Source organism: Cornus florida, unplaced genomic scaffold, assembly GCF_030987335.1.
Source record: "Cornus florida cultivar Cherokee Brave unplaced genomic scaffold, ASM3098733v1 CherokeeBrave_3.0.0_Hap2_Chr11, whole genome shotgun sequence".
NCBI lineage: Eukaryota > Viridiplantae > Streptophyta > Magnoliopsida > Cornales > Cornaceae > Cornus > Cornus florida.
Window position 1 is genome coordinate 39,017,993 of NW_026775581.1, and position 72,089 is coordinate 39,090,081.

Consider the following 72,089-nt stretch of genomic DNA (forward strand, 5'->3'; position numbering starts at 1 on the left):
GAAAAATCCAAGGTCGTCACAAAAAAGGGTAATGGATTCAAAGGGGAAGAATAGAGAAAAGACTCGCCTTAAGTTTTGTAACGAAAACAACATCGCAAGCCTTCTGGGTCTTTCTTTGTAATGACCCTGGATTTTTCAACCCAGCGTGTCCTTTGATGAACCGAGGATTGACCAGATAATGGATCAAGATGCGGTAGCGAGAAGCAAGACAATGGTCTTCCAAGGCATAACACACCTTTAAGACCCTAATCACCTTCCATGAGGTTGTGAAACTCAATGAGGACTGACGCGGAAGCAAAAGATCAGAAAGATAACAATTAAGCCCTAGGGGCAAAATAGTTATTTCCAAAAAATATGGACTCGAGTGCCATCGAGCACACCACTGGAAAAACAATGAAAAATTAACCAAGATGGACTCAAGAATCACTTGATTCGGAGTCCGGATGGCGAAGATATCAAGTCCTAAAGTCGAAGAAAGGGAAACCCTATCCCGGTTCGAACCAAAAACTAACACTACTTCACTAAAACTTGAATATCTCAAGCTACAAGTGGAATCTGAAGCTAAAATTGGTACCATTGGAAATCTTATTTCGACGCTGTCAATTTAGACTCAAGAACGGACCAATTCAGAGTTGAAACGAAAGAGATACGATGACACGAAGTTGGAGGTGCAGTGTTGAACCAAGACACACAAATACTCGCATCAACCAGGTGGCAGGGATACAGATTCCAGCACCGGCACTGATACCGATTGTCAATGAGGCGCTAGAGTACTTTATGCAACTCCAGAGGGTCAAGATTGATCCATTTGCGGGGAGTTCAGATCCGCTAGTCTCAGAAGCTTGGTTGGACCTTATGGTTCGCAGGCTAGATAGTATGGCGGTACCCACAGACAGGTTGAGGATTTCTTTGACTGCTTCTTTGTTCATGAGGGATGCAGATATCTGGTGGAGGTCTATGACCAATGTCCACAATGTTGAGTTAATGACTTGGAATGAGTTCAGGGGTTTGTTCTTCGAGCGCTTCTTTCCTAGGGCTATGAGGCGGGAGATGAGGACTCAGTTCACAGGACTTTATCAGGGCACTATGAGTGTCATTGAGTATGAGACACGATTTACTTCTCTCTCTCGTTATGCTGAGGATATGGTAACAACAGACGAGGCCAGGGCAATGAAGTTTCAGGATGGGCTACATCTTGACATTAGGCCACGGGTCTCCATTCTTGATTTGAGGACCTACAGGGAGGTGGTTCAGAGGGCTATGCTAGCTGAAGCAGAGGAACGGGATCAGTTACGGATCAGGAGTTCACGTAAACAGCCTCGTGGAAATAATCCATCATCTTCCGGGAGTCAGTGGAAGAAGGCTAAGGTAGGGAACAGTACTCACTCACAGGGGGCATCACAGCAGAATCATTCTGCACCCGCAGTTTATGTATCTTCGGGATCAACCCAGGGAGTGGTTTGTTATCATTGTCAGCAGCCGGGGCACATCAAGCCTCGTTGCTCACAGCTTCGGGCACAAGCCAGTCAGACTTCAGTTTCTACAAAGATAGGGCAGGGAGCTTGCTTCAATTGCAAGCGGCCAGGTCATCTCAGGAAGGATTGTCCAAAGTTGTTGAATAAGTCACGTAGTGGCACAGATTCACAGATGGTACCGGCACAGTCTGCAGTGGTTCAGTCTGGTTTCAGAGTTCCTCAGGCACCACAGGCAGTGGCGCCAGTTGGCACTTATCCAGCCAGAGGTTCTACACCTACTGCTTCTACACATCAGTCAGGCTATCAGGGCAATTCACAACAGGGCTCAGGGACTCAGGGACAAACCTGCGCTCTTCCACAGGCGGATGCTTCCACAGGCACCTCTTCAGTTCGAGGTATCTTTCCAGTTTTTAGTTCTTGGGCACGAGTTCTTGTTAATACGGGTGCATCACATTCTTTCATTTCTGCATCATTTGCACATTCATTGGGTCTGGAGGTCACACTTCGGGATAGTTTTCTCTGTGTTGACACACCAGTAGGAGGTCCAGTGTCTTTGGATCGTGTTTGTCGAGGTTGTGCTATTGAGATAGCTGGACGGACTTTGGAGTTCGATTTTGTTGTTCTTGACATGACGGGTTTTAACGTCATTCTTGGGATGGATTGGTTGTCATTCTTCCGGGCTACAATCGATTGCTTCCGTGGGAGGGTGTCTGTTTGCACTCCCAAGGGAGATTGTTTCCATTTTGTGGGAGATCGGAGCGATTCCCACCCGGCAATGGTTTTCAGCATTGGTGACTGGAGTCGCCACAGATCCTACTTGGCTAGTTTGCTAGTTGACGATGATAGCAGTTTAGGTCGTATTCTTCCGGCAATTGTTGAGGAGTTTGTTGATGTCTTTCCAGAGGAACTGACGGAGTTACCTCCTTTAAGGGAAGTGGTTTTTGCCATTGATGTCATTCCCGGCACGGCACCCATCTCTATGGCACCGTACCGGATGGCACCGGCAGAACTTGATGAACTGAAGGGTCAGTTGGATGATTTGAAAGCTAAGGGCTTTATTTGTCCTAGTGCTTCACCATGGGGAGCACCGGTTCTTTTTGCGAAGAAGAAGGATGGATCTTTGAGACTTTGCATCGATTATCGCAAGTTGAATCAAGCTACGATCAAGAACAGGTATCCTTTGCCTAGGATCGATGACTTGTTTGATCAGTTGAAGGGAGCGACATGTTTTTCGAAGATTGATTTGAGGTCGGGCTACAATCAGTTAAGGATGAGGATATATCCAAGACTGCTTTTCGTACACGGTATGGCCATTATGAGTTTCTGGTGATGCCATTTGGTTTGACCAATGCTCCAGCAGCTTTCTGGACTTGATGAACCGTGTATTCAGTGACTATCTTGATAAGTTTGTGGTGGTGTTCGTTGATGACATTCTCATGTACTCAGCTTCAAGGGAAGAGCATGAGTATCACTTGAGAGCAGTTTTGCAGATCCTTAGGGATAACCAATTGTATGCCAAGTTCGAGAAATGTGAATTTTGGCTACCGGAGGTGAAGTTTCTTGGACACGTCGTGTCAGGGGGTGGTGTTGCTGTGGATCCGTCAAAGATTGAGTCTGTAATGGATTGGGAGCGGCCGAAGACAGCGTTTGAGATTCGAAGCTTTCTTGGCCAAGCTGGCTATTACAGGAGATTTGTTCAGGATTTCTCTCGTCTAGCGGCACCAATGACTCGACTTACTCGCAAGGGAGTCAAGTTCATATGGAATGAGGCTTGTGATTTTGCTTTTCAGGAGTTAAAGGTCAGGTTGACATCAGCTCCAGTTTTGATCATACCTGAACGTGGTTTGGGTTATGTGATCTATTATGATGCTTCACGGGAAGGTTTGGGTTGTGTTCTGATGTAGACTGAATGGGTGGTAGCTTATGGTTCTCGACAGTTGAAGACTCACGAGTTAAACTAACCAACACATGATATGGAGTTGGCAGCAGTTATCTTTGCCCTTAAGGGGTGGAGACACTATTTGTATGGGGAGAAGTTCGAAGTTTTCTCCGATCACAAGAGTCTCAAATATCTTTTCTCTCAGATTGATTTGAATTTGAGACAGCGCAGATGGGTTGAGTTCATGGAGGACTATGATTTTGTGTTGCAGTATCATCCGGGGAAAGCCAATGTGGTGGCTGATGCATTGAGTAGGAAGTCACGAGGTACTCTAGCTAGCATTTCCATTCACAGATGGAAGATGCTAGAAGAGCTTGCAGATCTTGGTTTGCAGTTGTATGAGGATGTTTCACCGGCTATTTTATTTACCCTTGTGGCTCAACCGGCTCTTGTTAGCAGAGTTATTGAGGCACAGCAGGAGGATGGGGAGATGAAGTCCATCCACGATCAGATTTCAGGCGGCAGGAATGTAGAGGGTTGGACCTTGCATTCAGATAGTGGTCTCAAGTACAGGGGGAAGATGTTTGTCCCTTTGTCTTGTTGTGACGATGTTCTTCGGGATTTTCACCATTCTCGACTCACAATTCATCCAGGTGGTACGAAGATGTATCACAATTTGCGGAGACAGTTTTGGTGGAAGGGTATGAAACGGGATGTTTCTCAGTTCGTGGCTAAATGCCTTACTTGTCACCAAGTGAAGGGAGCATCAGAGACCGGCAGGTTTGTTGCAACCACTACCAGTGGCAGAGTGGAAGTGGGAGCATATCACTATGGATTTCGTGATGGGACTTCCGAGATCCAAGGCAGGGAATGATGCCGTTTGGGTCATTGTTGATAGATTGACTAAGACGGCTCACTTTCTGCCTATCGCAGTGACGAACGATGCAGAGAGACTTGGTGGACTGTATGTGGGGCAGATTGTCAGGCTTCACGGGGTTCCAGTATCCATTGTTTCGGATAGGGATCCCAGGTTCACGTCTCACTTTTGGCAGAGTTTTCAAGAGGCTCTTGACACAGGGCTTCACTTTAGCACGGCATTCCATCCTCAGATTGATAGTCAGTCAGAGCGTACCATTCAGATATTAAAGGATATGCTACGGGCTTGCATTTTAGATTTTGGGGGTAGTTGGGAAGACTACTTACCCTTGGTTGAGTTTGCCTACAACAACAGCTACCAGACCAGTATTGGCATGGCACCATTTGAGGCGTTGTATGGCAGACCTTGCAGATCTCCAGTTTGTTGGACCGAGGTAGGTGATACAGTCGCCTTGGGTCCCGACATTGTCATTGAGACTACAGAGAAGATCAAGTTGATTCGTCAGCGGTTGGCTACAGCTCAGAGCAGACAGAAGAGTTTTGCTGATAAGAGGAGGAGATCCTTGTCTTTTGAGGTAGGGGACCATGTCTTTCTCAAGATTTCTCCACGGAAGGGCTTCTGAGATTTAAACAGACAGGCAAGTTGTCTCCTAGGTTCATAGGACCATTTCAGAATTTGGAGCGCGTTGGTGAAGTTGCTTATCGTTTGGCATTACCGCCAGACTTGGATAGAGTTCATGACGTCTTTCATGTATCTATGTTGAGGAAGTATGAGCCAGATCCATCGCATGTTTTACGGTGGACTGATGTTGTTGTTGATGAGGATGTGACCTACGAGGAAGGTCCAGTCCAGATTCTTGATTCACGGGAGCAGGTTTTGCGGACTAAGACCATTCCATTGGTTAAGGTTTTGTGGAGACATCACGGCATTGAGGAGGCTACTTGGGAGCTCGAGCAGGAGGTTCGCTCTCAGTATCCCCATTTGTTCTCTCTTTCAGGTACAGCTCGATTTTGGGGACGAAATCCTTTTAAGGAGGGTAGGTTGTAATGACCCGGACTTTTTCCTCCTTTTTCATTTTTGGTGATTTTCTTTTTTTTTCGTCTTTTACTCGTTTATCGTTTTTCCTCGCTTAACCTCACTTCGGGTGTTCGGATTTGATTCCGGTTTTGCATGCATTCATGATACTTGATTTTCATGACATTGGTATTTTTCACTTTTGTTGAAAAGCATGCTAGTTGCTTTTATTTTTCATAAAGGGCATGAATGCTTACTTTAGTGTAATTATACATAATTTTTGGGATTTTAGTGTAATTATGCAAAATTATTATTTTTCGTTTGAGGGACCTTTTTGCAATTTATTTTAGAAGATATTTTGAAAAAGGACCATTTTGCAATTTTTGGAAAGTGTGACAAGTGTCACACTCTCATGGAGCCATTTGTTGGCATTTAGGTGAAGAGACTTGGCACCATGATCTTTTGACATTTGGTGGGTGGAGATTCATCCATGTGTTGGGCTTAGATTGGTGCACATGTAACCATTGGATTGTTGACAAGTGTAAGCTTAGGATTAAGTCTTGGAAGAGGCATTGGATTGTTGACAAGTGTAAGTTTAGGATTAAGTCTTGGAAGAGGCATTGGATTAGTGACAAGTGTAAGGCCATGATCTAGTCTTGCATTGTGTGTGTGAGAGAGGTAGTGTAAGAGCATATAGTGAGTGGAGGATCTCTAGCCCTTCCACTCACCATTTTTCACTTATCCTCTTCATTTTCCCTTAGTTCTTCAAAGTTCTAACCTAGCCACCATTGGAGAAAAGCTTGGTTAATAGCTTTCTTCTTCAATTTTGGTGCCCTTCCATTCATCTTAGACTAAGAACCTTAACTAGTAAAAGTTTCCTCTCATTCTCCTCTTCATTAAGCCTAAACTTGTTTTCCATTTAGTGCTTGGTTGCTTGGATTATAGAGATACAATTCTCTATTGAGGTAGGGGTGGTAGTATGTTTATTTTCTAAGTGTTTTGAAATCCTTTGGGGTTTAATATATATTGTATACATGCTTTTAGAATTGTAGTATTGCAGACTATAGGGAAATCCTTATGATTGACTTAGGATTTCATTGATCAAGCATGTATGTTGTGTATATATCTTGAGTAGGATTGTTGAAGTTGTATAGAATTCTTAATGATTTGAGTTACTATGCTATTGTGATGGAAATCCTACATTCTAGTATATTACTATTGATAATCATGATTGTTTTAGAAGCTACTTGCTAAATTACAAACATTTAGTATATATGGCTTATTGTTGAGGCATGTTTAAATTGATAAGTTAATGATATTGTTTTGTGCATAATATCATGTTAAGAACTTGTCATCTATCATGTTATTCTAGACTTGGAACCCTAAGACATGGTTTGTATGGTTTCAAAGTACTTGTGCATGGAAGGTGGTTTATATGCCTTGTTATCTATATATAAGTTTTGAACTTGATATATATACTTTGGATTCTCTTGGGACATGGTTACTAGTAACATGGCTAGAGTTTGGCTCTAGTGCGGGAGGTATGAGTTCTCCCCAATCGAGATAGTGCCCACTTAGGGTGGTCTTCCCTGCGGGTTAATGCCCGGAATAACCGTTGAGGTCTAGGCAGAATTCCGAGCTTAGGTGTCCAAGGATTCTACTTTTTTTTGATTTCGCATTCATTTCCAAGTTGACAATCAATGTTATTTGTAACTTGTAAATTTTGTTATATGCGGTTTGATGTTGCTAAGTACATCCATTTTGATATTGTGTTGCTAATAAACATTTAAGTTAGCTTAAGATGATCCCTTAGAACACGTTGAACATAAACGTTAAGTGGAATGCTCCCTTGTATTCGTCTATATTAATCTTGCAATGATATTGAAACTTTAGGGTATACGCATATGCTTCTCCTACGAGTAACTTGATTACTCACCCTAGTGGTTTGGGTTATTTTTCAGGTAAAGAGACCATGTTCTTGGATGCTCATCATCCTTAGAAGATTTTGAGTTATTTGAAGCATTTTTGTATATTGACATGCACTTATTTAGCATCCCTTCCTTTTTGGATGTTAATTTTGTATACCATGGATGTATGGTATTGTAAAAGCTAAAATAGCTTTCTTGATGTGTAATGTATATCTAAGAACACTTGAAGATGTCTATTTTGTAAGCATAACATGAGGCCAAGTGCCATGTACATACATATCACATGTATGCTAGTTTAATCACATAGTTGTCTTATGAAATGATGAGAATTCGAGGTTTGACAGGTTGTATTTTGTATATGACATGTTATGTGACCATGAGCTATTGGAACATGTGTATTTACTCATTTTACATATGTGTGCATGCTCACTTTGGCACACAACACCATTCTTGAATAAATGAACACTTAGAGTAGCATTCATTTACATATTTTTGCTAAATGAGACCTCAAGGGCATTTTTGGTATTTCACTTGAAAAACAAATGTTGGTCTTGACATGGTTGACCAGAAAACATGATTTTAAGGGGGGTTACTTCACAACTTTTCCAAAAAAAGTCCCAGAAAGTCCTCAAAATGGCATTTCAAGGTCGCATTTCAGGTACAGCTACAGGAGTTCGAGCGCTCTAAATGAGAGTTCGAGCGCTCGAAGTTTGGGCAGAAAGTTTTGGCCTCAGGCAGGTACTGTTCGAGCACTCGAAGTCCTAAGTTCGAGAGCTCGAAGTACTGTTCATAGAGTGTTTTTGTGTCTTGGTTCAGCACTATACCTCTAACTTCAAATTGTCATATCTTCCTCGTTTTAACTCCAAATTGGTCTGTTCTTGAGTCTAAATTGACTACATCGAAATAAGCTTTCCAATGGTACCAATTAGAGTTTCAGATTCATTTGGTAGCTCAAGTTATTCCAGTTTTAGTGGAGGGGTGTCAGTTTTTGGCTCGAACCGGGATAGGGCTTTTCTTCCTTCGACTTCAAGATTTGATATCTTTGCCATCCGGACTCTGAATCAAGTGATTCTTGAGTCTAAATTCATTATTTTTTTGTTTTCTTTCCAACGATTTGCTTGGTAGTACTCACTTTTTGGATGGAAATGACCATTTTACCCTTGGGTTCCTTTTATCAATTTTTAAAGTCTTGTTTCCACATTTGTTTTCTTTAGGTTCTATGATCTCATTGAGGGTCTCTTTGGTGTCCTAGAGACATGTTGTGTCCCTAGGGATGTCGTTTATCTTTTGCTTCCGCAATTCGGATCCGTTATCGGGTCATCTTTCTATTCATCACTGACGCACCGGGTTGAAAAACCTTGGGCCGTGACACAAAAACCCACATCCCCATTACAACCTACCCTCCTTAAAGAAATTTCGTCCCCCAAATTTGGAACATACCAGAAAAGAACAGAACAGGGACTGAACAGAAGGTCAAACCAAGGATAGCTCATAAAGAACTGAAAGACAACTCCAGAAGTCTCAAAATCAACTGGAGGAATGTGAAACCAAGAGCTGAGACTACATCTCATATGAATCGGCACGTTAACTCAACGTCAACCATCGAGAGAATCCCAAGACAACGAAACATTGAAACATAATAAAATAAAAGAGTGGCAAGACAGTACGAACAACGACCAGAACCCACCCACACTTACTCGTCAGTAAGGTAGCATGACGGTATAAGACACTAGTTCATAGCCTGCCCCAACCAGGTCAACTCGGAAAACTTATCGATACAGATGACATCAAGTCGAAAATGATCATTACCAGAAGCACCACGAGAACCAGGCATCTGTGAGAGTTGGGGTAGCTAATCCCAAAACTCTAACAACAATAGCATCGCTACGCTTAAGGCCTTAGATCCAGAAGCTACGAAGGAGAAGAAAATGAAACGGGGCCTCCCTGGCACACGTCTCACTCCACCAGACAAGGATTGTGATTCTATGCTCACTTGAGCCTTACTCGCAGCAACCGTCAAAACAAACAAGAAGGTTCCCTACATGGGTCCTTACAGAATGGATTTCTCCTATCCAAGGAAGAAACTCATGAAACAAGAATGCATCCAAGGGATACGACAGATCCTAAGAGACAAGTTCAAAACCAGACATGAAAGCTAACAGCTAGCATGCAACACAACAACGAACTACCTACTCACACAAGTAGTAAAAATCACTGAAGACGTGTCAGTGTATGCAGGAAAAGAACATAAAACACGACGATATGCTACATATAATCGCGTCAAGATGAATAAGCGTATACAATGTACTCAGGCAGACAAGCATATACCATATGCTAAGATAACAAGTATACACCATATGCTAAGGCAAACGAGCATATATCATACGCTAAGACAGTCAAGGTAAGCTTCTACACAAGTTACCACATAAGCAAACAGGCATGTTATCAAATCAAACATGTTATCAAGAAGCACGTAGGTATATGGTATCAAATAAGACATGTTATCAAGATATAAATGACATATCAAAGCAAAACAACGTGAGCATGATATGCACCCAAACCTGTCGTCCAAGGTATTCGAACCCGGACGCTCTGATACCATTTATAACAACCCTGGATTTTTCAACCTAGAGTGTCCTTTGATGAACCGAGGATTGACCCGATAATGGATCCAAATGCGGAAGCGAGAAGCAAGTCAATGGTCTTCCAAGGCATAACACACCTTTAAGACCCTAAGATGACCTTCCATGAGGTTATAGAACTCAATGAGGATTGACGCGGAAGCAAAAGATCGGAAAGATAACAATTAAGCCGCAGGGGTAAAATAGTTATTTCCAAAAAATATGGACTCAGGTGCCATCGAGCACACCAATGGAAATACAATACAAAATTAACCAAGATGGACTCAAGAATCACTTGATTCGGAGTCCGGACGGCAAAGATATTAGGTCCTGAAGTCGAAGGAAGGGAAACCCTATCCCGGTTCGAACCAAAAACTAACACTACTTCACTAAAACTTGAATATCTCAAGCTACAAGTGGAATCTGAAGCTAAAATTGGTACCATTGGAAAGCTTATTTCGACATGGTCAATTTAGACTCAAGAATAGACCAATTCAGAGTTGAAACGAAAAAGATACGACGACACGAAGTTGGAGGTGCAGTGCTGAACCAAGACACACACATACTCACACATGAACAGTGCCACGAGCGCTCGTGACAGGCTACGAGCGCTCATGCAGCACACACCCTAGGGAAAAAACCCACTGCCCCATTTACGAGCGCTCGTACGCCCTTGGAGCACTCATTCTACTGTAGGCTGCACCTGAAATGCAAACTTGAAATGCAATTTTGAGGGCTTTCTGGGCATTTTTGGAAAAAACACAAAGAAGAAACCCCCCTTAAAATCATGTTTTCTACCTAACCATGTAAACAGAAACAAAAAACACTACTATGAAATGTCTAGAATGCCCCTAGATCAGATTTGGCTCAAAACGGCGAAAATGCGACTTTGTACCAAGCATGCATTAACGAATATGCATGCACGCATAATAAGTGATTTTGAGCGCGCGGGAATGGTCCGCGACTCTCGAAAATGGCCAATGCAAAATTCGACCCCCTGACGGCCAAAAAGGAGAAAATGAACTTGAAATGGAAATTTTGAAAACCAACATTAACAAATGATTGGAAATTACCGTTTGGCCCTTGGCCACACTTCATGCATATGAAATAGGTCCTAGTGGATGTGCCGTAACACACGTTACGCCACCCGATTTGAAAATGAACCCTTAAAGGCTCGAATTCTACTATTTAGCCCCAAAAATGCAATATGTGAAACAAGAATAGAAAAGTGGAAACAAAATGGTGTTTGGACCTTGGCCACACCTCATACATGGTAAATGAATGGCAAATACTAAATTTCATACACAATGCACGCTCCGGTGCAAAAATGACATGTTAATACCCTAATTTTTATACTTTTCTCATTAAGGGCAGAATTCTACATTTTTCGATATACATAGATTTTAAATGAAGTTTGGCCCTTGGCCACATATCATATACACGAAATGAACATCAAAAAGTGTGCTAAGGCACACGTTATAAGTCTCAAGGCAAAAATAATATTTTTAAACTAACTATGAATTATAACTTTAAAAGTAAAAATCAAACATGCTAACATTTGCATGTAAACTAGAATGCATTTAAAGAAACTTCAAATCTCCAAACCACCAAAGGCTAGTGCAAATCTCCGAAACTTGAATCCTGTACCTGATCAAAACCCCAAGTAACTTTGGGGTGAGTAAACAAGTTTACTCGTAGAGAATGAGCATGCATTGACTCGATTTCTTTAGAGATTTTTAGACTGACATGAAATAGTTCAAAAGGATCATGCTACCTAACGTCTGCGTCAAGATGAGACTCGGGGATCATCCTTTGCTACCATAGAACAACGTCAACAAGAATCATGATATACATACATTTATGAAACAAATCAAGGTTGGGATAATCCAAGGAACACGACAAGAAGATACTAGAATACAAAGATCAAATTGTCAAGGCAATTTACATGAGTGGAACATTCCAATTTAATAAGGCAAGAAGTGTACATGGATATGAGTTAACAAGAATTACATTATCCATGCAGTTAACATGATTGGAGTATTCTAATTAACACGATAAGAGTAATACACGAAATCAAGAACAAGGCATAATATCTATGAAATGAAACAAAGATGGAACATTCCATGAAACACGAAAAGAGTTATACATGAAATCAAGAATAAGGCATAATATATATGCAAGTAAACAAGATTGGAGCATTTTGCATACACGACAAGCTTAAATCTTCAAGGAATAGCAACTTGAAATTTAAAGAATGAAATCAACCAATGTGGAAAACTCGGATATTGCCCGGATTAAAACCATACTCTTGAGATCACTTTAGGGCTACTAACCCATGGGTACCTTTCCCCTAGTGCGCACTATAGTTGTAGAGGGACATTCCCCGATACTAGAACTAAATCCTAGCCATGTCAATTCTTGATTGATATCCCAAGTCCCAAAATCAACAAGTTATGCAAATCAAAATAGTATCAAGATACAAGTAAATGCATTAGCCACGTTTCATGCACAACCAAGATTTTGGAACACACAAGTCATGCCATAAGTTCTCAACTACAATGACATGTGAAATGTCAAGAATTCAAAGTATGTATCTATATAGATCAAAACCAAGATGTATAGCACAAGTATAAGATACATGATTCAATTACTTATTAAACAACACATAAGTAATTTAAATCATTCCAAGACAATCATACTAGTTCATTAACTACCTTAATGAGATTAAGATACAAGGGATACAAGTCCATGTAATACAAGTCAAAGTCACGAGTTTAACAAGGATTCAAGATCAAGGTACGATTAACTCGATGGAAGCATGAATGGAAATTTAATCAACTTAAGGGATTAAATTGTCAAAGTTACAAGGCAAGTCCAATTGTTCTACGAACAAGTTATGTCAAGGATCATATTAAGGACAAGTTCAATATCAAGTTAGAAACTTAATCATGCTTTTAGAACCATTGAATGGATTTTAATTAATTCCTTTAATTAAAATCTCTAGATTTTGAAACTCATCCAATTAACCTCAAATTAATGTATGTTATTAAACATGTCAATACTTGATTTAAGAACACGATACAAGTACATTTCATGCAACGTACGGCCATGAGTATTAAACTCTAATACTAGAGAAATAATAAATGAAAGGTTTCAAAACCTAATCAAATATTCTAGATTAAATATATGTGAAACCATATGGCATGCATATGAATAAAATGAAGCCGAAAATCCAATAGAGTGAATAGTACACTCGGAATAAATTAATTAATCAAATTAATTAAATATTACTAGATTTCAAAACACTTCCGATTTCTCTCAAATTCACCTATGTTGGAGAGCATGCTAGGGCATAATATAATATGCTAACACGTATTGATTTCAAGCTAGTTAAGGCCACATGAATTAATATTTCATTCAAGTTAAATATTAAATAAAATCTTCGTTACTTGTCCAAATGATCTAGATTTAATATATGTCAATGATCATGTCACGGGGTCATTTAATATCATGCTACATGTTTAAACAAAGTTATGAACAACCGGAAAAATTAAATCTTACACAAAGAAATAATTAATTAAAAATTCTAGATTTGATATCCAAGCATGTAAACAAGTAGTATAAGCATCCATAGCATGTACTATGACAAGAAAATAAATTATAACACCCCTTACCTCAATTTGAGATGAAAATCTCAAAAACCCACCGAAATAAAAATGCACCGAATCTGACGATACCGAAGGATTTTGTTGAGGACAACGCGATGAACAAGAATCCCCAAGAAGCCCCATGAAAATCAAAACTTGACTTCAAACCCGAACTCAAAATTTGGCCAAAAACGGGTTCTAATAAGGGTGAAAGGTAGAGCATGTCGAGGGGAACGTTAAACGTTAAGGCCAAAGACTTTTTGCCAAGGAAAAGTGGACCAAAAGAGGAGAGAGAAGGTAGCAGCCATGGCTGCCACGGAATCTGGCCAAGAGAGGTGAAAAAGATGGTTAAATCCAATTTTTTTGACTTAAGACCCCATATTTATAAATAATAAAAAAAAAAAACCCTAAAAGCGCCCCGAAGAGATCCCGCCGGGTCCGAAAAAGTAGATTTTGAGCAGACGCGCTCAAACGGCAAAACTCTATGAATGAAAAAGATTCAAAATGAGAAAATATGAACAACGGAAGAAACAGCGTCAAAAACCGAGTCCCGAGCAGAGAGATATGCCCTGAACAAGTTCGGTGGCAACCGGGGTCAGAAACTTTGAAACTGGAGAAAAACGACCAGAACGGAATTCTAAGAGTGCACAAATCAATGAAATGTGAAAATGAATCCCATACGAGGATCCAAGCTCCAAACGAGGTATTTTTGCAATAACTTTCGTTAATTGCACAATGACCCCTCCAAAAAGTAAAAACTGCACTAATGGCCCAAAATGAAAATATCTTCCAAAAATATTTTCTTAAAAACCCCTAAAATAAAATAACTTTAAAAGATATTTATGAAAAACACCCCAAGAAAAGAAAAAGATTCCAAAGAACTGTGCATCCATGCCCCCATGGACATCGGGAGCAACCAGAGTACTTTCTTGCAAAAGTAAAGATACGTATTTCGTGGAAACTACTTAGGATGAAGGCACATGAAGTCAAAAACTAACTCCGAGCATGAAAAGTGAGGTTGTGCCAAAAACTGACAAATGGGGATAAGACAGAATAGGGAAAAGGACGAAATAGTGAATAGTGTCTAAAAAGTGAAAATGCGGAAATGACTCGGTCCTTAAAGGAAGTTGTCAATCCGAATGAAAGAGTCTCATAAACCATTTTCGAGCACTCAAGACAACACTATGAGATGAGAAACTGAACTTAGAAAAGAAAATTAAACGGAAAAAATTTATCCGTAAAATTTCAGAAAAAGGAAAGGGAGGAAAATGACCGGGTCATTACATTCTTCTCCAACTCCGGCAGCCTTGGGTTGGTTGTTCTGCCTTCCCCCTCTCTCTCTCTCTCAGTTTAGTCTATCTCTCTCTGTCACCTCTCTGCTTTCTCTCGTTTTTTCTCTATCTATATAGCTATATGTCTATAGTATACATACTAACCATCTAATATTACCCTAGTGATAATAAATATACAATATAAATAAGTACATATAATAATAGGTATTAAGTAAATATAATCTAAATACAAACCATATAATAATATGTAATATACATGGGCTTTACATTCTACTCTAGCCCATCAAAGCTCACTAATACTAACCAATAAGAAATCCTTCCCTATGGTCCCAAAAATAATACTAAGTACGGTCCATTGCAAATTAATTAAATACCTAATAAAATATTAAAACACAACACACAAATTTCATATAACAATTAATTATACAATAATTAATTAAACACACATAATCATTAATTTAAAATAATTAATTTAAATAAACACTAATTAATAAATCTTTTAAAATGACAGGGTATTACACAGAGGAAGTTCGTTATATCAATGAGTTTGGAGTACTGTCACTGGTGGATGGAGACCGTTATACCCCGGAAAACAATTGTCATAGAGACCGTAAACACCATGCATGGCGTAAATTATCTTAAGGACATAATATTAAATACTAGCCTCGATCTAGATTCTTTATTTATTATTAGTACATTATTGCTTTGTAATTATAGACTATATGTACATTTGTGATTGGAGTAGGTAAGTATTGTCCAATTAAATATTGAGTTGCATATTTATTAATTATTTTTTAGTATATGATAAATTATCGCATACCGTATTAGTATATGATTTGTTATATTTTAAAGGGCGAATTTTAAATAACCCTCCTCGACTTTCGCCCGTTTGCAAAAACCCCCCCTTATAAATATCTTAAGCAATTAACCCCCCTCAATTATCATGAGGGGGTCATTTTAACTAACTTCCGTTAAAGTAATTGTGTGAGGAAAATTTTCGGACAAAATTACCCTGAACATGAAACATCCGTTTAAGTGATTGTGTGAGAAAATTTTCAGACAAAATTACCCTTAAAATCAAAATAATACATTATTATTAAAGTACCCACCACTTTTTTTTTTTTTTTTGGTTGGTTAATTGTATAAAACACTAAAACGAGGCCTCTGATTTTGAAACGAGGCCTTTGATTTTTTCTTTCGAAATGTTCTTACATTTGGAATATGTATAGTAATATAATAGTTATTTATCAAATGTCAACTTAAATTGATTTTGGTGAAAAAAAATAAATAAAAAAAAATAACTTGTTTATTGAATCCTACATATTTCAGTAACCAAACAATGGTTGAATGTAACCTACTTACAAAACATTCAGATACATCCTCAAAAAAAAATTTCTTCAATACATCCATAAATGACAAGCAACCATTTGTCCCATAAAAAATTTACTTCCATCGTTAATAACTATAACTGACAATAAGACATATGTCCAAGCATCCATAAGCATAAATGAATCCAACTTGTTTACCAAAACAGTTGAATACATTCATAACTAAAAAAAAAACACCTCAAATTTATATATAACTGGCAAACATGTGTCCAAAAAAACATAACAAAAAAATGTCTATTATCAAACTGATAATTGTTGGTCACATGCAAAAGGTCAAAAAAAAAAAAAAAACCCAAATGAAGTTTTTCAACTATCTTTCTTTCATTTTGGAAGATTATTGTCATTTGGGTCTTTAATTAAAGTTTTTAACTATTCGTTTGAGTGCGCTAAAAAAAAAAAAAAGTAAATAGTGGGTACTTTAGTAATAATGTATTGTTTTGATTTGAATGGTAATTTCGTCTAAAAAAAAGTCTCACACAATCACTCAAATGAATATTTGATATTAAGGGTAATTTTGTCAAAAAAAATTTCTCATACAATCACTCAAACAAATGTTAGTTAAATTAACCCCCCTCATAATAGTTGAGGGAGCTTGATTGCTAAAAATATTCATATGATTTTTTTTTTTTTTTTGGTAAACACAAGGAGGGTTTTTTTGCTATTCGACCTATTTTAAATGTTATATGAAGTACATATTTTCCGATATGAAGCACCAAATCGATGACATCACTTTAGAATGAAAAATAACTTAATTAATGTTGCCTTTAAAAGCACCTAATGAATCCCTTAAATTTAAAATTAGAATAAATTTAACTAAGTTTATTACAAATTCAAATCCAAACTATCAATTTGTTGCTAATGGAGAGATCATTAAATATTCGTATCAATCTTTTGATCTCGTCCAACCTATTAAACATGTGGCTACTTTTGCTTTCTACCTAACATTAAAATAAGGAAAAATTAGAGAAGAGTATCTAGGACATTAAACGCTGTCACTGAAGCTAAATCATTTTTTAAAATTTGGTTACTATTTATCTTTGCTTGAGTTTAAGGTCATTTTAAAACAAATATTTTTCACTTTTAATTACTAATTTATTTATTTATTTATTATTATTATTTTTTTTAACAATGAGCATCTAAATTCATTTATTTCAGACGTACAACTTATATGTATTGCTCACCTTTATAAAATTTAGATTTCTGTTAGACAAACTTGAACTAAATTTATTCAAATTTCAATTTTAACACTTTTTCAATGCTCCTAAACACAATTTTTACAAATTTTAATTTTATTTTTCTTGAAAAAGGAGAAATTAGTGGATACCAGCTCCCTACTCTAACAAGTGTATAGTAAATAATTCCCATGCATTACATACCGTTACGTATATATATGCAATATGTATATCATATAGTCAACCGTCCAAACAACACCAAAAAAGCGAACATAGTATAGTAAGTAATTCCCAGCCATCAGTTTTGGGACTGACTCCCGAATCTTCCGCTCATTCCTTGTCCTAAAATGTAAATCCCTCTCTTCCCTTTCCTTTCCTCCTTCCTCCCAACCCTGAAAAACCCCCCTCCCTTTCTCTCTCTCCAGTTCCAAATTTCAACGTCGTAAACAAAGTGCGTACAATGCAATTTCATTTGCATTGCGTTCTTGGAATAATGTACTATCTTTGAATCTTTTTATATGTTATTTGTTGATTTATTTCTTTTTCTGTTTTCTGTTACAGAAAGATTGATTTGGAATATTGGATTGGTTGGAAGGTATGTTCAGTTAATTTTTTTGATATAAAATCATACAATAAAGTACAGAGAGAGAAATAGAGAGATAGAGATTGGAATATATATTTATATAATATATATATCACCATAATCACCAGCTTCTGCAATGGAAAATCTGTTGGGTCTGCTTAGGGTTCGAATCCAAAGAGGTGTCAACCTCGCTGTCCGAGATGTCACTAGCAGTGATCCTTACGTGGTCGTCAAGATGGGAAAACAGGTTTCTATTTTTTTTTTTATAATCTAGTTTCCTTCTATATATATATATATATAACCCATGTTACAATTTTGGGTTTTTATTGATTTTGAATGTTACATGATGTTTGGTTGAGTGGTTGCCGAATGCATAAAGATTTGTATAATTTCTGAGACCTCATTTGAGTTTTAAGCTCTGATTGATTAAGAAGAAAATAATGCTAAAAAGTGGAATAATTAAAAGTGAAGTGAATGAAAGGAAAACTAATTTCTTGTATTTATTTGATTAGGATGAATATAAGAAATTTGTTGGATAATACCATTTTACGATTTGAAGAACTTGAAAGCATATCCCCCAAAAAATTAAAAATCCACTTTGCTTTTTGTAGGGAAGTATGGTAGGAAAATTAAGCAGTTATGAAAATCTTTATTTTTCCAATTTTTTTCCTTACCATTATATTCGCTATTTTATATATATATATATATATATATTTTTTTTTTGTCATACCAAGGTTGTGCTTGGGGTAGACCTCTCGTGCACCGTGTGTATTATTTCATCTATATATCCCTTTCAATTTTGAGATTCGATGATGAGAATCAATGAAGTTTTAGTCTGGAACTTCTGCACATCATATCTCTATCATTCCGGATCCATTTTGTACCTTTCATAAATAAAACTTAGAAAAAGTATGAGAAAGTATGGTTATTGTCATCATTAGCCAGAGTGATGAAGAAAAATAGAAATAGATGAGAATTCTAACGAACAAATTAAACAAGAAATTATATGAATTTATACAACAAGAATACCTATTTATAAAAGAAAAAAGCATGGGGAATGGAAAGATAGCCTGTCATACTTGATTTGCCTCTTAAAATCTACTGAGTCTGGATACATAATCTAGACCAAAAGCGTCACACAACCATTGCTCCCGTGAGTCCAACTTCGAACCTTGGCAGACTCAAATACATAATCTACAACCTCTGATCGAATTACCGTGTTGATCAATGTTGGCTGCATACTTGTTAAAGGTGCATCTAGGCTCCAAAAAAGCCCAGGCTCATCAAGGCTTAGGCAGAGCCCCTTAACCCTCCATAGTTTTCAGTCAGACTCACGTAAAGCCCACAGTTCATGCCTTTTAGCAGGCTCCAAGTTAAACAAAAAAACAAAATAAAAAAGGCGCCTCTTATTTTAGTCATCCATTCATATAGTTTTCCATTAACAAAAAGACCATTAATTTGCGCACTCTACATCACATTGATGGATCATATTGTTTAATCTTATCTTACACTAGCAGGAATTCATGAGCTAATGTTTAACTGCTTACAATAATTGCGTCTTATGATAATATGATATATTATTACAATCAACATGATTGTTGATTTTTGCTATTGCAGATTTTTAATGGTATTTGATTTAGTTGATGCATGTACATATAAAAAGGGATTTATGCTCATTGATTTACCCGATCCTCTTAGTTGATATGTCAAAATTTGGAGTTTTGAAGAACTTTTGATTCAGTGTGTTGCATATCCTGATTTGAACCATTGAACATTAATTTAATTAAATTCATACACAAACTAAAAAGATATATTTGTATTGAAATAACTATACATTAAATTGATGTGTTGAAAAAGTCACTTAATTTGATATCTACTAGTTTGTGTTGCATGTTTTATTATTGTATTTTTTCTATACTCATTTAATGTTCATTTTTATCACACATGCACCTTATCTCGATCAAGCTGGTGCCTTATGTTGTCCCTCGTGCTTAGGCTCCAGGAGATGTTGGCACCTTAAGTCTTTAATTACTATGTCAGATTGAACTGTCATATATACTGTATTATTAATAATTTTCTTTCCCACTCGTCTAACAGGATAAGATTAAATATCTAGTATGGATATGGTGCAATGAATGCCTGTTTATGAGTAATTTAATTTACACTCCATAAATAACTTTTCATAGATTTCGTCTTTAAACAATCTAGTTGTTGGACAAAGTCACCTTCTCTTGTTTATCCCGCATGAGATCTAGAACTGTCTCATCAACATCACAGTTTAAATTATAGTTTATTCTAATATTTTATTAACTATGAGTTCATGGATCAAACACTTATATTTAGTTGGTTTAGTAATTAGTTTGCATGACTCATATGAAAAAGGTATACATTCTAATGGTTGGATTGCAAAAAAAAATGAATTTCACATTAGGCTATTGAGCAGTTGGAGATAACTATTTTTACCCTCTATTTTTTTCCGCTGACATGAAGTTCTTATAAGAGAAAATCCTAAAAGGTCGAAAGAGTTCTAAACAGGGAACAAAACAAAGCAATACAGAGACTGCTGGACAAGAGAATGCTTAACAGAGCATAAGCTCAAAATTTCAAAGGAGCAAAGCACAAAAGGCTCCAAAAGGACTCTAAAGCTAGGAACTCAGGTTGATACTTAAAGAAGGGACTTAATGGAACCAAGCACGCCAAGAGAAAACAATAAACATGTTGATGAATATCAAAGATGAGACCACCGATACTGAGAAGAGGATGAGTCAGTTTATGCTGTGCCCACTCGTAGGCTATAATGTGGGCACTGGAGGGATTCTTGAACTTAACTGATGCCAATCTGAGCCTAATAGTGTTTCTGATGAGAGAGATAATATATGATGATCCAGCACTTTGATTTCTAAATGCGCTGTTATTCCTTTCCTGCCAAAGGTAGTAGTCTGAACTTGGTAGCAACAGCTTTTTGATGTAGACCTGAGGGCTGTTCTGTCCGGACAGTTAGGAATAATATCCCTCGTTTGGCATAGCAGAAGCAAAACACAAACGGACTTGGAGACCTGAACACCAAACAACAAATAATAATACAAGAAATACAAAGAAACACAATATTTACTGTCATTCGGCCCAACCTGGCTTACGTCCACGGAGAGAAGAGAATTCACTGTCATTATAAAGAAGAGATGTTACTACTGTAGAGAATACACACTATCTGATAATAAATTACACCGATAGAGACTTTGAACACTGGACCCATGATATGTTGTCGGATACCCGAGCCTTTCACGATCTACCACTCTATACAAGACCTCTGCTCGCCATCGGTGTTCTGCCCACTCACTCATCATCTCTATCGCCACACACTTGTTGATTTCTATGAGACTACCTCTCTCTACTCTTAGTGCCTCTTTGCACTCACTCCCTTCTGTCTTCCTTTTTTCTCTCTCTTCCATTCTTTTCCCTCTTCTTTTCTTTATCTTCTTCTCTCAGTGCATTCATGCATATATTGGCAAATTCCACCGCCTTTAGCCTACATCATATTTAATGTGTCAATACAATTCACATGTCACAACACTACCTTTTTCTTCTTCATTCACTTCACTGCACACATTAGTTTTTCTTGCTGCAACACATTCATTTCACTGACACACGTACATCATTCATTGAATACACTTACTTGCACCACACATATACATCACTTGCGCATTTCGTGCCTCATACTCCCTCATTTCACACTTGTTGGTGGACCTATCCTTACACTGACCCCCAGTGCTGAACCACTCAAAAAAACCATTCCAATATCCAGGGTCTATATGGAATTTATGACCTGAACATAATTCCAAACTGATGCAGAATAAGAGCATTGAAAGAATAGTTAATCAATAGATTCTGGGGCTCTAAAACAAAGGAATAATTTGTTTGGGAAGTGGAGAAAGGCCATGGACTGTTTGTTTGGGAATTTAGGGATATTTTGGCTGTCCCAAATGAGTTTACACCATTTGACAAAGGGACCAAGGTAATGTAAATATTGCATTGTGTGGGAAAAGGGAGAACTTGCCAGTTGGGGAGGGAGTCCACGGAATTTTAGCAGCCCCTGGAGATGGGGATGGCAGTGAAGATAGGTTGATATTGAATTCAGAGAGCACTTAGATTAGAGTGGAGGGAAAAGACCACTGATCAATAGAAACAAATTGGCAATTTGGGTCAATTGTGCATATCTGTCCACATTAGTTCTTTGGATTGCTTCCTCTGGAATGGTCCCTATGAGTGGTCCTATTGGTAGCCAATAGTCAAACCACAGAAAGGAGTTTCTGACATCTCCAACAGAATGCTTTATTTGGTTCCTGGACATAGATCTAAGCTTCAACAGGTTTCTCCAGTTCCAAGAGTTGTATGAGTAAGGTTTGATGTCCCAGAAGCTTTTCCTTCTAATGAGGTAAGCCTTCACCCAGTTGACCCATAGGCTTTGATGCCTTTCAGAGATAATATGCCTGATGAGCCTTAGGTTGGAAGCTTTACACCACAGGTCTAAGCAGAAATTCTAAACCGCCTTGAGCTAAGGGTCTACAAACAAATTTCCAAGCAACTTTGGAACCATAGGCTATTAAATCAGTGCCTGAGCAAAGGAATTTCCTCAAGTAGAGTCAATTTGGTCTATTACTGCTCTAGGAAGAACAAACATTTGAGACCAGTAAGTTTGAATGATGTACAGAGCTGATCTGAGTAATTGGATGTGACGGCCCAAGTTTTATAAACCCGGTGCGTCGGTGATGACCGAAAGGTGACCTGATGACGGATCCAAAATGCGGAAGCAAAATGTGTAAACTGACCTCTAGAGATGTATGTCATCCCTAAGGCACCAAAATGACTCCCCATGAAGCCATGGAACTTATATGAGCCAAGCAATGAAGCAAGAATGTCAAACCCGATAAGAAATGAACAAAGGGTAAAATGGTCATTTCAAACTGAAATGGATGCCACCGTGCACACCATTGGAAAGATAACGAAAAATTAACAAAGATGGACTCAAGAATCACTTGATTCGGAGTCCTGAAGGCAAAGGTATCAAGTCTTGAAGTTAAAGGAAGAAAAACCATATCCCGGTTCGAGCCAAAAACCGACACCCCTCCACTAAAATTTGAATATCTTGAGCTACAAAAGGAATCTGAAACTCTAATTGGTACCATTGGAAAGCGGTCAGTTTAGACTCAAGAACAGACCAATTCGAAGTTAAAACGAGGAATATATGACAAATTGAAGTCGGAGGTGCAGTGCTGAAAAAAGGATGGACGAGCGCTCGTACAAGAGCTACGAGCGCTCGTACGGCGCACGCCCAGGGGCAAAAACCTACTGCCCCAAATGCGAGCGCTCTTCCCCATACACGAGCGCTCGTCCTGCAGACAAGCTTAGCAACTTTTGGGACTTAAACTGTGATTTTGAGGACTTTCTGGGCCTTTTTTTGGAAAAAAATTGTGAAGTAACCCCCCTTAAAATCATGTTTTATGGTCAAGCATGTCAAGACCAACTTTTATTTTTTAAGTGAAATACCAAAAATGCCCTTGAGGTCTGATTTAGCAAAAATATGAAAATGAATGCTACTCTAAGTGTTCATTTCATCAAAAATGGTGTTGTGTGCCAAAGTGAACATGCACGCATATGTAAAATGAATAAATACACGTGTTCCAATAGCCCATGGCCACATAACATGTCATATACAAAATACGACCTATCAAATCTCGAATTCTCATAATTTCATAAGACAAACTATGGGATTAAACTAGCATACATGTGATATAATGTACATGGCACTTGGCCTCATGTTATGCATACAAAATAGACATCTTCAAGTGTTCTTAGATATACATTACACATCAAGGAAGCCATCTTAGCTTCTACAATACCATACATCCATGGTATACAAAATTTAACATCCAAAAGGAAGGCATGCTAAACAAGTGCATGTCAATATACAAAAATGCTTCAAATATCTCAAAAGCTTCTAAGGATGATGAGCATCCAAGAACATGGTCTCTTTACCTGAAAAACAACCCAAACCACTAAGGTGAGTAATCAAATTACTCATAGGAAGAAGCATATGCGTATACCCTACAGTTTCAATATCATTGCAAGATCAATATAGACGAATACAAGGGAGCATTCCACTTAACTTCTATGTTCAAGGTATTCTAAGGGATCATCTTAAGCTAACTTGAATGATTCTTTAGCAATACATATCAATATCAATGTACTTAACAACATCAATTCGCCAATAACAAGAATTTCAAGCTACAATTAAGCATTGGTTGTCAACTTGAAATTTAATGCAAAATCAATTAGTGGAATACTTGGACATCACGTCTCGGACTAAACCAAGAACAAAATGGTTATTCCGGGCATTAACCCGCTGGGAAGACCACCCTAATGCGCACTATCTCAATTGGGGAGAACTCATACCTCCCGCACTAAAGCCAAACTTTAGCCATGTCACTTAAACAATGTCCCAAGATAATCCAAAATATATCAAGTTCAAAACTCATATATATAGATAATAAAGCATATCAACCACCTTACAAGCACAAGTACTTTGAAACCGCACAAACCATGTCTTAGGGTTCCAAGTCTAGAATGGCATGCTAAATGACAAGTACTCTTCATGATATTATGCACAATACAATACCACTAACTTATCAATTCAAGTCATGCCTCAACAATAAGCCCTATATACTAATTATCAACATTTTAGCAATAAGCTTCTATATTAATCACAATTTGTAATTCACAAGAACATAGAATTATAGTCACAACAAATATAGCAATTCAAGTCAATAGAATTTGCATATACATTTATAATTCTACAAGAGTTTTATATCACAACACATGTGAAATTACTAGAATTTAGCATATCACTAAATTATATAATCCTTCTACAAATGGTTTACACATATCATACATGCTTAAATCAATAAACCCTAAGTCAAGATGTGAGGGTTTCCTATAATATGCAAGACTATCATAATAAAAGCATGTATACTATATATATTAAACCCCAAGGATTATAAAACACTTAGAATATAAACATACTACCACCCCTACCTCAATAGAGAATCGAATCTCTATAATCCAAGCAACCAAGCTCAAAATGTAAAACAAGTTTAGGGTTATTGAAGAGGAGAGTGAGAGGAATCTTTTCTCTCCCGAGGTTTTTACTCTAAGGTGAATGGAAGTGAGCCAAATTGAAGGGATAAGCTATGAACTAAGCTTTCCTCCAATGGTGGATTGGCTAGGGTTCATGAGAGACAATGAAATGAAAAAGGTAAAGTGTAAAATGATGAGTGGAAGGGCTAGAAATCCTCCACTCACTATGTGCTCTTGCACTACCTCTCTCACACACACAATGCAAGACTAAATCTTGATCCTACACTTGTCACTAATCTGATGCTCCACCCTAGGCTTAATCTTAAACCTACACTTGTCACAAATCAATGGCTACATGTGCACTAATCTAAGGCCAACAAGTGGGTGAATCTCCACCCTCCAAATGTCAAGAAGTCATGGTGCAAAGTCTCTTCACCCAAATGCCAACAAATGGCTCCATGAGAGTGTGACACTTGTCACCCTTTCCAAAAATTGCAAAATGGTCCTTTTTCAAAATATCTCCCAAAATAAATTGCAAAAAGGTCCCTAAAACGAAAAATAATTATTTTACATAATTATACTAAAACCCCAAAAATTATGAATAAATACACTAAAGTATGCATTCATGCCCTTTATGAATAAAGTAAGCAACTAGCATGCTTTTCAACAAAAGTAAAAATACCAATGTCATGGAAATCAAATATCATGAATGTATGCAAAACCGGAATCAAATCCGAAAACTAGAAGTGAGGTTACGCAAGGAAAAATGATAAACGGGAAAAAGACGAAAAAAGGAAAAGACAAAATAGGAAAAAGACAAAAAAAGAAAATCGCGGAAAATGGAAAATGAGGAAAAAGACCGGGTCATTACAACCTACCCTCCTTAAAAGGATTTCGTCCCCGAAATCGAGTTGTACCTGAAAGAGAGAACAAATGGGGATACCGAGAGCTAACCTCCTGTTCGAGCTCCCAGGTAGCCTCCTCAATGCCGTGATGTCTCCACAAGACCTTAACCAATGAAATGGTCTTGGTCCGCAAAACCTGTTCCCGTGCATCAAGAATCTGGACTGGACCCTCCTCGTTGGTCGCGTCCTCATCAACAACAACATCAGTCCACTGTAAAACATGCGATGGATCCGGCTCGTACTTCCTCAACATAGATACATGGAAAACGTCGTGAACCCTATCCAGGTCTGACGGCAACGCCAAACGATAAGCAACTTCACCGACGCACTCCAAAATCTGAAATGGTCCAATGAACCTAGGAGACAACTTGCCTGTCTGCCGAAATCTCAGAAGTCCCTTCCATGGAGAAATCTTGAGAAAGACGTGGTCCCCTACCTCAAAAGACAAGGATCTCCTCCTCTTATCAGCATAACTCTTCTGCCTACTCTGAGCTGTGGCCAACTGCTGCCGAATCAACTTAATCTTCTCTGTAGTCTCAAAGACAATGTCAGGACCTAAGGCGACTATATCACCTACCTCGGTCCAACAAACTGGAGATCTGCAAGGTCTGCCATACAACGCCTCAAAAGGTGCCATGCCAATACTGGTCTGGTAACTGTTGTTGTAGGCAAACTCGACCAAGGGTAAGTAGTCCTCCCAACTACCCCCAAAATCCAAAATGCAAGCCCGTAGCATATCCTCCAATATCTGAATGGTACGCTCCGACTGACCATCAGTCTAAGGATGGAATGCTGTGATGAAATGAAGCCCCGTGTCAAGAGCCTCCTGAAAACTCTGCCAAAAGTGAGATGTGAACTTGGGATCCCTATCCAAAACAATGGATACTGGAACCCCGTGAAGCCTGACAATTTGCCCCACATACAGTCCACTAAGTCTCTCTGCGTCATCTGTCACTGCCATAGGCAAAAAGTGAGCCGTCTCAGTCAATCTATCAACAATGACCCAAACGGCATCATTCCCTGCCTTGGATCTCGGAAGTCCCGTCACGAAATCCATAATGATGTGCTCCCACTTCCACTCTGCCACTAGTAGTGGTTGCAACAAACCTGCCGGTCTCTGATGCTCTGCCTTCACTTGTTGACAAGTAAGGCATTTAGCCACGAACTGGGAAACATCCCGTTTCATGCCTTTCCACCAAAACTGTCTCTGCAAATTGTGATACATCTTCGTACCACCAGGATGAACTGCAAGTCGAGAATGGTGAAAATCCCGAAGAACAACATCACGACAAGACAAAGAAACAACCATCTTCCCTCTGTACCTGAGACCACCGTCCGAATGCAAGGTCCAACCCTCTACATTCTCGCCGCCTGAAATTCGATCGTGGATGGACTTCATCTCCCCATCCTCTTGTTGTGCCTCAATAACTCTGCTAACAAGAGCCGGTTGAGCCACAAGGCTAAACAAAATAGCCGGTGAAACATCCTCATACAACTGCAAACCAAGGTCTGCAAGCTCTTCTAGCATCTTCCATCTGTGAATGGAAATGCTAGCAAGAGTACCCCGTGACTTCCTACTCAATGCATCAGCCACCACATTGGCCTTCCCTGGATGATACTACAACACAAGGTTGTAGTCCTCCATGAACTCAACCCATCTGCGCTGTCTCAAATTCAAATCCTTCTGAGAGAAGAGATACTTGAGACTCTTGTGATCGGAGAAAACTTCGAACTTCTCCCCATACAAATAATGTCTCCACCCTTTCAGGGCAAATATAACTGCTGCCAACTCCAAGTCATATGTCGGATAGTTTAACTCGTGAGTCTTCAACTGTCGAGACCCATAAGCAACTACCCGTTCTATCTGCATCAAAACACAACCTAAACCTTCTCGCGAAGCATCACAATAGACCACGTAACCCAAACCACGTTCAGGTATGATCAAAACTGGAGCCGATGTCAATCTGACCTTCAACTCCTGAAAAGCAAAATCACAAGCCTCATTCCATATGAACTTGACTCCCTTACGAGTAAGTCGAGTCATAGGTGCCGCTAAACGAGAGAAATCCCGAACAAACCTCCTGTAATAACTGGCTAGGCCAAAAAAGCTCTGAATCTCAAACACTGTATTCGGACGCTCCCAATCCATCACAGACTCAATCTTCGACGGATCCACTGCAACACCACCCCCTGACACAACGTGTCCAAGGAATTTCACCTCTGGTAGCCAAAATTCGCATTTCTCGAACTTAGTATACAATTGGTTATCCCTAAAGATATGCAAAACTGCTCTCAAGTGATACTCATGCTCCTCCCTCGAAGCTGAGTACACGAGAATGTCATCAATGAACACCACCACAAACTTATCAAGATAGTCACTGAATACACAGTTCATCAAATCCATGAAAGCTGCTGGAGCATTGGTCAAACCAAATGGCATCACCAGAAACTCATAATGGCCATACCGTGTATGAAAAGCGGTCTTGGATATATCCTCATCCTTAACCCTCAACTGATAGTAACCTGATCTCAAATCAATCTTCGAAAAGCTTGTCGCTCCCTTCAACTGATCAAACAAGTCATCAATCCTAGGCAAAGGATATCTGTTCTTGATCGTAGCATGATTCAACTTGCGATAATCAATGCAAAGTCTCAAAGACCCATCCTTCTTCTTCACAAAAAGAACCGGTGCTCCCCGTGGTGAAGCACTAGGACGAATAAAGCCCTTAGCTTTCAAATCATCCAACTGACTTTTCAGCTCATCAAGAGTGACATCAATGGCAAAAACAACTTCCCTTAAAGGAGGTAACTCTGTCAGTTCCTCTGGAAAGACATCAACAAAATCCTCAACAACTGCCGGAAAAACACGGCCCAAACTGCTATCCTCGTCAACTAGCAAACTAGCCAAGTAGGATCTGTGGCGACTCCAGTCACCAATACTGAAAACCATCGCTGGGTGGGAACCACTTCGATCTCCCACAAAATGGAAGCAATCTCCCTTGGGAGTGCAAACGGACACCCTCCCGCGGAAGCAATCAATCGTAGCCCGAAAGAATGACAACCAATCCATCCCGAGAATGACGTCAAAGCCCGTCATGTCGAGAACAACGAAATCGAACTTTAAGGTCCGCCCAGCTATCTCAATAGCACACCCCCGACAAACATGATCCAAAGACACTGGACCCCCAACTGGTGTGTCAACATAAAGAAGACTGTCTCGAAGTGTGACCTCCAAACCCAATGAACGTGCAAATGATGTAGAAATGAAATAATGTGATGCACCCGTGTCAACAAGAACTCGTGCCCAAGAACTGAAAACCGGAAAGATGCATCGAACTGAAGAGGTGCCTGCGGAAGCATCCGCCTGTGGAAGAGCATAGGCTCGTCCCTGAGCCCTGCTGCGAACTGCCCTGATAGCCTGACTGATGTGTAGAAGCAATAGGTGTAGAACCCCTGGCTGGATAAGTGCCAATTGGCGCCACTGGCTATGGTGCCTGAGGAACTCTGAAAACAGACTGAACCACTGCAGACTGTGCCTGTACCATCTGTGAATCTGTGCCACCACGTGACTTATTCAATAACCTTGGACAATCTTTCTTAAGATGACCTGGCCGCTTGCAATAGAAGCAAGCTCCCCTGCCCTGTTTTTGTAGAAACTGAAGTCTGACTAGCCTTTGCCCGAAGCTGTGGGCAGTGGGGCATGATGTGCCCCAGCTGCTGACGATGGTAACAAACCACTCCCTGGGCTGATCCCGAAGATACAGGAACTGTAGGTGCAGAACGATTCTGCTATGATGCCCCCTGTGAGTGAGTATTGTTCCCTGCCCTGGCCTTCTTCCACTGACTCCCGGTAGATGATGGGTTATCTCCACGACGCTGCTTGTGTGAACCCTTGATCCGTAACTGATCCCGTTCCTCTGCTTCAGCTAGCATAGCCTCTGGGCCACTTCTCTGTAAGTCCTCAAGTCAAGAATTGAGACCCGTAGCCTAATGTCAAGATGTAGCCCATCCTGAAACTTCATTGCCCTGGCCTTGTCTGTTGCTACCATATCTTCGGTAAAACGAGAGAGAGAAGTAAATCGTGTCTCATACTCAATGACACTCATAGTGCCCTGATAAAGACCTGCGAACTGTGTCCTCATCTCCCGCCTCATAGCCCTAGGAAAGAAGCGCTCGAAGAACAAATCTCTGAACTCGTTCCAAGTCATCAACTTTACGTTGTGGACATTGGTCATAGACCTCCACCAAATATCTGCATCCCCCATGAACAAAAAAGCAGTCAAGGAAATCCTCAACCTGTCTGTGGGTACCGCCATGTTGTCTAACTTGCGAACCACAAAGTCCAACCAAACTTCCGAGACTAGCAGATCTGAACTCCCCGCAAATGGATCAATCTTGACCCTCTGTAGTCGCATAAAGTACTCCAATGCCTCATTGATTATTGGTGCCGGTGCCGGTGCCGGAATTTGTACCCCTGCCACCTACCTGCGTATCAACTCCTGTAAGGATTCAGGGATTCCCTGATTGATTCCCTGAGCAACCCACTCCTCATAAGTCAGTGCCCGTGGCAGATTAGCATCCACGCCACGAACTGGAATCCTGGGCCTTCCCGGACCCCATGTAAACTCGGTGTCAGCCACTTGCTCCTCAATGCCCTGACGTGAAGACTCTCCACGCGTGACAACCATGATGCTAGACGTGCAAAAGAAAGATAGCCAACAATAACACAAGTTATTATGACCAAGTGCAACTCACCCTATGAATTGACATGCTAAAGCAATTAAAGAAAGCTCTTAAAACAATTACGCACTTAAGCAATTAAGCATACATGTCAAACAAGGATACTCTTAACCACATAGGCATATAAGCATAAAGACATGTCATACTACCAAGCGTGTTATCAAGAAACACCTAAACATGTTATAATGCCAAAACATGTAATTAAAAGCATGTGAATGCATCAAAGTATATCAACAAAAGCATGATATGCACCCAAAACCCGTAGTCCTAAGGTATTCCAACCTAGGAGCTCTGATACCACTTATGACGACCCAAGTTTTATAAACCCGGTGCATCGGTGATGACCGAAAGGTGACCCAATGACGGATCCAAAATGCAAAAGCAAAATGTGTAAACTGACCTCTAGAGATGTATGTCATCCCTAAGGCACCAAAATGACTCTCCATGAACCCATGGAACTCATATGAGCCAAGCAATGAAGTAAGAATGTCAAACCCGATAAGAAATGAACCAAGGGTAAAATGGTCATTTCAAACTTAAATGGATGCCACCATGCATACCATTGGAAAGACAACGAAAATTAACAAAGATGGACTCAAGAATCACTTGATTCGGAGTCCTGACGGCAAAGGTATCAAGTCTTGAAGTCGAAGGAAGAAAAATCCTATCCCAGTTCGAGCCAAAAACTGACACCCCTCCACTAAAATTTGAATATCTTGAGCTACAAAAAAAATCTGAAACTCTAATTGGTACCATTGGAAAGCTTATTTCGATGCGGTCAGTTTAGACTCAAGAACGGACCAATTCGGAATTAAAACGAGGAAGATATGACAATTTGAAGTCGGAGGTGCAGTGCTGAAAAAGGGATAGACGAGAGCTCGTACAAGAGCTACGAGCGCCGTACGGCGCACGCCCAGGGGCAAAAACCTACTGCCCCAAATGCGAGCGCTCGTCCCCATGCACGAGCGCTCGTCCTGCAAACAAACTTAGCAGCTTTTGGGACTTAAAATGTGATTTTGAGGACTTTCTGGGCCTTTTTTTGGAAAAAAATTGTGAAGTAACCCCCCTTAAAATCATGTTTTCTGGTCAACCATGTCAAGACCAACATTTATTTTTCAAGTGAAATACCAAAAATGCCCTTGAGGTCTGATTTAACAAAAATGTGAAAATGAATGCTACTTTAAGTGTTTATTTCATCAAAAATGGTGTTGTGTGCCAAAGTGAACATGCACGCATATGTAAAATGAATAAATACACGTGTTCCAATAGCCCATGGCCACATAACATGTCATATACAAAATACGACCTATCAAACCTCGAATTCTCATAATTTCATAAGACAAACTATGGGATTAAACTAGCATACATGTGATATAATGTACATGGCACTTGGCCTCATGTTATGCATACAAAATAGACATCTTCAAGTGTTCTTAGATATACATTACACATCAAGGAAGCCATCTTAGCTTCTACAATACCATACATCCATGGTATACAAAATTTAACATCCAAAAGGAAGGCATGCTAAACAAGTGCATGTCAATATACAAAAATGCTTCAAATATCTCAAAAGCTTCTAAGGATGATGAGCATCCAAGAACATGGTCTCTTTACCTGAAAAACAACCCAAACCACTAGGGTGAGTAATCAAGTTACTCGTAGGAAGAAGCATATGCGTATACCCTACAGTTTCAATATCATTGCAAGATCAATATAGACGAATACAAGGGAGCATTCCACCTAACTTCTATGTTCAAGGTATTCTAAGGGATCATCTTAAGTTAACTTGAATGATTCTTTAGCAATACATATCAATATCAATGTACTTAACAACATCAATTCGCCAATAACAAGAATTTCAAGCTACAATTAAGCATTGGTTGTCAACTTGAAATTTAATGCAAAATCAATTAGTGGAATACTTGGACATCACGTCTCGGACTAAACCAAGAACAAAATGGTTATTCCGGGCATTAACCCGCTGGGAAGACCACCCTAGTGCGCACTATATCAATTGGGGAGAACTCATACCTCCCGCACTAAAGCCAACTTTAGCCATGTCACTTAAACAATGTCCCAAGATAATCCAAAATATATCAAGTTCAAAACTCATATATATAGATAATAAAGCATATCAACCACCTTACAAGCACAAGTACTTTGAAACCGCACAAACCATGTCTTAGGGTTCCAAGTCTAGAATGGCATGCTAAATGACAAGTACTCTTCATGATATTATGCACAATACAATACCACTAACTTATCAATTCAAGTCATGCCTCAACAATAAGCCCTATATACTAATTATCAACATTTTAGCAATAAGCTTCTATATTAATCACAATTTGTAATTCACAAGAATATAGAATTATTATCACAACAAATATAGCAATTCAAGTCAATAGAATTTGCATATACATTTATAATTCTACAAGAGTTCTATATCACAACACATGTGAAATTACTAGAATTTAGCATATCACTAAATTATATAATCCTTCTACAAATGGTTTACACATATCATACATGCTTAAATCAATAAACCCTAAGTCAAGATGTGAGTGTTTCCTATAATATGCAAGACTATCATAATAAAAGCATGTATACTATATATATTAAACCCCAAGGATTATAAAACACTTAGAATATAAACATACTACCACCCCTACCTCAATAGAGAATCGAATCTCTATAATCCAAGCAACCAAGCTCAAAATGTAAAACAAGTTTAGGGTTATTGAAGAGGAGAGTGAGAGGAATCTTTTCTCTCCCGAGGTTTTTACTCTAAGGTGAATGGAAGTGAGCCAAATTGAAGGGATAAGCTATGAACTAAGCTTTCCACCAATGGTGGATTGGCTAGGGTTCATGAGAGACAATGAAATGAAAAAGGTAAAGTGTAAAATGATGAGTGGAAGGGCTAGAAATCCTCCACTCACTATGTGCTCTTGCACTACCTCTCTCACACACACAATGCAAGACTAAATCTTGATCCTACACTTGTCACTAATCTGATGCTCCACCCTAGGCTTAATCTTAAGCCTACACTTGTCACAAATCAATGGCTACATGTGCACTAATCTAAGGCCAACAAGTGGGTGAATCTCCACCCTCCAAATGTCAAGAAGTCATGGTGCCAAGTCTCTTCACCCAAATGCCAACAAATGGCTCCATGAGAGTGTGACACTTGTCACCCTTTCCAAAAATTGCAAAATGGTCCTTTTTCAAAATATCTCCCAAAATAAATTGCAAAAAGGTCCCTAAAACGAAAAATAATTATTTTACATAATTATACTAAAACCCCAAAAATTATGAATAATTACACTAAAGTATGCATTCATGCCCTTTATGAATAAAGTAAGCAAATAGCATGCTTTTCAACAAAAGTAAAAATACCAATGTCATGGAAATCAAATATCATGATTGTATGCAAAACCGGAATCAAATCCGAAAACTAGAAGTGAGGTTACGCAAGGAAAAACGATAAACGGGAAAAAGATGAAAAAAGGAATAGACAAAATAGGAAAAAGACGAAAAAAGAAAATCGCTGAAAATGGAAAAGTAGGAAAAAGACCGGGTCATTACATTGGACTCCACCTGCATAGGAAAGGAATTTGGAAGTCTAATTCCGGATTCTGGCCACTATCTTCTCTCCAAGAGATTTACAGTCATGAGAGGTTAGTTTAGAAGACACCAAGGGAAGGCCAAGGTTTTTAACTGGTAGGGTGCTGTATCATTGACTGAGGAGCTGAAAATTTGGCTTTTAGAATGGTTAGGGGTGAGACCAGGGATGGAGAATAAGATGTCAAGGCCTGATTTCATGGTATGGGCTGAGGATGAGTCACCTCTGCAGCATAAGAATTCATCAGCAAAAATAAGGTTTTTTTAGGTTGAGTTTCTTGCATTTGGGATGAAAGGTGAAGTCATTGTTGCTCAAGGAAACTGAGTTAAGGTTTGAGGAGAGCGTTTCCATGTCAATGGCAAACAAAAAGGGTGAGAGAGGGTCGCCTTGTCACCTTTATTACCATGGAAATAACCTTCAAGCTCTCGATTGATTGATATGGAAAATGAGGGGGTGGTAAGACGAGATAATCCAGTGAACAAAAGAAGGGGGGAATGGGGAAAGGAGGAAGGAATGTGAGAAGGTAAAGAACAAAAATGACTAAATCCCAGTGAATGAGTTGTATGCTTTGTGAAGGTCAAGCTTGATGGTACATCTTCGGGAGATAGAATGCTTATGGTAGTCCTTCAAAATCTTATGGGCAAGGAGAATATTATCAAAGATTCTACATATCATAAATATCGATGTATTAGGAACAAGCTGTACATATTGCTTTCTGATTAAGCTTAACTTCACACTTGTTAATATCTAAACAGTTCTGCAAGTCAAGAACTATTGAAATTTTCTGGACTCTTGTCAACTAGAATCTAGATTCTAGTTGACATGTCGCTGGTTATGACAACTTTTCTTGTACTAATAAATTGTCAAACATTTTGGTGGAAATAGCTTTTCAATTGTCAAGTTCCAAGTTCTCCACCAAGTTTTGCAAGTGTCAACCAGGCATTATGCATCATTAGGCTCTTTTTATTAGGTCACAGTCTTGTCTAATGATAAATTAAGATCATACCCTTATTAATATTTTTTCCACTTTACCCAGGAAAAAAAAATGATGGCAATTGTGGCATAAAAAACTTAAATTGTTTTTTTTTGCAATTTTCTAGTTGCATAATTTTGTAGGAAAATTTTGATCGATCTGCAGACATGTTATTGATGAAATGTTTTCTTAGCATTTCAGAAGTAATTATTTTGCTTTTAAGATGAAAAATTCCTAATTTCTTTACTCAAAGGTAGATCAAATGCTTATAGATGCCTAACAATTAGCCTTCAAACTTTGGGGTTAGAAAATCATGTCTTTTGAAATTTAATTTTTTTACATGTCCATTGTCTATTCATCTTCTAGTCGTCTAAGTTGGTAAACTATGTGCTGTTTAACCCCCATATCTTTGTAGGAAACCGTAAGCGTTCTCTTATAAGAGAGAACCTAATAGCTCATGTGGTTGCCTTCAAGAGAGAAAACCAAAGGACTTGAAAACTAATGGTCTGTTTGGTTTAGTTTCTTGGAACAGTTTTTTGTTGTCAAAGAACTGAAAATCAGAAAGTACAAAGATTTGACTGGTTGGCAATTTTCTGAAAACTCATTTAAAAAAAGTTATGTTTTCAAATAACAATATTTTGTAGTTTTTGAAAACAGTTTTCTGTTTTATGAATTCTTGAGAGCTGTTTTCAGAAAACTGAACCGAATAGACCCCAATTGTTTCCCGTAAATGCACCTTTTTTTTTAATTTTTTGGGTTGTAAAATGTTGCGCTTGTAACATAGTAGTTCAAACTAATTTTTAATTTTATATTTTTCCTTATAAAGTCTTGTATCTAGTTGATATTTTCTCCATTTTCAGTTCTTATATGAATGTGAATATTTGATGCAGAAACTGAAGACTCGAGTTATCAAGAAGGATGTCAATCCTGTGTGGGAAGAAGATTTAACTCTTTCAATTTCAGATCCCAATCTTCCAATCAAGCTGGTAACTTTTTTTGGTTACATTTCAACATCTGACATACATCTGTTAGGTAGCAAACTAGTTATCTTTTTTGTTAAGTTAGAAGATTTTTAATGATGCTAAGCTTTCTTCTAATTCAATGCTTTTCATGCTAAAAGATATGCTTGAATAATCCTGCAAGCTATTTTAGATGGCTCAAACAGAGTGTTCACTAAACAATGAGGAACTTAGGATGAGCACTTCATTTTTTGAGTTCCCTTAAGCTCCTACAAACCTGGGGATCATGAAGTTTCATATGGTTATTGAAGTCTGACCTATCAGTATCTTAGTACATATAACTTGCATCTGTCCTCTGTTTATCTTAGCCTGTGGCCTAGCGGTTCAAGGCTCCTACTTCCCAAAAGGAGGTCAGGGTTCGAACTTCAGTGGAGGCAGTGTGTGTGAGTCCCAACTAGGAAAAAAATATATATATCTTAGCCGCCGGAAAGACCTGTTAAATAATTAAGGTCTATATAAGACTTGACCAAAGATCTCACGACACGAGGTCCCTTTTTTTTTTTTTTTTCTTGGTAATGAAATTAAAAAACCTTCCAAATACACATGTGCCATTCATTGAAGCTGCCAAGGCAATGTCTGGAAAGTGGAAACTCTGAACAGTGTAATTTGCCACTGAAATGTGTTTGATTTGGATTAATGATCCAGATAGTGTTTTGATACTGAGCTGTATCATTTACTACAAACTTGCAGTGCCAAACTTATTAAGGTACTAAAGGGCCCAAAATTTTATGTAACCCTAAAAAATTGGTCTCCCTATGAATTGTAAAATTTGTTTTCATTCTACTAATCCTTGGTCTTCCCCTAAATTGACTTGTTCCTAGTTTGTTGTTTCCAAATTGGCTAACTTTTAGCTAATAACTGCTGTGACCGGTGAAACTTATGGTTTTTTTGTGCTAAATTCAGTGGAGGCCACTTCTCTGTTGATTTATCTCAAAATCTTCTATTTCTTGTTTCTTTAATTTTAATGTTCTGTTTAATACACAGTGTGTGAGATTCTTCTGTAAACGGCCTACAACTAATAGGTTTAACAGCTCGCAATTTGAAGGCAACTAATAGGTTTAACAGCTTGCAATTTGACGGATATTAGTAACCTGATTCTGATTAGGGTACTTAAAATATTCTCTGAAGTTATACTTTGTACATATCAAATACATGAAAAATAACTAAATTTGAAAACAACAAGGTAAACCCATGGAATTTCTTAGATAGTGATGCTCATGCAACATGCTCTTTCGTATGAACACTCGTATGAGTATGTGCCTTAGACCACTTGTCACGGAATTTCTTCAGTATCGCTAATTGCAGAAATTCAGACTTTGTTGTATCCTAGAGTTGTTTTGTCAAAGAACCAGATAGCAAACTCTTTGGACAAATAAATCCTTAAAGAGATTATACACAGCTAAAAGTCAGAAATCTGCATCACTTCTGATTCTTCTTCAAGTCATTATATCCTCTTTTACGGATGCTCATGCAACATGCTCTTTCCTTTGAACATTCACTAGTACTATTATATCGTTTCATTAATCTCCGAAATAACCATTAAAATCATGATTGACGTGTTTCGGTTGTAATTTCAGACTGTGTACGACCATGACCTATTCAGCCCAGACGACAAAATGGGAGATGCAGAGTTTGACATCAAAACATTTATAGAGGCCTTGAAGATGAAGTTGCAAGACCTCCCAACCGGGACTGTGGTCACAAGATTGCATCCAAGCAGGAAGAACTGCCTGGCCGAAGAGAGCTGCATTACTTGGAACGACGGCAAGATTGTCCAGAATATGTGCCTCAGGTTGAGAAATGTTGAATGTGGTGAAGTGGAACTCCAACTGCATTGGATCGACCTTCCCGGCTGCAAGGCTTTATAGAGATTTCACTACAACAAAGTAGGCTTTTCGCAACAAACATGATCGTCTACTGATCTTTTATCTGATTGCCTCTTTTTGTAGATGTTGAGTGAGTTTTATGGTGGGGTTTGTTTATGAACAATATACACATTGACCTTGTATTCTTGTTTGCGCATTTGTACAAGGTTTGTAGCTTAGCATTTATACAAGTTTGAACTTCTTCAAAACAAGTAATTGCTTGTAATTTATCCAATTAATCAAGCAAGTCTTGAGTGCCTAAAATGTCTTCTTTTCTTTTTTTTATCTTTCTTGCTAATCAATTTGTGAGATGAAACATCCCAACTAAACCAGAAAGGAGCAATATATAGCTGCTAATTGTTGCCATTAGCAATAGCTGTTTATATAGAACCAAAAACGTGAAAACCAGATTTTGCTTACTAAGGCCTTTTTCGAACTGCGTCGTGTTGCATTTGATAAAAACTATTTTGTTTTGTACAGTGTCAACGTTTCGTGAATAGTGACCAAAAGTCAAAACAGCAATTAGGTGTTTTTATACTTTTCTGCAAGTCATAGTGTCTATACATGTTTCTGCATTTGTCATAACAGCAATTTAGTGTCGATACATGTTTCTGCAGTTGTATCGGGTACCGTAGCAATGAACACCCCATTTTTTTTTTTTTTTTTTTTTTGTAGAACTCCAAAATGACATTTTAAACTTGCTAACACTTTTTTATTTTTGCTTCCAAAATTTTTACAACAAATAGATATTACCAAACATGCTTCTAAATACTATTCAAAACACCATACAACAAAAACCTTATTTTGTTTTTGGTTAAAACAAAATCGCAAAAACAAAACAAAAAGCATACCAAACATGCCTAAGCTACTAATACAATCTAACCAAATTTGTACAAAGTTCAGAGCTATTGAGAAGATCTCTCTCTCTTCCCACCTACAAAAGATGTCCGGTAGAACTTAATTGGACATGGAAATGGCCTTCTGAAGATTTACAAAAGCTTTCTCATACCGCACAAATCCCATAAACCAAAATTCGAAATCATCCTCCGTAACTATTTCAATATACTTCTGCGCCGGCTTGTGCACATTCTCACTTTCGCTGGCTCTCTTAATCTTCCTTGTTGGAATCAGAACCTGCGGAGATTAAATATAAATAGTGTAACATAAATTAGAATAGTTATAGATAAATCCACTAAATCTATGCTAATCAAGATCTGCAGGTACATACATATGCATGAATATATAAGCATGATTGAATTAATACACACACACACACACACACACACACATATATATATTTGGGCTAATGTTTAGTATTCCTGTTTCTTGGTGAGATTTTGATGATCAAGAAGTACGGGGCTTCTCCAAGAAGGGCAGGGCAGTTTCTCAGTTAAGTCAGCACATTACATTGCAAAGGAAATGGTTCGGCAAAGAATCAGTCGAAAAAATCAAGGTGAGAGTGGTACGTCTCAGGGGAATGAGCAGCTGTGGAAATCAACATGGAAGATAGGTACAAAAGGGAAAATCAAATGGTTTCTTTAGAGATGTCGCTTCGAGAAAATTGGAGTTCTGCAGAGTCTCCTGCTGTTGAGTAATCCGGCTAGTTGCTCTTCTAGTCTAGCAAGAAACTCTGATCTCCTTTGAGATTGGACGTCGTGAATCAGAACTCAGCTAAATGAAAAGAGTGGTGGAAGGGGTATTACTCAGTGGCCTAGTTGGTAGAGTGCTCGGCTACCCGAGCGGGTGTGCCCGTGTTCAAGTCCCCCATCCCATAGTTAGCCAGGGAAAAAAAACATAAAAAGAGTGGTGGAAGGAGTTGATTCGGAGGTGCCTGCATGTGCAACAAAAAAGCAGCGCTCGGGTTATTACTCTAGCTTCTTTGTTTGTAATGGTATCTATGGAAAGATGAATATCACTTCTCCTTTGGTTTCTGCTCAAAAGCTCGCCTTGTCACATCCTATTGAAAATTGGCTAAAAATAAATATGGATGCTGCTTTTGGCGTAAACTAAACAAAAAGGAGGCAAGGGTAGGTATTATTTTAAGAGACTCAAGGGGTAGCAACAATAATTAAGCGATTCAAGCATTTTTTCGAACTACGCAGAGTCAGCTACATTGATCTTATGTTTTCATTCCGTTCCAAGGCCATGGCCTCAGTCAAACACATGTTATCGTATCCTTCCTAACTAACTCTACCCGTGTTAACTTTTGTCATCCTCTTACCCTAGCATCCATTGAAGTTCTGAAGCTTTAATCATAACCTTAGAAGTGCTGTTCATTTAGCTACTGATAGGGGGCCGATATAGTGCATATATGGTCTAAATTAGATCCCACCAAGTGTTTTTGAAGGCAGCTCTGGGCTTTCCAGAATTTCAATTCGATCTATTGGGATGCCGAAATTCAAGACTCGGCGTCTTTAATTTGTCTCAAGTCATTCAGCTCAAAGTTAATTTCACATGTGGGTAGGTACATACGCAAATAGAGCTGCACGTTATCTTGCTAAATACTATATAAATCCCATTGCAGTTATCCTAATTCATTGAAATTTTGATCTCGTCTTGGAAATTAAATATACAATATATATATATATATATATATATATATATATATATATGATTGAAGTACCTTGTACGGTGTTCTGATGAAGTCTCCGGTAGGGGAGCGGAAGGAGATGGATCGTTCACTGCAGAAGGCAACCTTTTGGGTAGAGATAAAGAGGATCCCGGCAATGGGACCGGCTGTTGTCGATAAATAGCATTGAGAAGCCTTCAACAGCTTCTCTCCATCACTCACACTAAATATCTGCCTGAATATGTTTTCCCTCCCACCTTTCTGAATAATTTTGGCCCCCAAACTCAACTTCCCCTTCACAGTTTCGGAAAATTTAGGCCCCAATCTCACTGCACGTGTATATATACACAAAATTCATTCATGATGTCAATATATATATATAATCAACCCACATACATGGACTCTCCAAAACTAGGTGTACTACAATGCTTGAATATCGAGATGGGATATGTATCGCATCTCCATACACAAGCAATGAATATGGACATTCACCCAAATGATATATTCAATAATTCAATTTTATTATATTATTATTTTGAGTGAATTGCTTATATTGAACACTATGATATATAAGAATATAATTTTACTCTAGAAAAAAATATTACTATTTAAATAATATGAATATTTAGTAGTGATTCTTCTGAGATTTGACATGTCCGACGCCGTGAACGTTGACTAGCAGTAATCCTGCTACTTTTATTCGAAATTTTTGTATACAGGGAGTGCTGATGAATAATTTAATATATCACAACAAATGAAAATTAAAGCTGCTTAGAAACGATAAAATTCTAATAAAACCCCTTTGTCCAAAAGTATATATATATATATATATATATATTACCGTGCTCGCGAATTCTGTATGCAAAGCTGTTAGCTTTCCTCCCAAACTTGTTCTTGGGATCTTTAATTTTACCTGCTTGTTCAAGAATAATAAACCATACACCAAAATTAAATTAAACTCAATTTAAGGACATTAAATTTATTGGATGCGTGTGTTTGTGTATGTGTGTGTGTGTGCACATATGAAAGAGAAAATTAAGAGAGACAGAGAGAGAGAGATTGTACTTGTTCCGAAACTGGTAGAGCCATCTGAAGAGGGGCTATGCAGTAAACTGACTGGTTCAGAGAGAGAAGAAGCCCTCTCTGGAGTTGTCTCGAATGAGCACATCAAAGGACTTGCAATAAATTGATCTCTAAAGTGCCGCTGATCTTCCATCTCCCCTCTTTCTCTCTCTAGAACTTTACTCTTTCTCTCTCTAGAACTAGAACTAGAACTAGAACTTAATTGCTGTCTGTATTGGGAAGGGAGGTGGTCTATCTAAGATATAGTCGGTCAATAACTACTCCAATTGACTAAATAAACTAGTTTCAATATTTTATATATCTTATCTCAAGTCTCAACTTGCACTAAGAAGGAATAATTAATTAATTAATTAATTAAAAAGGTGAATGAATTTTCGGAGATTCTTCTACTTAAAAAAAAGGAGAATTTGAAGGACAGAAAAGAGTGAGAAGTTTCTAGTGGTTTAAAAAGTCCACCTTTCCCATTAGAAAGGCTAAAGTCAAACGAAGTGGGCAAATCAGACAACAAAGGAAACAAATTAAATGAACAAAATTCATTGTGACAACAAAAAAAAAAAAAAGGAGGACCCACACAGCTTGGAAATTTTGAAGAGGTGACGGCGTCACGGACTACGTTAAATTAAAGACTTGATTGCCACTGTGTGAGTGTGTAATTTTTACCACAAAGATACTGCATCTGCGTGTGTCTCTTTCTATACTTATTACATTCACATACAGACCAAACTTGACTCTTATAGGATAGAGAGGGAAATGCTCCCCTCAGTCAAATCTCTCTCGTAAACTCCCCATACTTTAATTTTTTAGTACAACTTAATTACGTTATTATCTTATCAATTATTTAGTACAAAAAAGTGAGATCAAAGTTTTAGGCTAAGAACAAACAAAAAATATGAATAGGCTTATATTGTTGTTGGGCTTGCTTAATTTTTATTTTCACATTTTTACTCTATTAGGTTTTAAAATTCAAATAGAGGCCAATGTAATAAAAAAAAAAAAATTGTTCACAAATCGAGCATTTCATTTTCCGAAGTATGTCTTAGCCATGTCCTTACATATTTAGTCGTGTCTATGGTATATTCAGGCTATGTTTGTCTTTAAAAGTATAATCATTTAAAAATTTGGACACTTCAACCGTATCAGTCATGTGTCTGGCTATGTCTCTGACGTGTCCTTGTCTAACACCGTCACGACACCTCCGACATACTTTTTAGGACTCGATATAACAATACACAGAGCATTCGAACTATTATTAAAACGTTATGGATATAATATATCTATAATGGTATAGTAGTGTCTTAAATAATTCTTATATAATCCATTCTTGATATAATATATAAACATCTCCACTAAATTTAATAACAAATGGTATAACAACTTCTCATGAAAAATATTGATGGACTATTAGCTTAATGGTATGACGTCTGCTCTCTCAAAGGGAGGGTGAGGGCTTCCTAATGAATAATTTGTGAGATGTGTGTGTAAATATTTACCTAACCAAAACTTTTCTTACATAACCAATAATTGCATAATTTCATCTCGTTCCAATATTTAAGACTATTTAGACATGAGGCGATTTTTCAAATTTGTTCAATAACAAGAGAGTTAAGAAAAATCTACAAATATTGTGCGTAAAATATCAATCTTTAGTTGTAAACACTTCAAAAATGAATATTGATTAAAAAGTTATTTGATTTTCTGAATGAATTCATATTATTTTAAATACTCACATGCTTTATTCAATATGTTTTTTGTTGCTTCGGATGGGAAAATAAATGGAAGAGATATGGGGAGAGATGGATGAGGAATCCTTAAGAAAGAAAGAGTGAATATCTGATAGTTTCTCGGAGTCAACACTCAAAGAAAATGGTTAAAGAGTAACCGGGCACGTCGCATCGATCACGACCTTTCGGAATGAATCCCGAAAAAGTGAAATTTGAGCAGACACGCTCAAACGGCAAAACTCCATGAACAAAAAAAAAAAACAGAGAAGGTATATCTCCCTTCTTTTGTTTGATTGAATGAAATAGATAATAGAAATAATACATGTGGTGATATATATATATATATATATATATATATATATATATATATATATATATATTTGGAAGGAAAGAAAAGAGAATTTTTATATTTTTTACCAATATACCTTCACCGTATAAAATAATGAAAGGTAGATATCCGTTTGATTTTTTTTGAAAAGGTTAAAATTAGAAATTATATACTGTATGTAGTTATTCATTTTCTCTCTCATCCCTTCCTCCCAAAATTGGGCAAATAGGAAAATATGAAGAAATGAGGGATGCTTTACTAACTGGCCAGTGGCCTAACGTATCAGTCTCTTACTTCCTAAAGGGAAGTTAGGGGTTCAAATCTCAAAAGAGACAAGTGTGTATGAGTACAAACTAGAAAAAAAAAAAAATACGAGGGATATTTTATCCCTCCTTATTTCCTCCCTCTCTTCCCTTCCCTCCTACCAAACACAAAGAGCCTCATTCATCCCTCCCCAATCCTTCCCTTCAAGGCTCCAACCAAACATAACATAAATAGCATTAGTCTAAATTATGTCAAATATGGCATTCAATAAGAAAATATTATCCAAAGCACGTGGTTTAGTAGCCTCTTCTCTCCTCTCAAAGCTTAAGGTGGAGGGCTTAAGTCTATTCAAGCAATGTCTGAATATTTGCGGGGAAAAGAAGAGAAAAAAATAAATATTATTCCAATTATTTTTATTTTTATAGTAATTTTCCATTTAATAGATTTCATATGCCCTTGATTTCCACAACTCTCCTAAAAAATTTGCGTGCATGAATTCAATTAAAGCCATTTTTTATATATATTTTGTCTTTGACAAATTACTCACATATTCATTTTGTTATTACAAGGGTTTAAACTCTCTATCTTCATTTTTGGAGGTAAGGGTGGTATTACTACCCTCATGGTGTTAAAGCCTGTTAGAATGCATTCCTGTAGATATTCTTCGGCTTGCTAAGGTTGAGTATGATGTGTTCTCCTTGTAGCTGTGTTTGTTTGCCATGAAAATAAAAAAGGACTATTAATTTAAAAGATCAAATATATATATATATTGTTCAATTCAGAAATGATAAACATATTTTATTATAATTTTGTTTTGAATAAATTTTGATTTTTTATTTGATAAATTTCCCAAATATATCAATCCACTTATATCTCAAAAATTGATGCACACATGATATTTTCGGTGGTAAGTGACAATCGCATCTCTAATTACATATTTATTAGATCACTGATGTTACATTTAGGAGCACCTAATCAACCGTTAGAATTTAAAACTGAAGAAAATTTAATTATTCCAAATTTAAGCCTAATCAGTGCACTCAAACATAACTTAAGAGTTATTTAGGAATAACTTAAACAAAATGATAATTCCATTCAATTTTATTGTTTATACTTTAGTTAAGCTAAACATATTCTTTTTTTTTTTCGTGGATAAATTAAATATGAGCCTGTTTGGCAGTCACAACTACTTTGACCAGAAGTAGAAGTAATGTTTCTGTTTTGAAGTGTGTTTAATATTATTTAAAAATATGTTTGGTAACGTAAACACATATTTAATAAAAAGGCGTTGCAAGTTAAAAAAAAAAAAAAATGAAATGACTAATTAAAAATATAGATTGAGTGTTTTTTTTTTTTTTTTTACCGTATAGAATTTTCATCTAAAATCACATAAATGATACGGTATATTCGATTTCCGGTATATATGTATTCATGAGTGACCCCGTGTGTGTTTGTGTGTGTGTGTGTGAATGTGATATTTGAGATTAAAACCATAGTGGAAGCTGCTGGGCAAGATGGTGGGTCCCTTAATCCATATTCTCGTGTTGTGACCCCACGAGGTCAACGAAAACGCGGTTTTCGCTTTCGCGACACATCAGAACCTTCAACCTTGAAAAAGTACCATTTTTAAGACTAGAAAATAGAGAGATCCAGAAGCCGTTGAACTTTCAAACCTTTTTTTATTTTTATTTTTTTCTCGTTTCGTTTTCAGACAAAATAAGATAATTTGTACGCATAAAGTAGCGAATAAACGTGTTCTGTAAAAAATATTTTATTTTATATAATTTTAAAATATTTTGTAAATAGTAGTAAAAAATCCAAAAAATAATTTAATATTTTTATATCTATCAATTTTAGCAATCGATACTGTAATGATAAACAGTGTATTTTATTTTTAATAAAAAAAATCTTAAATGATATTTTAAAATTAATTATTATATTTTTGAAACATGTAACACTTTTTTATCAAATATGTTTTCATATTTTTACCTTTAAAAATATTGTAACAAATGAGTGTTATCAAATGTACTTTTGATTACTATTCAAAATACTTTACAAAAAAACATTTATTTTATTTCGAATTAAAATAAAACATCAAAAACAAAACGCAAACCAAAATGCATAAGCAATTCCATTTCCTTGTCTATTAGATTATAGGACGAAGTATATAAAACACCCATAAGACTTACTTTTTGAGCAAATTAGACCCTTCTATTTTACTTTGGATATACAACTCTCTTAAAATTTTAAAAATATTGCAAACTAGGACTTTTCGGCAGTCACCAAAAATGCCAAAAACCGTTAACAAACCACGTGTTGGAAACGGGGGTATTAAAAACATAAACTTTGGATGAGATTTGAAATAAATTACGCTAATAATTTTTTACAGATTTCTAGACAAGCGCGTTTCTCTCCGCAAGGAGATGAACGTGGTATATTTACTTTCTGAAATCCGTTTCCGGATGAATGAGAAATTAGCTCCAAAGTGTGGTGTTTTGATAAGCATAAATGGGTATGCATAATGTGGGAAGTGTTTGTCCCACATGGAAAAAATGTTGAAATAAATTGAAATTTAAATAAGCTGAGTTTAGGATTTGGGCTTGAGCTTGGGCCTAATTGTAAAGTCCAGATTATTCTTTTTTGTAATTTTGGATTGGGCCTAATTTTGGGCTGAGCTTATTTAAATGGGTTTCATAAATGAGTGGGTTTTTTTTTGGGTGGTTGGTTTTTTGAATTAAAAAAAAAAAACTATTTTTTAGTTTTTCTAAAAGGTTACACCTTTTAAATTAAAAAACCATATTTTAGTTTTTCTAAATGGTTACACCTTTTAAATTAAAAAACCACTTTTTTGTTTTTTCAAAGGATTACACCTTTTTCCGAACCATCAAGACCCATGGTTGCACCCACTCGAAAAGGCACATTGCAACCTATTGGAATGGATGTGTCTATTGGTGAACAGACACTATGTGAACCATTACAACCTATTGGAATAGATGTGTCTAGTGGTGAACAGACACCATGTGAACCATTGCAACCTATTGCAATGGTTGTGTCCAATAATGAGAGATACACCCAATCCGAAAAGACATATATGTTTCTATAAATACACCCCTTTGGATCATTTGCAATTCATTCATTTTCATTTTCTTCTATCTCCCTCTATAGACTGGAATCCAGCCCAAGTGGGTTCAAACCATAGGTTAAGTGGTTCGAGCCACTTCGACCCTAATCCAATTTCATCGAGTCATATTAAGATTGGTCCGAACCATTTGGTTCGGATTACACCCAATTCAGCATTTATATAGTATATAAATGCATTTTTGAGTCAGAGAGAGTATTACACGGAGGAGGTTCGCCGTATCCACGAGTTTGTAGTGCTGCTACTGGTGGATGTAGACCGTTGTATCCTGGGAGATAGACGCCACTGAGTCCATTAGCACCATAGCGGGGCGAATCTGTCTTAAGGACTTAGTATCTAATACTAGCCTCGGTCCAGGTTCATTCCTTGCATATTATTATTATTTTATTGCTTTATTTTGCATATTTAATTAAATATAGAGTTGCATATTTAATTAATGATTTATTAGCATATTGTTAATTATCTCATGACATATTAGTATAGGGGTTGTTATATCTTAAAAGTCACATTAAGCATATATTTTACCAACAATCTTAAGACTGATTCCTTCCTTGTGTAGATTTTATTATATGTTTCTATTTAAGATATAAACAAGTAGATATTATACTAATAGTTGAGATATGATAAAATAATGTTATATACATTATTATATGATAATATGTTAAATATTAATGCATTCAAGATTATGTGAAATTAAAGCATGTTATATAAGTAGATTATTGAATTATTCAATATTGGTTGAATTATTTAATTTTGTAATATGATATTATGAAGTATATGACATTACCTTAAACATGTACCAACTAGAGGTGGAAAAAAGTACTTCATTACTTTTATCATTGGCTGCACAAGATACCGTTATGTGTATTTGCCACGAAGCAAAGATGAAACCTTAGAAATGGGACATCATATGAATTATGGAAAGGTTGAAAACCTTTCTATAAATTCTTAAAAGTGTGGGGGTGTCAATTTAAGGTTGCAGATCCTACTCCTATGAAAGGTTAGAGTGGACCTAAAATGTGACAACCTTGTAGGTGAGTGTGTCGTGGACGGGTGCAAGAGGCACTAACAGGCTACCACACTAGGCGAGCTACAAGTGCACAGTCCCTACACATAAAACCTTTGATAGGTTATGCTCATAACAGTATTGCATATCATTTCCTTGTGCATAAATCATACAATGAAAATAAAGATGAGCTTAGAGGTAGTAAAAAGGCTAGAACGTCTAAATCTTTTATTCCTGATTTTCTAGCATGTTTATTGGAGAATAAGCCACAAAGCTTTAAGGAAGCAAATTCTTCTCTTGATTATTATTATTTTTTATATTAATTATGTGATATAATTAATCATGTGATATAATATGAAACTATATTGTTATGCAAGTTTAATATTATTTTTATAAATGTTTACTTTCATTTGATACTATAATATTGAACTATGTAATTGAATTACTTAATGTGTATTGTAATTCAAATTTACAACATAATTTATTTAATATGTGATATTATTGAATTTTGTATGAATGGACTAGTCCAACTATGTCAACTCTTCTGATAGTCAAAGGAAAATGATCTATACTATTGTTTAAGACACGTATAGCTATAAATGGGCTGAATCAGAGAAAATTTTCCAATAACTCGAAAGAATTTAATGGAAAATGTTATGGATACACTAAGCAAGTACACCAAGACAAGCTAAATCAAGCTAGTTAGTTCTAATATACAATTTAGCTAAAAGCTAAAATGTTATTGAGTTGCAAACTAGTTAGCTTAGGTATAAGCTAAAATGATTAATGAGGTACACAGAACCTAAGAGGAAGATGAAAAATTATCAGTTGGTTCTAGCTCTTAACTTGATAGTAAAAAAAAAAAACATGAGGGTGATGAGTAGCCATTTTAGCCATAAGCTATTTGAGTTATACATCATATCTGCTCATGTAGGAGGGAATAATACTACTTGTAAAGTAGTAGTTTTTGAAGAATATTCTTCAAAACAAATTACTCTACTATCAAGATAGACCACTTAGATAAGTGTGTACTAAAGTTATGAGCTACTAGAATTGCTAGCTAAACAAACTTAACTTCAAGCTAGCGGTAATAACTGAAAAGTAGGTGCGCATCATAACTTAGTAGTGAGATATGAGAAGAGTGTGTAATAATACTTGAGAAGTGAGTGCTCACTCTGTGGTGATTGTATCCAAAACTTAAATAATAAGATAATTATTTGCTTAAATGATTGAGTTATGTGATGTGTGACACATGAAATGTTATGACATGTTAATATGACTAACTTAACATGAATAACTCAATTCATAAATACAAGAGATGTAGAAGCAAATATTAATTAAAGCACATATCTCTAGCATTAATTCACAGTAACGTCAGTGACATATTATAAAAACAAGTTAGAGATAAAGTGAATACATATGCACTAGAGACTGTTAGACATGCTTGTTGAAAAACAAATATAGAACCTTGGAAAGGTAGATGAGGTGAAATATTTAATATATGGTATTTCAAGAGTTAGAAAACCATAAGAAATATATCATATATAAAATTTCAGGATTATCTCAAAGTTGTAGGGGGATATTGTCCATAAATAAAATTTGCTATGAGTTACCTCACCAAATAAGAAATACTTATAAATGTAGGGTTCTTAATCATAAGAAATTTTGGATAGAACCAAAAATCATTTATAGTATTATAACAACAGTGCATGTTGTTTCCTATGAGGAAAATATTATGGAACAACTAGAAAAGTTCTTTTTCCAGCGGAAGAGCTGAGTTATTTGTTCTAGTTGAAGAGTAAAGTGTGCAAGCTTATAAGTCCTTGACTGGATTAAAGCTAAGACCAAGACAACGACATAAATGTGATGTATAAGTCATTGTATGCCTTAAAAAAAAAAAAAATTAATGATATACTAATTAGTATATTTGATATGAAAGATTTAACATCTAATAACATAGTATATTCTCAATAGAGTGAGATTGAGATAATACTAGTTATAATAACAAAAGCCTAGCTAACTTTTGTAGATGTAAATCTCAAATATAAATACTAGCCAAAGTATATCATTGGTTGAGATTGCAAGGCATCTTAATAACTGTGTTTAATTGCACATTTTCAATCCAAGATCGGATCACTAAAAAACAATAAATTGGGTAGTTGAGATACACCCTAAATCCAATATTGCATAGATCGAGGTATTTAACTAAATTGGAGGTGTAACAGTGACGCAATCTGGATATGAGATATTAAAGACTTCAAATCCAATAGTGGATATGTCTTTTATATTAAAGGTGTAGATCTATGTTCTTAATATAACTCAAAGTTAGAAACTTTGAATAAATCAAATAGGGAAGTCAATAGACTTCACCTAGAGGAAATTTCAAAGTAAGTCTACACTTGTGCCACTAAAGAAAATGATATTGCTAACAATAAGCAATTTTAGGACACAAAGTATACAGTTGCTCTCACCTGGAGAAATCTCTGCAGAGTGTAATATTTTTAAATACAACCTTGTGGCCACATATAAAATTGAAGGTTGTACTAGAGAGCAATTGTACAGTTCATCGAGGGGAATGGGGTTTAAAGCCGAAAGCTAACGAGTCACCTTAATGGAAACCCAACCTAGCTGACTGGAGATCCCAAGATCTAGGTTCAAAGGGACAACAGAAATTCTGAGTGACTCACCAGAAGCACTGGGAAGATATAAATGTTCTACCCATTTCTATGATGAGACAGTGCTACCTACAGCGATGATCAGGATAAGCTACGCTTTTAATGACTCTTATACCTTGAAAATTCAAGTGGGGTTTGGTAGGATACTCTTAATAAGAAGTCACCTATATGAGTGTGAAGTGGGGCCGCTTCTATGAGAACTATAAAGGCTAAGTTTTCTAGAGCACTCATTGAATACCAGGACTTGTTCAGGGCCAAAATGAACACAACAATGAGAACCAACTTTGTGAGGAAAGCTACTATGTGTTTGTTATTGTCTTGGTTTACACAAACGGCTGAACAGTTCAAGACATCGTGTTCACTGGTTAGCCAGTAAATCCGATAGCAATACACTAGGGAAGGTTCAAAGCCAAAAGCCACCTATCCTGATGCCGTAACTTTTCGACTATACTCTCTCTAGTGTCTGCATGATCATCTTTTGCATTTTACGCAAATTTCCATTCATGTGGGGGATTGTTGGAAATGGGGGCATTAAAAACATAAACTTTGGATGAGATTTGAAATAAATTTCGCTAATAATTTTTTACGGATCTCTAGACAAGCGCGTTTCTCTCCGCAAGGAGATGAACGTGGTATATTTACTTTCTGAAATCCGTTTCCGGATGAATGAGAAATTAGCTCTAAAGTGTGGTGTTTTGATAAGCCTAAGTGGGTGTGCATAATGTGGGAAGTGTTTGTCCCACATGGAAAAAATGTTGAAACAAATTGAAATTTAAATAAGCTGAGTTTAGGATTTGGGCTTGGGCTTGGGCCTAATTGTAAAGTCCAGATTATTCTTTTTTGGAATTTTGGATTGGGCCTAATTTTGGGCTGGGCTTATTTAAATGGGTTTCACAAATGAGTGGGTTTTTTTTTGGGTGGTTGGTTTTTTGAATTAAAAAAAAAAACTATTTTTTAGTTTTTCTAAAAGGTTACACCTTTTAAATAAAAAAAATCATATTTTAGTTTTTCTAAATGGTTACACCTTTTAAATTAAAAAACCACTTTTTAGTTTTTTCAAAGGGTTACACCTTTTTCCGAACCATCATGACTCATGCTTGCACCCACTCGAAAAGGCACATTGCAACCTATTGGAATGGATGTGTCTATTGGTGAACAGACACCATGTGAACCATTGCAACCTATTACAATGGTTGTGTCCAATAATGAAGAGATACACCCAATCCGAAAAGGCATATCTGTTTCTATAAATACCCCCTTTTAGATCATTTGCAATTCATTCATTTTCATTTTCTTCTATCTCCCTCTATAGACTGGAACCCAACCCAAGTGGGTTCAAACCATAGGTTAAGTGGTTCGAGCCACTTCGACCCTAATCCAATTTCATCGAGTCATATTAAGATTGGTACGAACCATTTGGTTCGGATTACACCCAATTCAGCATTTATATAGTATATAGATGCATTTTTGAGTCAGAGAGAGTATTACACGGAGGAGGTTCGCCGTATCCACGAATTTGTAGTGCTGCTACTGGTGGATGTAGACCGTTGTATCCTGGGAGATAGACGCCACTGAGTCCGTTAGCACCATAGCGGGGCGAATCTGTCTTAAGGACATAGTATCCAATACTAGCCTCGGTCCAGGTTCATTCCTTGCATATTATTATTATTTTATTGCTTTATTTTGCATATTTAATTAAATATAGAGTTGCATATTTAATTAATGATTTATTAGCATATTGTTAATTATCTCATGACATATTAGTATAAGGGTTGTTATATCTTAAAAGTCACATTAAGCATATATTTTACCAACACCACGTACCTCGTACACCACTAATTAATTATATTAAATATACAAAATGTCCTTTTTTGATTGAATTTTTTACTAATTTTTTATTTTTTTACACTAACTGAATTTTATTTACTGTTTTTACTATTTAAATACCGAAAATGCCCCCTTTGACTGAATTTGTTTAATAAAGGTCATAATAGTTATTTTACATAAAAACTAATTTTTTTTCTATTTTTTATTTTAATCATAGGAACGGCATTTTAATATTTTTATTGCTCTATTAACAGTCAAATGAGAGGAGATCTTATTCGCCCTTAAAATAACGTTAGTGGATTCAGAACTTATAAAGATTTAACTTTAAAAAAAAAAAAAAAAAATTATAAAGAGTTATATGAGATATATACATACCATAAGAGTGTTAATAAAACACCAAAAATAAAACGCAACTCCAACAATTTCATTTTCTTGTCTTTAAATTATAAAATTAAAATTTGTGTATTCACTTTTATAAAAGAAGTATTTTTTTTTTATTTTTTTTTGCCTGATACATAAAAAGACGTAAGTAGTTGATATGACCAAAAACTAATTCAAGATGGGCAAACCATTTCCAAATCTCTAGCAGTCAACCAAGTCACCTTCACAGATTAATGAGTGCTTCTGACATCCAGATTTGAATATCAAAACATGACTAGCCGTATGACTTTTCCTTTCCGCAACAATATTTATTTATTTTATTACTACATTGCATTTCATATCTGTACTAAAGGAGTGTCATAATAATTGTGCCCTAAGATTATGTTGCATGAAAAACCAAGTTTATCTTGTTCCTCTGTAACCATATATATATATATATATATTTCCTGAAAAATTAGAATTTATAAGAGAATCTAACACAGTACTAAATGAGTGTCATAATAATTGTGCCCTAAGATTATGTTGCATGAAAAACCAAGTTTATCTTGTTCCTCTGTAACCATATATATATATATATATATATATATCCTGAAAAATTAGAATTTATAAGAGAATCTAACACAATCATAAGAGCATGACGATCTACCAGTGCTCGAACTCCTAATATCTCTTTGAAAAGTAAGAACTTGATACCGTTAGATCACTGGCCTATTGGTAATCTACCAGTAATATTAATAAATTTATATAATAATGAGTCTTAAATATTAGATTGTAAATTCCTATGGATATATGAATAGACATAAATATATGTATTAAATTGGATTTAGAAACAAAAAAATTATAATAATACTAATTAATTTTGATCATGGTCAAGAAAAGTAAAAAAATTTGAAAAGATTGTATGATTTTTTTGATATTCTGTTCAACTTATTGTCAATCAGTGATATTCAATAATAAGTGGATATGGTCGGGTTGCATGTATATTATTCCACTGTACATTATTTCAATAATATATTCCTAATTACTTGGATTTATTAAATAGGGCCAGTATGATTTGATGAAATATTCGTTAAGGTGGTTGACAATATATACATTAAATGAATATATAAATAATTTAATATTTATTGAAACATTGGATGTGTCCGATTACCATTTAGAAATAAATATTAGTCTTTAGGAGTGACAATGAAATAAACATACCGTCCCAATGACTTGTACAGAAATAAAAATGTCTCAAAACCTATAAGAAAAGAAGTGTTAAAAATGGACTCACTCGTGTTACGAGTTGAAGTGGCAGAAATGGGCTCCTATAAAACATTGATAACTGTACCACCCAAGAAGCCACATGTTCTTAGAGTGTTTCTTATTTTCATCGTAGTGCTTGATTTAAGATGGAGAGATCTTCAATTAAGGTGACCGGAGCTATGAAGAGATCTTTATTCGATGTGAAGTTATGGAGAAGCACGTGAAGATAAAATTTTGAGTTAAGGTGGAGAATGTTAGATTTGTGACTCAAATTATGGTAGAGAATTATATTATGAACAAGCGGAATAGGTTGCGTTTTAGTGGAACATGTTGCGCTTGGACAGAATGGTTGGATCAATGTTTAAACAAGCGGAACTGGTTGCGTTTTAGCGGAACCGGTTGTACTTGTCTGATATGTGCGAGAATTAGCTTCCTAATCAGTTTTGGAAGCTAGAAAACTTCGGGAAAAGGCTGTAGATTTGGGGTAGAAGTTGTGCCAATTATTTTAGAGTCGAAGATTGACATTGTAACTCCTTGTAGGTAAATTAGAATAATTGTTCAACAAGGAATTGGATTTTGAATACTTTATTTATAGAGATGGGTTTGGGTTTTAGAGAGAGAATAAAAAAAAGATGCAAAGGGTTTAAGGTTGAGTGTTGTGAGGAAATAGGAGAATATATGTAATTCCCGAGTGTATAGATGAAGCCTTAAATAGATGATGAGTGAGTGAGTGTGGTTTTGATATCTGGTTGTTTATTCTCTTCCTTGATTCATAATAGTGAAATCTTTCATTCCATGGATGTAAACCTAGAGTTACGTGAACTATGTAAAATATTGTGTTGTGTGTGGATATATATGGTTATTATCTTTATATATGCTTGTGTTGGTGTGATGTGATGATGCTTCTGCTATGTGTGATGAATGAGGGATCTAACTCTCAACAACAGTCAACCGTTGAGTGGGTTTGAGAGAGTTAATTATCCTCAACACACGCATCACAGAAAAAGATCTGAACCAAGCGTGGGTTAACCCGAAGAGGGCAACCAAAGCCTACGATCCACCATAAATGACGAATCGGTCATGCCCAGGAGAAGGGAGGCCCATAATTCCAAAGCAAGGTTGCTAAGAAAGAAAAATTGAGGTAAGGAATGAGATGTATAAATATAAAAGTGAAGGAAGTAAGAGGAGAGTGTTCTTTGTATGAGAAAACTTTCTATTATTGAAGAAGAGAGAATTTGTATATACACTCTTTGGCACAATTTGTGGGAACAAAGAAGTTTAATCCAACAATTTTTCGGTTTGATCAAGACACATCTCCGCTTGGGAATAATGATCGGAGAAGGAAGCTCGTACCAGCCAAATGAAAACGAATGAGATCGCCATGAGGAGCTCCAGGAGTTGGTTGAAAAACTGCGTCGAAAGAACGCGGAGCTTAGATCAAGGCTGGAGCGAATAGAGATGCCACCACCCACCTCCACTGATAGACACCGTGGTGGTGAACAAAACCACCCAATATCAACGGGATCCAGCCAGATCTGTGCACCTCGACCCTCGGCGAAATGATATGGACCCTGAGCGGAGGGCCCAGGAGATGAAAATGTAGGAACTAGTCACCCCGTTATGCGAAACTCTGTTACAAACCATACGCTCGACGAAATGTCAAAATCAAATCTGAGGGCACAGGTCCAGAAGGAACTGGGAGAACAAATGAAAGATCTGAAGGAAACCACACCGGCTGATATGGCCGCTCAAGCATCCACTCGCATGGTAGAGTCCCCTTTCACCGAGGAGATCCTTCGATCTCCCAAACCGAAGAAGTTTATCACACTGACGTTCACACCGTTTGACGGGATGAAGGACCCATAGAACATGTCTACCATGTTAAACTAAAGATGTGTTTGGACACTTAAGATGACGCCCTGATGTACTGGGTATTCCCAATGAGTCTCACCGGACTGGCCCTCAACTGGTTCAGACATCTACCTAAGGATGTTCAGTTGGAAGCTTCCGTCAACTCTGTGAGCTGTTCATAGCAACTGGCGAATCTAAAAAACCTATATCAAACTTATTCACCATGAGACAACATAAGGGTGAGCGACTATATGTGTTCCTCACCAGGTTCAACTTGAAGATGAGTATGGTGGATGACTGCGATCAAAACGGTGGCGATCGAAGCATTCAAACTAGCAACGATTTGAGGAACGAAATTTCACTCGTCACTGGTAAAGAAGACCCCACCAAACATAGGAACGTTGAGCTCTAAAGCACAAGGGAAGAAAGAAGATTTGCCATTGAAAATGCCTTGGCTTTGGCTGATGAGAGGTGGCTCTCATGGCATACTTTTGAAATCTAATACAACAATGGCATTTTCCACGATACAATTACAAACAAGGCATTTTACAGAAGCCAACTATAAACATGCTCAATATAGAACTTCATACCATTCCAAAATCATGCTAACATTCATATACCGAGCAAATATTCTCTAGAATAATATCATACATGTCTTTAACATAAAAGGAACACAACTTCCCATCATTTACTAGTATGTTTTCTTCATACTAACACATAGTCATTTTAAATCCACAATTTTGCATTCAAGAATAAATACTCAATGAAAGACAAAGTATTGAAGTATTAGGAAAACCTTACCTCAATGGAAAACAAGCCCTTAGCTAACAACCAAATTTGAAATCCCCAAACACCTTACAATAGTGTTCTCAAATAAAAGCCCTCTCCAAGCTCTTCCACTTTCCCCTCTTGCTCTTTTTCAAATTCTCACCATAACCCTCTCAAATCCAAGCTTGAAACATTGATGTATATGGTTTATAGATAGATATAGAGAGAGAAGTGATGATAGTCGAAGTGAGAATAGAAGAAAGGGGGGTTTAGTCTTCCAATTTGGTGTGTGGCCCTCATTGTGCCACTTGTCACCATCCTATGGTTACTAACTTTGGCCTAGTTACCATCTTGCCCTCACTCATCCATTGCAATGCCGCCCATGTCCTACAAAATATATCCTCTATGTCTAGATATTTGTATATGTATATATGAGTGAAATGACCACAATGCCTTTCAATGCAAATGGTAAAACCGAAAGAAGTTCCTGAGCCCAAAAATCGTCCCAACTTCCAAAAAATTCTAAAATCAATTTTGCCGGCTCTAATTGACTTAAAATAATCAAAATGCACTTCTAAAACCCTCGGCTCAAGAAAATAACCTAAATGGCCCTCGGAGCCTGCGTGGCATACAAAACGAGGCACATAAAATAAATAAAATAAAATATTTAAAAAATCCAGAAAAATTCGAGAGATTAAAAGATTTGATTGGATTGGTTGACTTACTTCCGTGGATGGAGATAAAGTCCTTAGTTCCGGATTTGGAACCATTTAAGTTCAAGGTGTGAGTTGTCATCAGGGAATGATAGCTTCCTTAGGGTCTTGTTTCAATGACTGCTAGATGTGTGCGGTCATTTAAATTAGGGAACGGATGTGGTGGTTGTTTTCGCTTAAAGATTCACATATATAAACTTCCTGGGAGGACGGTTTGGGTTGTCAGGGATGGTTTTGAGTGCCTGTGTGTGTAGTTACTGGAACGTGACAATCCCGTGTTTTATTGTGAGCCCTAGGAGCTTAGGGATTTATATGATATCAGGTGCAGTGTTTATTCTTCCTTTTAGAGTTGTGTGAGAGTAATGATTGGAATTCTGACCTGAAGACAAGAAGGACATGAATGTCATAAATGGATTGAAGGGGAAGAGTGGCCTTGCCAACCATTTTTCCTGAGTCGGTTCCGCTATTGACAGAATGTCGGGTCAAAGGTCATTGATCATTTCGTGGGATTAACGGTGACTAAGACAGGATGAAGAGTGTCATGTAGATAGGAATTGGATGCTTTATTTAGAGGTGAGTTTCGTGTGGAATGGGCGTTGTGGATCATACATGTGAGTGCGTGCGTGATTTTTCTTTGTTACGATCATTAAGGAGTTATCTTCTTGGTAAAGCATGATGAGTTGCTCGATCTTGAAGTTAGTAGTATTCAACTATGGAATAGCTGTCGGGTATATTACTTGTCGGAGACGGTTTTATGTATGTCCTTGGAATTGCAAGTCGAGCTCGCATGTTGGTGCGTAGAGCGATTTTGGTAGCCGTTATCTTATGAGCGTTTAAGGGTTTAGCGTGGATTAAATAGAGTGTTGTGGGTTGGATCCACCTTGTATGGAATCCAATAGTTTCCTGGTGAGATGTGTTATAAGGACTACGTTGACACGGTTTTACGTTTTGGGTCACCTTTGACCTTAAGTTATGTAATTTCCTTGATCTCGTGTATGTGGGGAAGATGGTTGAGTATTGTGATGATTTGAGTGGAGTGAATTCCTTTTGAGATATGTGTATTCATGTGGATTGATGAGGATTGTCATTTAGGGGTATATTTTTTACTAGTAGTTATGTATAGGTTAAGGGAATGGTGATTCTAATGGTTTCGAGTAATTAAGTCAGGATGGATTCGCGGAGTCTGTGTTATGGACTTACGCCTCGTGTGCTTAGTGGTTTCCTTGAGGGTGTGGATGATGTCCTTGATTGTGATAAGTGACGATATGAAGCTTTTGTCTAGTATAATGTGTACCTTTGCGTCCAGATAGCTATTTTGGGGGTGAGGTAGCATGTGGCTGGTGGTCACTATTCGTTTGATGATACGTTAGGTCATGAGCACGGGGTGGGGTTGCGAATGACATTAGAACGTAGGATTTCCTTAGATTATGATTCTGTAGTGTAGCGTGTGATGTAGGGTACTTGGAGACATACTCCGTTTAAGTATCATGTCGTCCTTCGCATGTGAGGTGATTTAATTTCAGGGACGAAATCCTTCTAAGTTAGGGAGATTATGACGTTCTTAATTTTTTAGAATTTTTTTAATTTTTTTAATTTATTTATTTTTTGCCTCGTTTGCATGTCGGGCACCGTTTATCGTGTTGTGTGGGTCTCGGAGTGTGTTTAGGGCTTTTTTTTTTAGTTTAGAATTCTTAGGAATTCATTTTAAGTCATTTTGACATTTTTTAGAATTTTAGTCCGTGAGGTTCCGTATAGGCCCACGCCTCGGATTTTTCATGCTCGGGCTATTTTTTGGATTCATTGCATTCCATATTTTATTATTTGGAGTGTATATATGTGATTGTGGGCTTAATTGCATAATTGTATCATGTTATGGTGTGTGTATACACAAAAGGGGTAAATTGGACCATTTAAGGGTCAAACGAGACCCACTTTGACTAAGTTAGTGCATTTGAGGCCTACCATTAGATTTATAGGCCATTCTTCCTCTTCTTCAGCCGATCTCTCTCTTTTCTCTCTCTAAATCTTTCTCTCTCTAAAACTCACACAAGAGCTCCATTTTCACCTCCTTCCTCTTGGATTTTGTTGTTGCCAAAGAAGACAAAGTCGGAGAGCTCGTCAAGGGCTTCGATTTAATCGGAGCAAAGAGGTGGCGCCATAGTTCGATCAATCGAAGTGCCCTTGTGATCGATCAAAGTGCCCTTATGGTTGATTGAACTGCCTCAAGTGCAAGTAAAATAGAGTTCCAGCCAATTAAAAGGTGTGCTCGTGGTACAATCATTTGGAGGTCCTAGTGCACGAGGTCTGACCATTGAGTGTGACATTTAAGCTACCTCTATAAGGATTTTGGCCATTTGGAGGTGATATACAACATATACAAAATAGAGAACAATAGAGGTTGGAGGAGTCTAGAGATTCGAGAGAGAGATACACACCATTTGGGAAAGTTCTTTCACTCATCTAGGGTTTCTATCAAGAAGAAGAAGATCATTTCTACCATTGAGATAGCCCTTGAAGGTTGGATGACAACATCAATTAGTGGCTAAACCATTCTCTTGGGGCTAGAGATAGCCCTAAGCATGCCTCCTAGACTTTGATGTTTTGTAATTAAAGGGGATTTATGTTGTATTTGTTCTCTTGACATCTTATCTATATAAATCTTGTTTCTACAATGATTTGTGTGGTTTAATACCTTCAATTGATCATTTAATTCTATCCATATGTCTATGTATGCTAGGAAGAAATTTCATATGTTTATTTCTAGATTTTATGACATTGATGCATGTTTATGTGTGTTGATACTATGAATCTAGTGATGGTTATGGCATGGTGATTAAATAGATTATTTTTGTGGTTTGTTTGATGATTCATACTTATTTCTTGATGGATTGTGCCACCTCCTTAGTTTAATTAGTTTAATTTTCATGTCACTAATTTAAATGCAGTGTAATTGCCTTACTTTCTTAGATAGTTGGACAATCCATGTTTGTTTTTTGATGTTCCATGCTCGTGAATGCAAGTAGTATATTTCTCTAAATTGATGAGTGTGCATTAATTGTGGACTTAAATGAAGGAATAATGGCTTAATTTGATATGTTGTGCTATTCACTAGTTTGGATAGACAATGTATGCTTACTTGGCCATCCATGCTTGATAATTCAATTAATGGCACACACTTTCTTTTGCAACATATGATCCTCCTAATCCATCAAACATTGAATGTCTAGGAAGGTGATGCTTAGTGGTGAACTTTAAGTCCTATGACCTCTCTCCCTTATATCTTTTCACTAATTTCTTGATTGTTATTCACTTGCATCATTTTAATTGCATCTTAGTTCAATAAACCAATCAATTTTGATCATTCGACCTACTAATCCGACATTGATTTTTAAGCAACAATACACTTCCTTTTCTTGGGACAATCCCTACTTACTCTAGCTACATTTATAGTTAGTAGTGGTAGTGACATTTTCTAAATTTAAACTTGGTCACACTACACACTTCATCTTTTGCAACTAGTGCATGTGACGACACACCAATATGCAATATCTAAGCATACATACACAAGTATATAATTAATATAGAAAACTCGTAAATCAAGTACACAAGCGCAAGTATACTAAGCTAAATGAGTACGCATGAAACAAGTATACACTGCACAAATATACTAATTAGAGTTTAGATACACAATAAGGATACAAGTTCTAGTATGCTAAATGAAGTTTAAATACCCAAAGCAAACACCCATTCTCAAGCTACAAGTATTCCATGATTAAAAACTTGAAATTGAATGCGAAATCAAATAGTGGAAAGACTAGGACATGCGGTCGCTAAACCAAACAAGTATTTTCAGGTAATTACGACCCACAAGGTATCACCTAGTGCGCACTTATGACTTAGAATACTTTTGTCTCCGTACTAGAGCCAAACCCTAACCATCACATAAATTATGTCCTCAGAAGCTTTCCAAAATCAATAATTTCAAAAATTATACAAAATCAAATGCAAGTTACCACATTCCATGCACAAGTAAGGTTGAATCCACACAAACCATGTCGTAGAATTCAAGTCTAAATAGCATATGACATGTCATGTCCTCAATATGCAATTTATACATAAAACAAGAATATCTTTTAACAACTAAATCAAGTTACCCAATATAAGCTACAAGCACTAAATATACCACAATTTAGTAGCTAGCTTCCATGGTAAACACTAGTGATATTCTAAACAAGCTATATACCTACACAAGATATTTTTATACAAGCTATTCAAGACAATGATATCACATATCATGCTAAGTCAAATTACTATCTTTAGAGACCACAAGTACTAATTCTATAACAAGTTAGTAGCATGCTCACAAGGTAATTAAACATACTACATTTCAAGAGATTATCAACCTAACATGGAAAGTCTCTAGATTTTAAATCGATTTCAATTAGTCTCGAATTAATATATGTTAAAGGACATAGCACAATCTTCACATATATTACATCAAATATCTATTTAAGTGATTAAAACACTTAAAATAAAATTAATTAAGCTAATTAATTAATTTTTTCTAGATTTTCAAACAACTTCAAATGTCCTCAAATTAACATAGGTTAAAGAACATACCAAGGCCTATTTTAATGTCACATTACAAGTTGATTTCATGCTAGTTACAATCATGTGAATTAAACTTTCATACAAGTGAAAGATTAAAAAAAAGTTTCAATACTTATTCAAATAATCCCAATTTAATATATGTTAATGAACATATCAAGACCTAATTTCATAGCATGCCACAATTTCATTCTAAGTTACAAACAACCATGTGAATCAAATCTTATACATAGAAAATAATTAAATTAAATTCTAGAATTTGAATAAAAGCATGCATACAAGTTGTATATGTTTAGAAAATAATAAATACAACAAAATATAATCCTAATACATCCCCTACCTCACTTTGAGAAATCTCAAATCCCCACCGAAATGAAATCGCTTCGAATCAGACGATGCTTCAAGGTTTTGTCGAGGACAACAAGGTGAACATTAAACACTAAAGAGGTCATACCAAAATCCAAACTTGGCTTCAAACCCAAACTCAAAAAATGGCCGAAAATGGATTCTAATAAGAGGGAAAGAATCGCATCGCCAAGATCTACGATAAACATTAAGGCATCACCACTTTTTACTAAAGGGAAGGAGTCCAAAGGAAGAGAGAGAATGTGGCAGCCCCTTGGACTTCCATGGCTACCGGCTAAGAGGGGAAATAGATGAGAAAATCTAATTTTTCATTTTAGAACCCCTTATTTATAAAAAAAAACCTAAAAGTGTCCTGAACGAGCCCCACCGAGTCCGGAAAAGTAGAATTTGAGCAGACGCGCTCAAACGGTAAAACACCATAAATGAAAAAGAACCAAAATGAGAAAAAAAAATGATCAACGAAGGAAACGGCATCGAAAACTGAGTCCCGAGTAAAGAGATATGCCTCAAATAAGTTCGGCGATAACTGGCGTCAAAAACCAGAAAACTGGGGAGATCGACCGCAAGTCAATTCTAAGAGTATACGATTCGACGAAATGTAAAAATGAATCCCATACAAGGATTCAAGTCCCAAGGAGACACTTTGTAATTAACTTTCATTAATTGCACAAAGGCCCCTACACAAAAGGATAACTGCGCAAGTAACCCAAATGAAAATATCTTTTCTTAAAAACCCCCAAATAAAATATCTTCAAAAGATATTTATGAAAAACACCTCAAGAAACAAAATTATTTCTGAAGAATCTTTTCATCCACGCCCCTACGGAAAAAAAAAGACAACCGGCGAGCTTTTCTCCAAAAGTAAAGCTACACCTTTTAAGGAAACCAACAAGAATGAAACTACGTGAAGTCAAAAATCAACTCCGACCACGAAGAGTGAGGTTACGCAAAAGGAAATTTCAATGAAAAAAATTAATCCGTAAAAATAGAGAAAAATGAAAGAAAGGAAAATGACAGCAAATGAGGATTGGGAGGTACCCTCTGTCAGGAACGATAGCAAAATTCTCCCTAAAGACCGAGGGAGGTACCTGAGGTCCGACTAGCTATCACGTTTTTGGTGTGTGTGTGTGTGGTTATGCGGGCTACGAATGGTTTATGGTTGCATAATGCATTCCATGCATTGCATTGTTTAAGAATGATTGTTGTACCTACTTGATGATCTAGGAGGCGTAATTGAGACCCCTAGCATGATCTCACTTTCATTTCTCTATTCTTTGCATGTAAATCATGTCATTATTTACTTTGCTTGAGGAGAGGGCTGTTATACTCATTCCTATACTTAACAATTTTCAGGAAACGGAAAAAAAGTTATGGACGACCCACAACCTCATTCTTGATGCAATGAGGACTTCTTTTGCTGACCTTGGAATTTAGATTATGTAATGGAGTATATTTTGGTGTATATGAAATTTGTAATCAAACTTTTAATATTTTGGTTGACTTATGTTTGATGGCTAATGTATCTATTTTTTTTTTTTTTTTTTTTTTTTTTTTTTGTAGAAATGAGTTTTAGACCTAATTACTCTCTCTTAAGAAATCAGTTTGATTTCTATGCCACTCTAGAGCTTTAAGTCATTCAATGATGTATGATGAACTTATTTTGATGCATGATCAATGTATAAGGATCTACTTGATGTATTAATGATGTAATTGATCAACAATGACGTTTAAAAGCTATATTATCTATGTAAATGAGTGTTTTGGTACAAGTTTGGCTTGGTCTTAATGACCAATTTATGATTTAGAGGAGAGAATAATAAAAGGGGACATTACAGCATTTTCTAGGTTCAGTCTGATCAATCGGATTTTCCCATACTTAGAACATTTTGAAAGCCCTCCAAAATCTGTTCTCGATTTGATTAATCAGATTTCAATCCGATTGATCGGATTTTTCAAGACTTAGAAAATTTTGAAATTATTAAAATTGCTCGGATTGACCAGACTTCAAACAGTTATAACTTAGTTATTTCTAACCAAATTAAGCCATTATCGAGTCTAGATTGATTCATTTTGAGTCACATTTCCATTAACATCATCATTTTATAATTTTAACTTGAATTGACTATTTTACCCCTCGTGAGCCTAGGGTTTCAGCATAAATCCGAAGTCAGATTTACCATTCTTTAATAATACAATGTGGTTATAAATGACTAATATGACTTCATTATGATTCCTAACTCATAGTAAGGTGCATAATAACCATTTTGCCCTTAGTTAACCTCAGGTTCGGGTCCTTACCCGAATAACGATTCGGACACCGGGTTCGGGTTGTTATAGTATATATATACTATAATATATAGATATATATTCGTATAAAATTGAGTGGATTAGGTCAGATTGATTAATAGATTTGGTTAATTTTTCAGACTCCAATCTGTTAACCAATCTGCTCACTATAAATTATTTGTTTATCATTCTGTCACCGAATCGTGAGACTAAAAACTTAATTTGATCCGCACAGATCGGATTGGATCAGATCAGATTCACGAATTGACAGATTAACTTCCCACCCCTAAGAATGACCAATGTGTTACATGTAAGATATAGTGGTGTGTGTGTACGCGCGCGCGCGTGCTCGTGTGTGTGTGTAACTTATGTTTGACCAAAATCAGAACAAATCAAAGATGTTTTATTGATGGAATCGAATCCAAAGTTTTGATACACCCAGATTTTCGAATGTGGGTTGGCTAGACCCACGCCCGAATACCCGAGGATATAAAAAAAATCGGCAATAAACAAACACATGGTATAAAAGAATAAATAGGAATAAATAATTTACTGAAAGAAAACTAAAATAATAATCCAATAACTAATCCACAAAATAAATTTTCATTAATAATAAAATCATTCTAATAAAATTAATCCTCCGATAATACAACTCGGGAATCCATACTATGTGGATCCTTAGAAAATCTGTAAAACTGAATAAGTAACAAAATGATTGTCTACATCTAATAAATGAAATTTAAACGAATCTTCTAAGTAGACTCAGAAGTGTGAAGTAGACTGATCCCTACTCAGCACGAACAATCCTCTACACTTGAAGAACACTTGAAAAATAATGGTGGGTCAGGCCCACGAACAAGTTTTACTCTACTACAATCCAAGCAGAGATCCGATACACGTATACATCCTAGTTAACTCAACAATAACTAGTAGTCCGTATATATATATAAATACACACTAAAGAAATCTTACTAGACTATAGGGTTGCCTCAACTTGAATAGTAGGCAACATGCAAAACGCACATTTAGTGGGTTTAAGTACCGAGACCTACCAGGGCACACAACTACACTATATCTAGCTACACATCCCTGACAATATACGCACCTTAACCATAGATCTTAAGACTCAAGCTCATATCATGGCTCATAACTATATATATATATATATAATCCATCCTAAAACATAAAATAAAATATCTGGTATGTCATCCAACTAATTCAGTTGACCTAACATGAAAATATGTAGGATTTAACATTTTAGTTAATCCATTCCGTTATACATGAATAGGTAGGACTTAACGTTTTTAGTTAATCCGTCCCTAATATGCCACCATCCCTAATATGTCACATAAAGTGGAAGCGAGAGTGAATTCGAGAGTGAGAGCGCGAAAGCGACAAAATTAAGTTACAAATAGTGAGAGCTGAAGAGAGATTGGACGCGAAGCGTGAGAGCAGCACCTGTTAAGAAGGATTGTGTGACTTAGGGTCTAAGACCAATTAAAGACTAAAAAAAAATTAGTCATAATCAGAAAAGATTATTGAAATTCTTGCTTCCCTTGAACTCCTTAATATTTATCACAATCGAGCGGCTTAAAAACCCTTTTTTGATCCAACGGTTAAAGTACCCTCATCGGAATGGAATTTTGAGGGTTTTACATAAAGTGAATTGATTTTATGATGAAATCATCAATTTCATGATTTAATTATTGAAACATGAATATGTTGAAAATTTTGTATCTGCGAGTGAACGACTTCGGTGGTCTGAATTCGATCTAACGGTGAAAGTAGCTCGATCGAGAGCAAAACTTGGGGGCTTTTGGGTAAAATAAGATGAATTTCATCATGGAAGGATCAAATTGAGTGTTTGATGATGGAAATATAAAAGGTTTGAAAAATTGAGAACGAGCAATATGGGCCCAAAAACCATTTTTTTTTTTCTTTTTGCAATTTCACAAAATTGTCTCAATTGGGTGGGCTAATTTTGAAATCAAATGGTTCCATAGGATGGATTATGATCCAAATTAATAATGTGAACCAATTGATTGACTTTGACAAAGGATCACGACCCTCCAATGTTGGCCAAAATAAAAATTAGAGTACTAATACCTAATATAAGTCCAATTTGGACTTGATAGTACAATTTATTGAATATTGTGGCTCAATACATTATGGCTTACATCAGCACCTTGCCACCTAAGTTTCTGTGATCAACAAGCATAGGTGTGGTAAGAAAGATTGAAATATCAGCAGCTTCAGTCTTTGATATACTTGATCAGTAAGCATATTTTCGGTAACCTATTGTTTGGCTATAAATAGCCTTTACTCCACCTGGTTTATGGCATCTGAAATCTTCACTTGTGTGTTTATAATATCAGTTAGAAAGTGAGAGAGTTTGGGTGTAATTAGGTTTTGAGTGTAAGCCGCTTTGCCTTGTATCTCTTTATTTCTATAGTAAAATATTGTTCTGTCTTCTCCTCGTAGACGTAAGTATAGCCAAACTACGTAAATCCTTGTCTCGTTTGTGTGTGTGTCATTTTAATTTCTTGTCATTAATTTTTCTCTTTATTCTCATAAACTCCTATTCGATCATGATTTCATAACAAACTGGTATCAAAGCTCGGGCTCGTGTATTGTGTAACGATACTGTTCACGTGCATGGTACTATTCACTAGTACTGTTCATACGTACGGTACTGTTCACAGATACTATTCGGGTACTGTTCACAAATACGATACTATTCACCGAGAAATATTTTAGGGAGTTTTTTGAGATGTCGATCAGATATGAGATTAAGAAATTTAATGGTAAGATTAGCTTCAGTCTTTGCGCATTAAGATGCAGACCCTGCTGACTCAGCAAGGTCTAAAGAAGGTGTTGTTCGGGAAGGATAAGTTGCCAACAACTATGTCCGATGAAGACAAGGATGATGTGATACCCCTGGATTTTCGGATGCGGGTTGGCCAGGCCCACGCCCGATTACCCGAGGATATCAAACCAATTAACAAAAATGAAACACGTAACAACAAAAGGCAACACAAAATAACAAAAAAAACAAATACATAGATACACACAATACAACAAATCAACCAAAATATAATTTTTACTTAAAACATCCTCCATTCCAGAGAAAAACCTCATTTGAACTCAAGTTCCCAAATTATGTCACAAAAGTTCATTTCGTAGTTTCGTTGGTAATCATCCAACCTTGAAACCCATTTGTAACCATAGCTTAAAAGTAACATTCTTTTGCCTAAGCAAATACCAAAAGCTTACCTCTTATCTTCCTTATACGCGGAATGCAAACCGTCTATCACGGCTTTTGCAACGCAACGTAGAACGTCACAACCTAATCCCCATACTCTCCTGAATGTGATATAAAATCATGTCTTTGTTCTGGTAAGAACTCCGTCAAATTCCCAAACTCCTAAAGAGTACTTTGCAGCTAACTCCCGGAGAGATGATACGAAACTTTAACTATATGTAGATTGGTTCACACCAACTCCACTAGTACCATTCACTATACTACTGGTGAATGAGAGCACCCTCGTGCGATCCTTTATCTTCAAGCTTCAATATCCCCTTTCTTGGAGACGCTGATATCCCCTCCTTTACGATCCTCTTCAGAATCCTACTCTTCGCTTACCTTCTTTTTAAGAACAACTGAAGTTGTGTTGGCCCCGTTATGCGGTGACCTAACACCTACACCTTAATCTGTTCTTGGCGTATACTTCCTAAGTAATGCCAACCTTGAAACTACCTTCGATCCCAAGTTCTACTTCTGGCAAAGAACTCGACAACGTACTCCTTTACGCCGTTGGGTCCGTATCGCTTTCGCCGTGAACCCCATCCTCCTCCTAGTGTCAACCATTCTGTTTTTACAGAATTCAATTGACATTAACTCCTCCTAACGAACCGCAAATAGAGTACAACGAATCCTGACATGGCTCTAAGTTTTAAGAGACACAACGCGGAAGTCTTATAACGAAAACACTCCTAAAGACACTAGAACCTGGAGTGCTTTGATACCAACCGTGATACCCCCGGGTTTCCGGATGCGGGTTGGCCAGGCCCACACCCGATTACCCGAGGATATCAAACCAATTAACAATAAACGAATACAGAATACAATTAAGGAAACAGGAATAAATAAAAATTTGCTGAAAAGAAACTAGAATGATAAACCAAATACTGAAATCTCAAAATAAAATTAAATTAATAAAGAATTATTCTGATACATCCAAATTCTCCATTTCTAATACAACTCGGGAATCCATCTGGTGGACCCCCAATAAAATCATCACTGAGAAATGAACCATCGGAAAAGAATCCAACGCTAAACCATACAAGAACCGCCTACGTTGTCGGAAGAATGAGAAGTCGTCTCTGCTCAGCACAAACAAGATCTAAGACCTAAAACCGTCCGTTACCTGAAATATAATAGTGGGTCAGGCCCAAGAATAAGTTCTATCCTAATTACAATCCAAACAGAGACCCGATACGCAGATATATCCTAGATGTCTCAACCATATCTATATAGTCCGTAAATAGATATATACATATAACCACACTACAGGACTCTCACTAGACTATGCTAAGGGTCTCAACCTGAATAGAAGGCAACATGCAATACGCACCTGAGTGGGCATGACTACCTAAGCCTAACAGGGTATACCTCAACTAACATAGCTAGCTACGCATCTTACTGCATATACGCACCCTAACCGTCGACTATGAGACTCAAGCTCAGATCGCGGTACCATAATATATATATATAAATTCCCATCCAAACCAATATAGTGCCGCTCAACTATTCGTTGCCATGACACGATATAAAATTAGGATTTAAACATTTTAGTTAAAACCCTATCCTTCCTAATACAGAAATATAAACAATCATCCAGTATGTTGCTCAACTGTGTTAGTTGACAGGACATGAAACCGTGTAGGATTTAACTGTTTTAGTTAATCCATTTCGTATGTATGAATGGATAGGAATTAGCGTTGTGACCTAATCCATCCCTCCGTATGACACCGTCCCATACCGGTGCATACATGCAAATGATCCGTAAATGATGCAACATTTAGGAAGTACATCAAATAAAGTCCACAGTATCCATGTAGTTGATAAACACAGAATTTAAACAAGTCATCAACTAAAAATCCAGAATCCATCCATGTAATTAAACGAGACAAAGTTTACAAATTCGTCAAGTTAAATTCCAGCATCCATCCAGGTAATTGACAGAAAATATACATTTATTTCTTCAATTAATTCCAGGCCAACGTCTAATTAGATTGGCAAAACCTAAGTACAAGTCCAATAAATAAAGTCCAAACCCTAATCCAAATAATTGCAGTGTAATGCTTAATATTACAGCAATTTAAAATTCCAAGCTTAAATTTATGCATTGCAGAAAAGTATTTAGTATTTCAACAATTAACATCCAGGATATGCATAGACCAAACTTGTTAATTAAGTGATCCTAGCAAACAACCATAACAAGAGTTACAAATATATACGTACTCCGTTAAATTGCTAAACTAAAAAAAATAATTAAACTTCTTTCATCCGTTAACAACCTGCACTGCTGCATACCTTCCCACGCTTAAACCCTTGAGTATAAAGACCTTAATTTATTAAACATGGCTCTAGTATAGCATAATATAATGCTTGGAATCCATGTTCCAACTCTTTTTAATTTCCAGACGCAGTTTGCACAATTAAGTCCTTTCGGTCCGCTAAGTCCGTAAACTGCCTGCGTCTTGCCTTAGATTTTCTTACGGTTTAAAACCTTAGCATATAAATAAATTAATGCATCCTAGGGCTTTAATATTTCTTAAATTAATATATAAATCCATATCCCTAACCCAAACACAGCTCAGAAAAACCACCATCGAACCAAACAACACACAAAATGCCCTAGAACATAAATAGGATCAAAGAGCCTTCTCCAAATCAGTGGAGCAGGCTCTAACCTACCTAGAGCCGCCTCTTTTAGAGGTAGAGCCTGCTCTACTTCCTCTAGAGCAGGCTCTACTCATGGGGGTGCTATCTCCTCCCTCCGTGGAGCCGTTTCTTTCCCCTTCTGCGAGCTTCAGTCCGTTCCTGCTTTGTTTCAGTCCATCCTCTTCACCTCTGATCTATTCCTAACACTTTGTTGGTCTTTAAAACTGATCTTAGGAGTTTAATTAACACCTAGTAGCATCCCATCATTTTGTTATAACAGTAGGAATTAAAACAACAACAAAAACAACAATCGTCTTAACACGCTTTTACGATCAAACATTGAATACAATCTTGCAACTGCAGTTCCATTCCAACCCCTCTGATCCTCTTCAAAACTGAACCTAAGGTCTTATAACATCCCATTAACATCCCCATGACTTGTTCATAATAGTTCAATTCAATTACAGTGTTTAAAACCTTAATCGATTAAACATGTTTCCACTCCAAACTGCAAACCAGAGGTATCAGAACTTTAACAGAATAATTCCACACATATAGACATCTAATTTAGCATATAACAAACATGTATAATTTAATTATTGATCAATTTAGAGACAGTCTAAGGATGCACAGAACACAGGCAACGGGAGAGAGAAAGGAAAGAACTTGCCTTTACAGTTTTGGATTCAAAACTCTGCTGCCGTCGTTCTAAGTTTTTCCGGTGATCCAATTCACTGTTAAATCTCCTATTGCTCCATCTTCCCTTCTCCTACGTCCGTCCTTCAAGCCACGGCCAAACCCTCACCAAAGTGGCTCTGTTTGTTTCTCACAATCTCTCTCCGTTCCTCTCTGTTTTTTCTCTATAATTCTGAACGTAAATAGGGTCTGTGTTTGCTACCAACCCTAAGGTGACACATTGTTATATATATAAGCACCAAGAAATCCTAAGCCAGATCCTACTCCACGATTGAAACAAAACCCTAATTCTAGTCGGCGTGAGATACCAGACTACAATCCTAATTTAACATTATAATTTAATTCATTAATAAGTTAAATTCCTTTAAATCCTTTAAATTACACAGCATTTAATACATTTAAAATGAATTTAATTCAATTACAGAAAATTAAAAATACAATTAAATTAAATAGAACAAATAACCAAATAAGGCAAAGTCAAATAC

The 72,089-nt window shown here is 36.8% G+C and overlaps 2 protein-coding genes across 3 annotated transcripts; one reads left to right on the forward strand and one right to left on the reverse strand.

Annotated features, from left to right (window-relative positions):
- Nucleotides 1-17,576: 17,576 nt before the first annotated feature.
- LOC132283566 (protein C2-DOMAIN ABA-RELATED 4-like) lies at nt 17,577-38,385 on the forward strand. 2 transcript variants are annotated; one of them, XM_059785539.1, is made up of 5 exons: nt 17,577-17,744; nt 17,855-17,888; nt 18,005-18,123; nt 36,138-36,233; nt 37,844-38,385. In XM_059785539.1, the coding sequence occupies exons 3-5, from the start codon at nt 18,013-18,015 to the stop codon at nt 38,132-38,134; spliced, it is 498 nt and encodes a 165-aa protein (XP_059641522.1). In that variant the 5' UTR covers nt 17,577-17,744; nt 17,855-17,888; nt 18,005-18,012; the 3' UTR covers nt 38,135-38,385. The 2 variants fall into 2 exon arrangements, with proteins under 2 accessions (XP_059641522.1, XP_059641521.1); XM_059785538.1 differs by having other exon boundaries at nt 17,855-18,123.
- Nucleotides 38,386-38,816: 431 nt separating this feature from the next.
- LOC132283565 (putative GEM-like protein 8) lies at nt 38,817-42,045 on the reverse strand. Its single transcript, XM_059785537.1, has 4 exons — nt 41,766-42,045; nt 41,542-41,613; nt 40,755-41,029; nt 38,817-39,265 (listed from the first exon to the last, which is right to left on the reverse strand). Exons 1-4 carry the CDS (start codon nt 41,914-41,916, stop codon nt 39,089-39,091), a joined length of 675 nt encoding a protein of 224 aa, XP_059641520.1. The 5' UTR covers nt 41,917-42,045; the 3' UTR covers nt 38,817-39,088.
- Nucleotides 42,046-72,089: the final 30,044 nt, after the last annotated feature.

What these genes read in the sequence shown, in the direction of transcription:
- LOC132283566 (XM_059785538.1), top strand. Translation starts at nt 18,013, where the DNA reads ATGGAAAATCTGTTGGGTCTGCTTAGGGTTCGAATCCAAAGAGGTGTC. An exon ending in TCGTCAAGATGGGAAAACAG is followed by an intron (nt 18,124 to 36,137) that starts GTTTCTATTTTT and finishes TATTTGATGCAG; the next exon opens with AAACTGAAGACTCGAGTTAT. An exon ending in CCAATCTTCCAATCAAGCTG is followed by an intron (nt 36,234 to 37,843) that starts GTAACTTTTTTT and finishes TTGTAATTTCAG; the next exon opens with ACTGTGTACGACCATGACCT.
- LOC132283565 (XM_059785537.1), bottom strand. Translation starts at nt 41,916, where the DNA reads ATGGAAGATCAGCGGCACTTTAGAGATCAATTTATTGCAAGTCCTTTG. An exon ending in CTCTACCAGTTTCGGAACAA is followed by an intron (nt 41,614 to 41,765) that starts GTACAATCTCTC and finishes TTGAACAAGCAG; the next exon opens with GTAAAATTAAAGATCCCAAG. An exon ending in TCATCAGAACACCGTACAAG is followed by an intron (nt 39,266 to 40,754) that starts GTACTTCAATCA and finishes TAATCTCCGCAG; the next exon opens with GTTCTGATTCCAACAAGGAA.